The sequence below is a fragment of the Dendropsophus ebraccatus genome, chromosome 1 (assembly GCF_027789765.1).
Source record: "Dendropsophus ebraccatus isolate aDenEbr1 chromosome 1, aDenEbr1.pat, whole genome shotgun sequence".
Lineage (NCBI taxonomy): Eukaryota > Metazoa > Chordata > Amphibia > Anura > Hylidae > Dendropsophus > Dendropsophus ebraccatus.
The window spans coordinates 56,218,905-56,290,993 of NC_091454.1; the positions used below are offsets into that span (position 1 = coordinate 56,218,905).

The window sequence follows — 72,089 nt, forward strand, 5'->3', positions numbered from 1 at the left end:
CAGCTCCTGTATGTGTGATTGCATCAATCTGCAGCAGGTCCTGTATGTGTGATTGGATCAATCTGCAGCAGATCCTCTATGTGTGATTGCATCAATCTGCAGCAGCTCCTGTATGTATGATTGCATCAATCTGTAGCAGATCCTGTATGTGTGATTGCATCAATCTGCAGCAGCTCCTGTATGTGTGATTGCATCAATCTGCAGCAGATCCTCTATGTGTGATTGCATCAATCTGCAGGTCAGGTTATCCTGTATGTGTGATTGCATCAATCTGCAGCAGATCCTCTATATGTGATTGCATCAATCTGCAGCAGATCCTGTATGTGTGATTGCATCAATCTGCAGGTCAGGTTATCCTGTATGTGTGATTGCATCAATCTGCAGCAGATCCTCTATATGTGATTGCATCAATCTGCAGCAGATCCTGTATGTGTGATTGCACTAATCTGCAGCAGATCCTGTATGTGTGATTGCATTAATCTGCAGCAGATCCTGTATGTGTGATTGCATCAATCTGCAGCAGGTCCTGTATGTAAGATTGCACTAATCTGCAGCAGATCCTGTATGTGTGATTGCACTAATCCGCAGCAGGTCCTGTATGTGATTGCATCAATCTGCAGCAGATCCTGTATGTGTGATTGCATCAATCTGCAGCAGATCCTGTATGTGTGATTGCATCAATCTGCAGCAGGTCCTGTATGTAAGATTGCACCAATCTGCAGCAGATCCTGTATGTGTGATTGCACTAATCCGCAGCAGGTCCTGTATGTGATTGCATCAATCTGCAGCAGATCCTGTATGTGTGATTGAATCAATCTGTAGCAGATCCTCTATGTGTGATTGCATCAATCTGTAGCAGATCCTGTATGTGTGATTGCATCAATCTGCAGCAGATCCTCTATGTGTGATTGCATCAATCTGCAGCAGCTCCTGTATGTATGATTGCATCAATCTGCAGCAGATCCTGTATGTGTGATTGCATCAATCTGCAGCAGATCCTATATGTGTGATTGCATCAATCTGCAGCAGATCCTCTATGTGTGATTGCATCAATCTGCAGGTCAGGTTATCCTGTATGTGTGATTGCATCAATCTGCAGCAGATCCTCTATGTGTGATTGCATCAATCTGCAGCAGATCCTGTATGCGTGATTGCATCAATCTGTAGCAGATCCTCTATGTGTGATTGCATCAATCTGCAGCAGATCCTCTATGTGTGATTGCATAAATCTGCAGCAGATCCTCTATGTGTGATTGCATCCTTGAATTAATATAAAAGTATAGAAATGTCTGGACTGTACCACAAGTGTCCCTCTTTGGCCGTCCAAAAAGTTTGAAAGCATGTTCATGCCTCAGTGGTGTTTGAGTGACATGCATGATGATTTCATTGGCAGCACAAAAGATGCAATCAGCCAACAAACATTCTCTTCATCAGCTGGTTGTTGGCGCTTTTCCCATGAAGGCTCATGCAGCTGACAATCAGCCCATGTAAACGGCTCTTAAAGTGACTCTGTAGCCACAATTTGACCCCCCCCCCCCCCCAAACCGCTTGTATCTTGGTATAGCTGCTTTTAGTCCAAAATATGTCCTGGGGTCCGTTCGGCAGGTGATGCAGTTATTGTGCTAAAAAACAACTTTAAAACTTGCAGCCCTGTGTCAAATTGGCGTGGCCTAGAGTACCTATGTCCTAGGATTGTGACACCCCTCCGTCCCTCCTCCCTGCCCTCCTCATTATTAGGAATGCCCCTGGAACATTTTCTCCTATTCATCACCTGTGTGAACACTGCACATGGGCTGGATCGTTAAGGCATCTGTACAGTTTTCTCAAAGGTGATGAATAGGAAAAATGGTGAAGAGGGCGGGGAGGAGGGACAGATGGGTGTCGCAATCCTAGGGCATGGGTAATCTAGACCACGCCAATTTCACACAGGGCTGCAAGTTTAAAAGTTGTTTTCTAGGACAATAACTGCATCACCTGCCGAATAGACCCCAGGACAGATCTTGGATTAAAAGCAGCTATCTGACAGTACAAGCAGTTTGGGGGGTCAGATTGTGGGTACAGAGTCGCTTTAACAGGGGTTTGGCTGGCAGAGGCCCTTTGCTTCACTAAGCATGCACAAAGGAGACAAAAAAAATCTTACATAGATATATATATCATATAACTCTACTCAGTTCTTTAGTATTGGATGGTTGCATGAGAGATGACATTGAGAACAAACAATCCCTCTGTGGAGATCAGAGGTTAAAGGGCAATGGCCTTTCTATCTCCTGTGCAATCCCCTAACCTTTGCCTTTCCTTTTTGAGCTTAGTAACATTTCGTATAGACACCATGAAGCTTCCCTCTGTGCTCTTCTTTCTTATTTTACTGGAAACTGTACCAGCCAGACCCGTAAGTACCTTCTACCAGTGGTGCCACCTGAGCTAAGAAATTGTCAGGTTTTGTGCATGCCATAGAGATACAGGTGATTATGGAGTGAAGTCACGTCGCTCCACTATTCCTGATAGCCGCCCAGCATGTGCTCACTGACATTTAAGGGGGACCGCTCAGAGGTCTGAAACATTTAAGCTATGCTGAAGCACATTTAGAGTAACTGTACGTCTTTCCCTAACTATAGGAACCTGGGCAAGCAGGTTTGTCAAGTTCCTTGGTCTCTAGAAATGTTAGACAGCTTGGATACTGACACCTCGATGGCAATTTTATCTCACGTTTCCGAGTATATTTAACAATGGTGCTTATGATTAGAGGACACTGCTAGCTAAACACACATACAACTTGTTATACTAGTTGGAGGAAACACACATAAACAACAGCTTATTGTTCTATGTCATAGACACTGAAATATGAGGTTAAGCAATCACTTAAATAATCTATTGTTGATGCAAAACTATGGCAGCAAAAAGGAAAGTGCTGTCTAAATATAGGCACGAAACATACACAGAGTTATTCTAGGGCTTGTACAGTGTGATACAATAGACTACTGGTTTTAAATTTACATTAAAGCATACTTGTTGTTTCAGGATAAGCTGTCCTGTGTGTACTAAAGTATTAGCACTATTTCTGGCCAATATAGTTATATGTTTTGTATACTTGTATCAGGCATTTTTCACCGGTTTTCAGTAGCCCTCAAGATAGTGGTTGGAGACATTGCAGAAGATGGGATCCTGCTTCATTATATCTCTACGGCACACCCTAAGATGCAGCAGCAGAATGGAGAATATTATACAGCAGTGCTGAGCAGTCTAAGCTGTGAAAAAAAGCACTAGGCTGGGATCTGTTACTTATTATATACTCCTACAGTATCTCTGCTGTCTCTTTGCATCTGGCCCTTTCTAGCCATCCTGCTCTCCATTGACCTCTATAGACAACATGTAAACTGATCCTTCAGTGAGCAGATAGCCCATCTCCTCTCTCATGAGGGAGTTGAGTTGTTTAGAGTGAAATAATTTACTTGTTGGGGGAAGGAGCTATCCTGATAAGAGGAGAAAGACTTTTTTTTTCTCATATAGAACAAGTTTCTTATATTTTCTTGTACTATTAATTTATATAAAGTTTTCATCACCATACTTTTAGTAGCAGTGGTGCAACCTTCCATTCAGGTGAATAGAGCAACACTGTTACTAATAGTACAGCAATGGAAAGGATGAGTGCAGGTAAACATTGAAAAGGCGGCAGTGCTTGTGGTGGGGGAGTCTGGCCCCTGCTGATCTAAGCACTATGTAGTGGATAGGCTATTTATTTCTTTGTAAACCTTTAACCCTTTTTTAGGCGGTTAAAAATGGTACAATCTATATGTAATTTTTGAAAAACCCTTTAGTAAAATAGGCTGGTCATCATTACTTTGTTGTAAGAAATGTTGCATTCACTTTTGACATTTGTAATGTATTTGCAACACATCAGAACACACCCTATTATAAAAAAAAATCAGCCACAAGGAAAAATTGCTAAAAATTGCTGGCAGATGCCATATGAATATAAAAAGTCTGACCCTAACTTTGTGAATCACTTGGTCTAACCTGTTGGAAAGGTATGTGCAAGATTTCTAAAGTACAAGATTCTCTAAGCAGAACAACCACCAGGTAGGAGTGTGAACAGGTTTGTACAGAGTAGTAGTTAGGCCAAAATCTGACACATACAGTATGTCTTACACACTGGACAATCACTGCCGACATAAAATATCAGGCAAATATTTATATTTCTAAGGCTTTCCATAGCCAGTTTTGCAATACTATCTGACTGTATACCACAGACATGCGGCTCAATCACTGTATAATTATGTATGACTGTCACTGAATCCAATTAAATAAAAATTCAAGTTAGCATTAGGGTTTCACTGTTGATGTATATGGACATTAGATTATAGATTCCCCTGGTATACACCATGTCTTTCCATTACAAACATGATGTGAACTTGTCCTTATACTGCCTTAAATCCAGACACTTTACCAAGCAGAGATATTGGAAATAGTGTGTGACTGAAATGCAGAATACATTGGTAAGCTGCATTAATTATCTGTATACAATGATTAGAGAGGAGCTGTTAGTTCTATGGCCATGTCTAGTTTGGTAAATACTTGTATTCCTTCTTCAGGCTATGTTCACACTATGTAAATTTCGTAATAATCACGGCCGTTGGAACAACAGCCGTGATTACTACGGAACTTATGTAGTGCTGCCTTCTAAGGAATCCCAGCCACATATACACATAGTATACACTTCGCCGGGATCCCTAGCGGTGCCATAGTAAACTGACATGTCAGTTTCCTGCAGCCGCTATTCACTGAACAGCGGCTGCAGAAAACCTGTCAGTGCACGCAAGGGTGCGTTCACATGTACAGGAACTGCAGCAGATTTGATGGTGCAGATTTGGAGCTGTAGATTTGCTTTGAATCTGCAACTTCAAATCTTATGCAGATCCTGTACGTGTGAACACACCCTAAATGACAATTTTTTCCCACACACTCAGACATTGTCCAGTCAGCCCCCTTACTGTGTATGGGCAAGCTTTATTGACAAGGAATATGGTAACACCCAGTTGTCAATTTGTATATACACCAGCGGAATAGCCGAATGTAGAATTAATAAGGGACAAGAACACCTAAACTAGGGCTGTTCCAACACCTCTGCTCAAACAACATTTGTATACACTGAAAGTGTCTTTTTAAGTCATGCCTGTGAGTATTTTTTTGCTAATTGACATAAAGCCCAATTTCCCAGTTTTAAAGGGAACCAATCATGTCAAAAATAGCTGTAAAGCTGTTAGACATTGCAAATACATGATTGCACACAATGCCCAAACTTTTCCCTCTGTCAATGCCCGCTGCGCCCCGAAAACATACATTAATAATCTCCCACATCGTATGTAAATTAGAGCAAACTAGTCATTTGGGTGGTCTGTCTCTCCAAACTAGTCACGGTCGTTGGGCTTGTCCAGCCATGTAGTCATACCTCTCTAGGTGTGATTACAGCGCTGTATACTTGCAGTGTCATAGGGAAGCAGGCCTTGAAGAGATGGACCACCCAAATTACTAGTTCTCCCTTACTTACAGACATTACCAAAGTATGTAATTTCAGGGCACAGCGAGTAGGGAAAGAGGGAAAAGTTATATATTTAGGTAGTGTGTGCAATCATGTATTTGCAATGTTTAACAGCTTTACAATGATTCTGGACCTGATTGTTTCCCCTTTAATGCTGCACGAGTTCGAGCATGCAGCACTTGAATACCGGTGGCCGAAGAAGTAGGATGCAGTCCTAGCGAGTCAGTCTTTATTCATGTTTTCCCAGACTCCCTAGGGCTACATCCAACTTCTTCCGCCACCCGTAATCAAATGCCGGCCGGTCAGACTGGCCTTTGATTACCGGCCTGGTTATAAAGGTAAAAACTAAGGGCACTCAGTTGTTGATACTGTTTAATGGTTAACTAAAACATGATGACAAATAACAAGGGGGTGAAAGTTTTTTAGTCCTGTGTTTGAGGTCTGAGGTGCAGGGTTGTCCCACCATTAAGACTTATTATCCAGAGGATACAGTTAAGTGTATGATCTCGAGAATGAGGTTCTAAGCTTCTTGCTGGACTATAAGGCTGGTTTTACACTGCATTTTCCCATCCATTTCACTATGTTTAATTTTAATGTACAGAAAAACACGGTCACATATTTGTGTAAGTAAAAAAGAAACATTACATTTTTTTGTTAAATAATGTAAATCAATGGAAAACAGATTCTATAGTATGGCATACAACTGCATCCATTTTTACCATCTGTTTTGTATTCTTTCCTTTTAATGTATACAATTAACGAACAGCAAAACCGCAGTATGAACCTAGCCTAAGGCCCCAATCACACTTCAGTATACATAGTTTGAGTTTACATCTTTCTATTTACAACCGCAAAAGTTTATCCGTAGTGCATCAGAAGTATCATCTGTATTTTTTGTGGATCTGTAAAAATTGGGAACTGTTTGTAAAAAAGCAGTAATGGTCAAAAAGATGACACTAGCTAGAATTGAGGATCCATATTTTTTGTGGACATTATGGTGGTAATGTGTGCAATATCCGCAACAAATACAGATCCCATAGACTTCTATTGGTGTGTCCATGCCACAATTTTGGTCCGCACTAGGACATGTACTTTTTTCCCTGCGGCACAGATCACACATCCACAAAATTTGTGCATGTGTGAATAGGCACATAGAAACCAATGGGATATAAATTTGTCTGTAATTGTGGAACCGTAATTGCGGGCCATGTCTGAAAGCTTGAGACCACAAAAGTGTTTTTCCCTCTTATAAGGTTAAAGAGAATGTACCATCAGTACATTCGCTTTAAGCTTTGCATATGGATAGAACGGTGTCAATGCGGGGAAGCCAGTGCCGCGGTCCTCTTCTTTGAACGACAGCCCCCTGTTCTATTCCCGGGCACGTGGGAACCAAGTCTTGGTTCAAAGAAAAGCACCACGGCATCGGCTTCCCTGTGCCGGCACCATTCTATCCATATGTAAAGCCAATGTACTGATGTTACATTTGCTCTAAATGGGTGCTCCACAGTCTAACAATTTTTATTTATTTATTTTTTAATATACATCATTTTACTTTGTAGTATTAACTTATTTAAAATAAATTAATAGTTTTTTGTTTATAGATAAACCTTTACTGAGTGGCAGCAGTAAGAAGCGACAGACAGCGCCTAGACAGCCATGAATAGTGGTACTCCTTATGTGCATGTACAAGACAACTTATCCTTAACGTTTGTTGAAAGGCCAGTGACTTTAAGTTATGGGGACATGAAAATGATAAAAAAAAATTAAGCTATTAAAATGTTTTTTAAGCTATTTTTGAGACTCAGATGAGATATTGTCAATGTAACTATAGTAGTCCAATGACCTAATGGTCAGTTTACACTAAATGATCCCTGCGTCATTCATGTGGCCATTTAAATATATTGCTATCAGCCGCACATTTCCTGTTTACATAGGAAGATGTGTGGCCAAGATCAGGGCCAATTCTAGGTTTTCTGCTGCCTGAGGCAAAACCTGAGATGCACCCCCCCCCCCAATCCATTGAAAATCATAAGTAAACCTGCAGCTTATAGAAATAAGTGCATACACAATCCATATCCACCATAAATTACCCAGTTTAAGCACTACCTTCAATCCTTGAGGACAGGACAGAAAGAGTTTAACAGTTTCCAGGGCAATATATTTTAACACGGCCCAAAAGATGCAATGTCGAGGATCAGGTGTTTTCTCGCCAATCGCCGACACTTTACACAGGCCATTTATTGGTCAAAGGAGCGTTTCTAGCAACACAGCCCATGTAAAAGGCCCCAAAGGGGCAGAAAGATAGGGATTCACTCTTAAGAAAAGATTAGCCCATTGTGGTGCTGTTTTGTTTCCCATTGCTGTTCCAGTCATTGCTGTACTGTGCTGTTACTAAATATACTTATAGGGGAGACTTATCAAGAAGTCTTACAGTAGACATAATCACAGCTTAGCTTTCTAATATGAATGAGCTCTGGGTAAATAAAAGCTGAGCTGTGACAACAAAAACATTCTTACTGTAAAGTCCCTATTACATGGGGCGACTAGAGGGAGCAAGCGAGCGCCAACCTGTCAGGTCAGCGCTCTTGCTCTTTGTTCCCCGCTAGCTGCCAGCGCTATTACACGTGCCGGCAACGAGTGGGTAAGAGCCGGGGGGCCATGGGGAGCTGCCTGGGTGATCGCTGAATCGTCCAGGCAGCCCATAGAAGGTAGTGGCGGTCTGCTGCTATCCTGATCGTTTATTTCTCAACATGTTTTAAGACAACGATCAGCTGACATCGTGCATGTCGGCTGATCATTGTCTTCTATCACACAAGACGATTATTGGCTGTAACGGGCCGCTAATCGTGTAATAGGGCCTTAAGACTGCTTGCTACTGTAAATCTTCCCCTATATTTGAATAAATTTAATATTTGGGGCCCTATGTATTAGCGTACATTTACACATGAGGTTATATGCTACTGTAAAATCTGCCATAAATTACATCACTGATCACTAGCAGCTTTGTGTGTGTACATTAATACAAACACATTTATTGTTTTAGAGGCAGAAAGAAAGGCCGAAACCACCACCACCACCACCACCTGGATTAGGTAACAACATTTTTCTACTATTATTATTATTATTTTTTTTTTGTTTTAAAGGGAAAGTAACATTAGGTTAAAAGACTCTAACCTGCTGTTCTGTTCCCATAGAGCAGAAGAAGCTAAAAATGATTGGTAATTCTCTTACCTTCATCCTCAGCACCATTGGTATTAAAGGGGTATTCCCCCCAAAATTATTTTTGCATTAATACGTTGCCCACCCGTAGCTTTTCATCTTTCCAATATAAAGTAATTATGGATTCTGCACAGTTTTGCTGCTATCTAGATGCATTCACCCCCACGGAATGCATAGAATCATCAACTCTCAGTCCAACCCGACACGCTTCCTGCTCCTGGCCCTCACCCTCTGAGACGGCATCACGTGTCCTCAGTCTCTTTAATGAGCTGGGTTAGCGCTTCTAACCCGGCACACTGAAGATGGGGAGAACACAGACAGTGACAGCTGCTGCTGTTCACTGTCTCCCTCTCTGACAGCAGCCCCCCCTTCCCCCTCTGTGTGCACTCCCTTGCCCCGGAGCTCACCCGCCCTGTATCCCCCTCGTAGCTCCCCCGGCGGCCACTCCTGTGAGTACAGCCCCCCCATGCGATCTCCCGGAGGCCCCCCCTAAGTACAGGCTGCAGCCACTCTCCATTCTCAATCCCCCTGCCGGCAGTAGTGAGTGCAGCAACCCGCCCGGCAACAACCCCTTGCAAAACTAGAGCTCCCAGCATGCTCAGCCTTCTTTCCGTGCATGCTGGGAGTTGTAGTTCTGCACGAGCTCACTCACCTCACCGGTGGCCCCATCTCACCTGGCGGGCGGCCGCGTTCCGCGCTTCTCACCCGCCGCCCACTGTTTCCCCATCTCACCTGCTGCCCGCAACTCAGCTCCCCCCGCGTGAATCGCGGCTCACCTGCGGCCCCCCACATCCCCTCATCTCACCCACTGCCACCCCCCGCAGCGCGTCTTGCGGCTTCCCATTCACTCAGCTGCCCGCCCCCCGCATCTCACCCGATTGAAGCGCCCCCCCCCCACACACTCACCTGCGGTCTGCCCCCCCCCCCAACACTCTGCATCTCGCGACGAGAACGCCCCCCTCCCCGGCCCGCATCTCAACCGATCAGCGGCACACCCCAACACCACCACCTGCGCCCTCCCCCTTCACTAAGCTCGCACACCTCTGCTATGTCACTATTACAACTCTATAGTGACATAGCAGTGCTGTAATAGTGACATAGAGTTGTAATAGTGACATAGCAGTGCTGTAATAGTGACTCACTATTACAGCTCTGCTATGTCACTATTACTGCTATGACACTGCTATGTCACTATTACAGCTCTGCTATGCAACTCACTCAACTGCATTATGTCACTCACTCAGCTCTGCTACATCATGGACTAATCAGGGAGGTGCAATGCATGATGGGAGATGTACCGTAGTTTTCTGGCCAGCGCCATGTTGGATATAGTTCGGCTTTTCAAAAAACTTGTAACTATGGAACAGAAGCCGCTAGAAAGACGGGAGATGGCTCAAAATTCTCAGGGGGACATATGGAGTAAGACTAGCTAGGTTTGGGAGCATTTTATTTATTTAGCTCTTGGGGGGAATACCCCTTTTAATCCTGCATTGTATTAATATGCTATTAGGTAGTTGAGTGCAATGGGGGGCAGTACTATAGCATCACTGCACCGCTCAACGACAGATGAATAGTGCAGTGAAGATCTATCTTAATATTCATGTGGAGACAGCAGATCACAGAACTGAGGGCTGTAGTCCCGCCCTCAGTGCACCCAACCGCCTTATTTTCATATCAATAAAATGCAGAATTTAACAGCAGGTTAAAGTCTTCTAACCTACTTTTGTACATTACTGTGTATTTGTGTACCATTTCTGTAAGAATGATAACAGTATCCTCTTATGTAATCTTCAGTTCTAACAGAGAGCGGACAGTTGTGTTATTTCCCCTTTTACCATGCCCGCATGCAGCACCACGCTTGTATCAGAAAAGGAAAACATGGACCCAGACCATGGTAGGGATCGGTTCTAATTGTGATATTAGGCTTGCCTTTTTTGTTTCTCTGTGCCTAGTTGCCTTAAAATTTCTTTGTGCAACCAATAAGGCTTACACAAAGGGGTGTGTGTGTGTATATATATATATATATATATATATATATATATATATATATATATACTGTATATAATATTCTGGACATTTCTGGCTACGTCAATACCATTTATAATTTTTTTTTACATAATGAATGGGGCTGTCTACTTTTTTTTCAAACTTTAGTGTCTCAGACACTAAAAATGATATACAGTAAAATTCACAGAGTTCGGGTCCCAATATTTCAGAATCTCACTAATTGTCATAAGGAGCTACAGTATTCTACTAATGACTGACAACTATTTGTTTGCCTGGTAAACTTGCTATTTAATCTTGCTATTTCTTCCTGCCATACCTTATGAATCACTGCTGTATTGTTCCCACAGGTGCTCCCTCACAAGGAATTATGATATCGACAAGCTTTGGTCCTACTGTGTGGAAGGTCACAAAGTGACAGGTACTGTGACTATATCTTTGATTTTCTTCTGATTATGAGCTGTAAGGTAATTGTACAACCTACACTCTGCAAAGCCTCTCTCCCAAATATGATTATATTATCTTTGTTATTATGATATGGTTTAAAAGATGTTTTTAATACCTATGTGCAGCTGTGCTTTAATAAATACAGATTCCTTAATATTATTAGCCTGGAAAACTTTTTAGAAATATTTGCACAAAAAAACCCACACACCATTAAAAAGACTTTTATAGGTGGGGAAAAATGACAGAAAAAAGCACCATGGGGGATATTTACTAACAAATCTAAAGACACGATTTTGTCAAAGATGTTTTGGCATAATTTCCAATCTAATGTGTTTAGTCAAATTTATGTAAATTGTCTAATAGCATAGTAAATGTGTTAAAAAAATAATGGTCTTTTAATTAGTCTATAAAATTTACCTGGTTCGGAGCAGACGTAGCGATGCGCCAATATATGCGAAGTTTTAAAAACTTGCGCAGTTAATAAATTTAGCTAAAAAAGAATTCTGGCGCACTTTTGATCTAATTAACAACAAAAAATCTAATTCAAAAAGTTGCATCTAATTTGGATAGTCTTGTCTAAAAAAGCTTCATAAATTCATATTAGATTTATTTTGAGTGCAAACTAGATATATTAGACTAAAAACAGGCGCAATTAATTTGATAAATATCCCCCCATGTGTATATTTTTGCAGCTGTTTTTCTCCTAATTCTTTAATAGAAACCCTTGAATCATGTAACTCATTATGAAAAAAAAATGCAGGGGACAAAAAAAAACAAATAAAAATAATGCCTATACTATTACATACTAAGGCCATGTTCAGATGCTGTATGAGACCGGCCGTTCCGTGGCCCGGCTGGGTCACGGAACAGCCGGTCTCAGAAAAGATCATCCCTGTACTGTCCGGATGATCTTTAGCGCCGCAGAATTCTGATGCGGGCGCATCTGTGCACGCCCACATGAGAACTCCCCAGAGCACACAATAGAGCGAGCAGCCGGAGCCGCTCGCTCCATAGTGTGCACTGAAGGGGTTTTCTGCGGCCGATATTCAATGAATAGCGGGCGCAGAAAACTGACATGTCAGTTGTTTGCGGTGCCGCTAGTGATCCCGGCTGGAGCGTATACTATGTGTATACGCTCTGGCTGAGATCCCATAGACAGCAAGGTAACGTATATTTTCATAAAACCACGGCCATTGTACAACGTGATTATTACGAAAATATACGTTACCTTGCCGTCTATGAGGCTATGTGTGACCATATGTAACGCCTGGAGTAGTGGATCCACTGGACCGTCACCAGCGATGGCACTAACCTCACCAGGGAGCGGAGTCTAAGGGGCCGCTGGTTTTCACCAGAGCCCGCCGCAAGGCGGGATGGACTTGCTGCGGCAGGCGACCCCCAGGTTGCTACCCCTGGCTTGGTTGCTAGTGACGGCAGGCGAGGCGTGGCAGGAGCAGTAGGCAGGAGATGGTGCTGGCAGAGGTCTGTAGGCGTAACCGCAGGTGACAGGCTGAACACAGGCGCAATGAAGTGACAGGGGAGCAGGAACCAGGAACAAGGACTAGGGACCAGGTAGCGGACAGGAATCAGGAACAAGGACTAGGGACTAGGTAGCGGACAGGAATCAGGAACAACAGGGAGCTGGGCCAAACGCTATGGGAAGCATGTAGAGGCTCCAACACAAGGGACAGGGCATGCTGGAATTTATAGGGAGTGATAGGTGCAATTAACCAATTAAGGGCGGACTGGCCCTTTAAATCTGAGACAGCCGGCGCGCGCGCGCCCTAGGTGGCGGGGCCGCGCGCCGGCCGGCACAGACGGAGACAGGAGTGGAGGAGAGGTGAGGCGCCCCCAGGGGACGAACTAGCAGCAGCGCCGGGTCCCTGCCCGGAACACGGGCCGCGGCGGCGGCCGTGACACCATAGCCTCAGGTTAGAAAATGCCAGAAATACTGTCAAAAAGCAATAAAAAATGATGGCAGTTTTTGGGCCTGTTTTGTTTTTACAGCCCATATAACTTGTGTCTGATAGAAGCTTTAATGTCTAATGAGTTCTGCTACTGATCTAGAGCACTGCTTTCTGCATACAGAACTGACATGGTACAAACATAAAAACATTGATATGGCCTTAAAATGTGCCTGCTACGTTAAGAATCAGTCTTTTTATCATCCTGGGTATTCAGGCCCCCAGCCATCTTTAGGGCTGGGAGAAGCACATAGCTTAGCACTTATCTTTCTGTCTCGCTGTGATCTCTGTCTTGCTACAGGAGAGAGGTTCCATTGTAAGTTTATGGAGCCCATTTCCTGCAGCGAAGCAGACAAGTCCGAATGCTTCTCCCAGCCCGTTTTGGTAACTGACTGGGGTCTGAACATATCAAAGGCTTTGAGGAAAGGGATACATTATACAATGACCATATAATCATCTTATATACTGTAGCAGCAAAACCATACAACCATATACCAAACTATATCTCAGTGCATTTAAAAAGGGAGACAGGTCAATGGGGGCAATTGAGTGATTGATATATATATTTAAATGTTGGACTAATCTGGTAGCTATCCCCTGAGTTTCTGGTTGCTGATGCTGGCTACCACAGAAAAAGTATACTACGGTTATATTATAGTGTACTCAGTATAACACAGTAAGCTCCCTCTAGTGGTGGCTGCAAGCAGCATGTTACATTTTAAATCCATGTCTTTGCTAGAGATTAGAAACTGTATATCACAAAAATGGAGCTCGATCTGCTATGCAGCTATAATAAAAAATTAATAAGCACAGAATTTATAATGACATAACATGACATGATAATAAAAGGCTGAGTGTTACTTTCGAAAAAACCTATGAAGCATTTAATGCTTTAATGTATTATACATATATCATTCAAACATATATCATTATTCATTTTTACAGATCATTGTGAGGACAACCCATGTGAGCCAAGAGGCGTGTGTGAAAGCACTTTAAGGGGATATCACTGTAAATGCAATGAAGCATACACAGGCAAGGATTGCAAGAAAGGTAAGGTTAAATATGCCTTTCAATATCTTAGATGGTAAAATTAAGCTTTATCCTTAAAGCAAGCCTGTCAGCAGGTTTTGGTGTATAGTCTAAGGCCATGGCTGTGTAGGGTTTCTGACCCTAAAGATGCTTCTAAAGATGCGCTATGTCTTATTTTCAGGGGACGTCTTATTTTTCCATGAAGAAGAAATTGCACTTATTGTTGAAAAAAAAACCCAGGGTATTAGCCTGGAAAACCCCTTTTGGGTGGATACTCACTAAGGGGGATATTTATTAAAAACAAGGTGTATGTAAAGTGAAATTGGCTCAGTTGCCCCTAGCAACCAATCAGATTCCACCTTTCATTTTCCAAAGAGTCTGTGAGGAAAGAAAGGTGGAATCTGATTGGTTGCTAGGGGCAACTGAGCCAGTTTCACTTTACACCATGTTTGATAAATCTCCCCCTTAGTATTTTTGCTAAAAATCATGCAAAAAACCCCCACCAATATTTTTTTGGCTCAAAAATGCTGCCGCCAGATGTAAGGGAATAGGGAAATATGACAGCCCACATGGCGTTTATGTGTTTGGCATTTCTTTAGGCCGTTTTGGCATTTTTGTGTTCCTTGGCAGTTTAGCAAAATCCCTGCATGCTGCATTTGTTGTTCTTAAAAAAAAAAATAAATAAATAATAATAATTGAAAAAAAAAATATATATATTAGTCATTTTACCTTCCATAGACTTCTATAAGTGCGGAAAAGTGACAGAAAATCACTTTTTTTAACCCTTTTAATTGATATGCAAATTAGCCCTAAAAGCCCATGGGGTGTTCTTATTACAGGCGTTATTTCCTGTAAATGATGACTGTCCAATAAAAACTGCTGCCATTTTGAGCCTGATAATGCTTTCTGTATCCTCTAGACAAGTGCTTTGATAAAAAACTGCAAGCATACTTTGAACCCAGGGACAGGTGGCTGAGGTACATACCCCCAGTTTTGGAAGAATGCACCTGCCATGAGAGCGGAAAAATGTGCAGGAAAATTACTGGGAAACGTGAGTTGGAAACATACACAAATTAACAAATATACCCATATGGCCATAATGAGGCGGGTGGAAATTTGCATGGTAAGAGAAAAAGAATGTAAAGAAAAAAATATGTAAAATAAAAGAAGGAAATGTTGCCATGAAAACTAATCTGCATTATTAGATATTGGGGATTCACATTATCAAGAAACTCACATTTTTTCATCTAAAAAAAGACATTGTGGGTACATAGCCTCTGTCTGTACTGTTTTTCTTTTCAAAAGTGAGATCTAGTTCTCTGTAGCATATGTATTACATTTCCAAATAATAAAACACTATAGCACTCACTAATACAGGTCTTAGTCTTTATTAAAATGCAGGCAGGAATCTAGGTGAGTGCTGCAGCATTTTCTTCTTTGGTATTTACAGAGGATGGTTATTTCAGCTGATTTAGTGCACCATCTATGGCAATTTGGCTTACCCTGAGTGAGCAGGCTATGTTCTATGGTGAGATATTTATGCCTTGTAATCCACTGGTAAGGCACCAGCATTGTCCAGAGCTGCTTATTGTTCTCATCAATCCTGCCTGTAGCCACCATTACATTCAAGACGAGCTTGCCTGGGGAGTGACAGCCCACTCAGCCAATCACTGACTGTGGCGCTGGATCATCTCAGCCAGTCATTGGCTGAGCGGGCTGTCATTTCCCAGAGGAGCTCACCTTAGAACTAACATTGGCTACAGAAAGAAGGGGAGACCGATAACCACATCGGAACACCAGGGGGAGTGTGGAGAGGTAGCATAACGTGTTTGTTATGTTTTCTTATATGGCAGCAACATATTAAAAATGTGTGAGAGCCGGATAACCCCTTGAAGGTCTAGGCTATCTTCACACATACAGTAGTATTTTGGTATGTTAGCCAAAAGCTGGAATGGAACCAACAGAGAAAAAACATAGGCTTAGATTTACCAATCTGTCTAAAACAAAAATCGGACATGTAATGGGCCGTAATGTAAAGATTTGCACCCTTTCTGTGTTTTCAACCCACTCCTGGTTTTGGATAAAAATACTGACAGAAAAAACTGTGTGAACCTAGCCTTACAGTTTAATTTGCACTGCATCTAACTTAGTTCAAGTATGGGATGGACCAGGGCAGCCAGTGGACACTCACATTAACACAGGGAGAACATATAAAGTCCATGCTGATGTTGGATTTGAACCCCACACCCCAGTGCTGCAAGGCAACAGTGCTTTACACGTCATAGATTATTTCTTCGCTACTTGTTATCTCATAATGTAATTGGCACATTATGACCCCAAAAAAGGCCACCGTTTTACTCTAAAATGTATACAACAATTTGGTACTAAAATTTTGAGGTTTTAAGGTGTTCTGCTGCTTTTGATTTTCAGAATGTTCTCACAACCCATGCCTCAATGGGGGCCACTGCATGAAACACAAAGAAGACAAGGTCTGTGGCTGTGCCGATGGATTTTTAGGAAAGTACTGTGAAATAAGTAAGTTTTAATAAACAAACGTAGTTACATTTTTGCCTGTAACTTTCCTTGAAAATGATAATGTTTATTTAAGATCAGAAAGAGACTTGCTACCAAGGCAATGGCACCAGCTACAGGGGTACAGCGAATGTCACTGTAACAGGAACGTCCTGTTTAAACTGGGATTCTGACATCATAGAACATGAGGTTTCACGGTACAGTGGAAAGCATGCGGAGAGACATGGCCTAGGACCTCACTCGTACTGCAGGTAATACTAGAAGCATATTTTACACTATGGCATTGTTGTTATTGTACATTTACACTTACAAATAATCCATAGGGAAGACGCCTTACCATTCTTTTCTAATTCAATGTGTTATTCCAATATTAATGGCTATGGCTTTCTAGTCCCATAAAAAGTGAAGGCTATGAAAAGTGCATGTTTATTCAAACATAGCGAGAGATTTGTCAAACTGATATAAAGTAGTATTGTCCTAGTTGCCCCTAGCAACCAATCAGATTCCACCTTTCATTTTTCAAAGAATCTGTGAGGAATGAAAGATGGGATTTGATTGGTTGCTAGGGGCAACTAAGACAAATCTATTTTACACCAGTTTGATAAATCTCCCCCATAGTCACTATCCAAGTAAACCCACAGGAATCCCACAATTATCACTGTCAGGTCAGACTTCTGGTGCTCCACTTGTTCCATATATAGTCTTCAGTCTTCACAGTGATGACATCATCGTGTACTCCTGCCCTTAAATTAACATCATTACGTCACACTAGATTTACGTAATTAAAAACACAAACATAATTGCTATGCCCTGGCCCCTAGGGGCCACTCAGCAGTATAGATGGTGCTAACAGGCAGGAACCGGGGCAGCTGTAGGATAATGTGGTCACGGTGTAGGCACGAGGGTGATACAGCTGGAAACCGGGCTCCTGACCATGCGGGAATACTGGGAATGCGATTCTTCGTTGTCCTTAGTAAGGGCACCAATTATCACACCAATGCCAAGGTTTAGAAACAACGGTAGTTGTATATTTATTGTAACGGTGGTAACTAGTAGCAACAGTCTCTCCGGATGCAACCGGGAATAAGGCAATCTTGAATAAAGCAGAGAAATGGGTGATGCTGCAATAGGCTGTGAGAGTAGCGTGCTGAATGATGTGAGTAGTAGTGAAACTTAAAGGGGTTGTCCAGGGAAAAATGATTTTTTGTATTAGGAAAGGGTTAACCAAGGTTAACCCTTCTCTAATATACTTACCTGTCATTAGATGTCTGCTCTGGGAGATCGCTGGGCCGGTCACGTGACTTGCTTGCTTCAGATCTTCTGTCTTCCTGTCATTCTCCGGACCGGAAGCTTCTCCTGTCTCTGCTTCTGGTTCGGTGACGTCAGCTGCACTGAGCTCTTCTGCGCCTGTGCCAGCCTCTCCCTCTTCTTATTGGCTGCAGAGTACTTGAGCCTGATTGGCTACACAGTAGCCTGTGCAGATCAAGCGTGAGGGGGACCTGTGAAGACGGAGGGGCTTGATTTCTGTCAGGCAGGTCCCAGCAGATCACACTCTCAGCAGCAGCACAGGCAGTGTCTCCTCATCCCCAGAGTGAGTCTGAGTCATCCTGAGAGGGGAGAATGCTGTGTGTGCTGCTGCAGTTCGTTCTGTGACAACACTGTTCCCTGACACACAAATCATCTCCTCTGCCGTCCTAACCCCCCCTCCCCCCCTCCCCCCCTCCCCACACACAGAGAAGCCGTCAGGGGAAACCTTCATGTACATAGAGCTGAAGCAGCTGGGGGGAGGGGAGGAGGTCAGGACAGGGGAGATGATTTCTGTGTGACACAACACTGTTCCCTGACACATAAATCATCTCCTCTGCCGTCCTAACTCCCCCTCCCCCCCTCCCCACACACAGGGGAAACCTTCATGTACATAGAGCTGAAGCAGCTGGGGGGAGCACTCTTGGCAGCAGCAGAAACAGCCACAGATGACTTCTGCACATCTTATTTCTGTGTTTTTTTCTTTCAAATAGAAATCATCACCACCTGGTTCACCATCCCTTTTTTATTTATTTATTCAGAATTAGATCTATTTTATAGACTATTTCCCTCTTGCTTCATCAGCTTCCCACTATGGTGCAGTGGTAAGTGACAGGTTTACCATGCACACTGACCAGGGTTCACATCCCATCAGTGAACTTTTTTTTTTTTTTCCAATTATGACTTGTGCTAGATATTATGGTGATTGTAGTTCCTCTGCAAACAAGAAACACTGAGGGTAATATACAAACAAGATGAATTCTCAAGTCTTCCCATCCTTATAAGCTACTATATATCTTGCAGGAAGTGGTGTTTGTTTACATTCAGAAACAGTGCTCTCTACTGACATCTCTGGCGGAGTCAGGAACTGTCTAGAGCAGCAGCAAGTGCCCATAGAAAACCTCTCCTGCTCAGGACAGTTCCTGACTCCGCCAGAGATGTCAGCAGAGAGCACTGTTTCTGAATGTAAACAAACAACATTTCCTGCAGGACATACAACAGTGTATAAGTATGGGAAGACTTGAGATTTTTAAATAGAAGTAAATTACAAATCTATTTAACTTTCTGATACCAGTTGATTTAAAAGAAAAAAAAAATTTGCTGGACAACCCCTTTAAGTTGAGATGCTGGGTGGAATGAGACTTGAATGAAATACTTGCTGTTGATTATTAGAGAAGATGATGATGAGAGGAACTGAAGAATCAACACCCAGATGAGAATCTTGAGACTTGAGACAGGAACACAGCCAGTGGACTGGAGCAGCAGAGCACACGCAGGCCTCTCTCTTAGCTGGGAGAGAGGACAAACACCCAACCTATTCCCTATGGGGCAGGGAATAGACTGAGGTAGAACAGGAAGTCACATGGTAAACCCCAGCCAAAGCTCGATGACCATTGGAGTTACCATGGAAGCAGGGCACAGTCACGTGACATCCAGCCATTGCATCACACACCATTAGGCATATACAGAGAAATATACATGAGAAGTACCATACTTGAACACTGGGAGGCGACATAATACCATTAGGCACTGATACCTGAATATACACGCAATAAATTAATGAAATAGCAGACCTGAATACTGCAGGGGTGACACAATACACGCAGTTTGCAGTGGACCATAGCTTTCCAGAACAGAACTGGTTATAATAAAAGTGTGAGCATAAGAAGGGCTGTTCTGGGACACTGCATAATTATTTAAAAAAACTGGAAAACAGTACAAAAATCACAATTGCATAATACAACATTATATCAATACTCCATTAGTGCTGGACATTACCAGCAAGTCCCATGTATCCCCAATCAGTTATTCAAACCTTCTCCCCCTGCCCGGGCAGCATCTGTAATTAGATGCTGGGAGCAGGGTAACTGTGCAGATATGCGCCGTGCTGTAATCAGCCGCACGGCGCTGTCATCACAGCGAGGCGCATATCTGTACAGATGCTGCCCAGGCGGGGGGAGAAGTCTGTTACAGGCATCCCAACCTGTGAATGCAGCCTTAGTGTAATATACCTATATTCATACGTATAAAAAACATATATCCTACAACTGAAACAATGTTTTAATTTACAATTTATTTTTTTAATTTAATTTATAATTAATTTACAGTCCAGCATTGTTTTAGTTGTAGGATATAACACCATCCGTTATTAAATGAAAAAATACATTGCATTAATTGTAATGGAATCCCAGCTTGCATTTACCCTTTGGAGTCAGAGATACAGGAACAGTTGTGGTCTTTGACTTTCATTGTCTTCACACGCTGCAGAGTGTTGTGCCTCATCTTTGCACAACTATGCTAGGTGAGATCTTCCCTATTTTTGATCTGTGATAGGCATAATTATAAGTCCATCTACACTATGGAGAGCTGTCTGCTGTGTTTTTCGATTATATGGATAGGCTATGACAATTATAATCCCCAAATACATTAAAAAACTCAATAAAGGGTATTTGATGACTTAAGGCATACCTGACACTGGCTCATATTCTAGTAACCAGCATAGTACAAGTGTGTTGGCTGGCACATGAAGACGTGAAACACTATTCTAATAGTATTATGTTTTTTCAATACTCAGGAACCCAGATGGAGATACACAACCTTGGTGTTTCACAATGAACGAAGAAAGAGTCTCCTGGGAACATTGTCTTATTCCACCCTGCCACCAGTTACCAGGTACATGAGGCGAAAGGGCAAACTTGTCTAGTATTTGTGGTATATACCGTAGAGTAGACAATAGTGTATGTCTTTTCTATCCATGTGACCTAGTGCTACATATAATGACATGACTTTTCTGAACTGAAGTTTAGGTGTGCTAATTTGTTGGCCATTTTTGCCATGTTTGCATTCATCTCATTCAGCTTTCCCGTACATCTTAATTCCTCATTTGCCTAGTTATACAGTGATAAATAACACCATATACTGCATGGTCCTGTTCCAAATATGAAACAAATGAGGTATTTCTTTGGCAGGCACATGTCATAAGCAAAATAAATGAAACCAAAGGACACAAAATAAAGACACAACACATTGTAATCTGGTATCAAATGGTCACAATTTTATTCAAAATCACATGACACTGGTATAAAAGGCAGACCCCTGACTCAGAAAGAGTCACCCTCCAGCACTTAGGTGAGGAAAAACCCCCTGTGGAGGAAACCTTAAGGGAGCCATAGCTGGAGAGTTACCCCTCCTCTGGGCTTAAAGGGTAATACTAATATAACATAGGTAAATAATTTGTACATTTTACCAGATTTACAGTCAAAAACATTACAAAAATAGACTATAAATATACTGTGCTGTTAGCGCTGCCCTTACTTGAGATGCATGGCAGCAAGATAGATAGGAGATGGAGAACTGGATAGATAGATAGATAGATAGACGGATAGATTGATAAGATAAACCCTGTATTCTGCATGACATTTGATTGTACCTTGTTTTATATATGTGCCTTGTTTTTGTATTTTATTAATCTTACTTTAGTAATGCTTTTGCATTGCTTTACATTGCCTTGTACTGCTGAATTGTGTGATTACAATTATACAATAACTGGTAAAGTAAGGAGTTAACCAATGCCCCTCACATATTCCTATACACTTGCATAGGAAACATTCTATAGTGGGGGGGAGCATGCTGTAAGGGCCTGTTCACACTGTGAAAAACAGGTGAAAATTCCTAGTGGAATCGGCGCCACAGAGTCCACAACGGGGATTCCGCATGAAATTTCCACCTGTTTTTTTCGCTGTGTGAACGGGCCCTAAGCCCAGAGAAACTAGTTTAGTCTAAGCCTGCCTCCAAGGCTGGGAGGACATGTGGAATCTAGTGTAGTCTGCTTCTGAGGTCTAAACCCAGGATCGCTTGGGGATGAACAGTTCCTGCCAAGAACCTATTTCATCCTATTTATTCATCCTAGTCCCGTCCTTCAGATGGAGAATAGGAGAAGAGTCGAAAGTGGTGTATATAGAGAGAGTCTGTGGGAGGAAGTTGGACACATCAGGGAGAGCCCACATACCAAAGGCTGAACAGGGTATGGTGTGATACCATCTGTATCACCTATTTAGCCCCCCTCTCACTGTGCCAGTGAGTACCATGGAGTGTGCAATAATGCTGTGGAAGACCTAGTCCTAGTGTGACCATAACCATGACTGGTGTACGATCACAGGTCTCAGCCTGCCTATTGTCATTGTTCCTAATATCTGCTCCCCCTCTTGCTGACGCATCATGAAAAGCAAAATATTGTTGCCAAAATTGCACAACATTTTTATGAACCAACATTTATGACATAAGATACACGAAAGGACACTGAACTATTGCATCATAAAAGAAAGGAATGATGACATTAGCCATTATATTCTTGGTAGAAGTCCACCCAAATAATTCATTGACAAAAGCAGTTAAAAATGGTTATCTTAACAGCTGTACATAGTGTTTCCTGCAGAGTGGTGTGTCTCTTCACCAAATGATGACGTTTGTGTCTTTGCAGCTAGTACATTATCTCCCCGAACTTCTGCACCAAAGCCTACCACACAGCATGTGGCATCTGTCAATAATTCTGATGCTCCTGGCACTTCAGGAGTTAACAAGGATCCCGCACGAACCATTCCAGCAGACTGTGGAGTGACATTTCGGAAAAGTCCATCTATAACACCACGTATTGTGGGTGGATTGGTGGCACTTCCTGCATCTCATCCTTACATGGCTGCTATCTATATTGGGAACAGCTTTTGTGGAGGGACCGTCCTCTCTTCCTGCTGGGTTTTAACTGCATCTCACTGTTTGGATCGTAGGTGAGATCTACAACTTGTGTACATTTAGGTATTTTGCTGACAAACACATACTTATGCTATGATTTATTGTTAAATGAGAAGTCTGGCGAAAATTTTTATTAAAGTATTTTATTGCCCCCCAAAAGTTATACAAATCACCAATATACACTTATTACGGGAAATGCTTATAAAGTGCTTTTTTCCCTGCACTTACTACTGCATCAAGGCTTCACTTCCTGGATAAAATGGTGATGTCACGACCCGACTCCCAGACCTGTGCAAGCTGTGGCTGCTGGAGAGGATGATGGCAGAGGGATGCTCAGTGCCCCTCCAGTGCCCTGTGCCCCTCAGTGTCCCCCTGCCATCATCCACTCCAGCACGCCCAGCCTGCACAGCTCTGGCAGTCGGGTCGTGACATCACCATTTTATCCAGGAAGTGAAGCCTTGATGCAGTAGTAAGTGCAGGGAAAAAAGAACTGCATAAGCATTTCCCATAATAAGTAGATATTGGTAATTTGTATAACTTTTGGGGGGCAATAGAATACTTAAATAAAAAATTTTGCCGGACTTCTCCTTTAAATTGGCCAAGCATGATGCATTTTTGCATTTCTGCATTTAAAATGCATGGAGTCCTTTCTAGCACTGAGATATGAGATTATTATTATGCAACTGAGGGGTGTTCCGCAGCATGGCAAGATCCCAGGGTTAGCCAGCTCATTTCCGTTTATGCATTGCTTCTGTGGGTGCTGTAAATCAAACATGTCAAAAGATTGCACTGGGTCTCACTCCTGAGACCAGTTGTGATCACGAGTAATGTTGAGCGAATTTGCTGAACTTTTTGGTTTCGTCAACGTTCTCTGAACCCAAACGTGTCGTGGTATCTGCTTTATGTTGTGGCTGGCTGTAATCCCTAAATGGTTGGTGACCTGCTAGGTTTTGTGGGTTCCTTTGGGCTCTTGTCACGGTAGTCCTGAGTGGCTATTGACCCACCCGGACTGTTGGTACCGCCACCCACAGAAAGGGGAAAAATAACCCAAGATGCGCGGTTAGTGTGTATAGGTGCTGGTGCAGAGAAAAGGAGTCCCAGTGATGTATATACTGACATATTGTTTGCTGCCATTTTTTACAGACCAAATGTGAAAGATATCACTGTGGTGCTAGGACAGAGTTTGTTTAACATTTCAGACCAGCGGACTGTCATCTTCCCAGTACAGAAATACATTCTTCATGAAGCCTATTCTGATGACACATTTCAGCACGACATAGGTATGATAGGCGAAGGGTGGTTGCAGAAAGGGGTGTAAGAGTAATGTTACAAACTGACCTGTAGCAAAGGTGGATTCCTATGATAGTGCTAAGTTTGAAGCAATGGTAACTTAGCTGCTCATAGCCAGCGCATTAATCCTTTTTTTGAAATGCTGCCCAGTTCCCACACTCGGCCGAGTACCAGCCTGGCTCAGAGCACTCACAGAGTGGGTGTGGTCCCTGCAGGCCTGCCCCGAGTATTCTGAGCCAGGCTGATGCTCGGGAAAAGACCGTCGCCGAGCACAGGAATTGGGTTTCAAAAAAAGGACCACCACACTGGGATCCCCGTGCCGATGCCAAGCGGCTACAGTAAAAAAAAAAAAAAAAAGCAATTTACCTGATGGTACATTCTCGTTAAAGTTCCAGAAGTCATGCCACTACCAACATATGATTGCATAGGTGTGTACTTTATCTTACACAACTAATTTGGCTGAATCCCCTAACCTAAATGATTAGGAGAATGATCACACATGACCTGGGTAAGGCCGATTTCGGGGTAAGGAGTTGACCCATCACATCTAGTAAAAACCCTTACCTTAATACTCCCCTTTTCCCAATAAGGACACAACGCTGAGTGACATTTGGAAATACTGGCCACAGCAGCCTTTTATTAAACAGTAAACATAAAAGAAACACTCTGTAAACATTGTCACCATAATAACTTTAACCCCTTAGTGACCGCCGATACGGCTTTCTACGGCGGTCACTAATGGGCCTTATTCTGCTGCCATCAGCTTTTTACGGCGATGGCAGAGAATAAGGCTGCGGGGCCGGGACGGCCCCCACCCCATCCCCCCGGCTACCGGAGGTAGCTGAGGGGTTGGGGCAGTGTGTGAGGTCCGTCCCGGCCCCCCCCCTTACCGACGATCGCCGCTATTAACGTTATAGCGGCGACCGTCGGTAAATGAGAGTACCGGTGCCGCCGCCACCTTTCATCTCCCCCCGCCGTGAATCTACGGCGGGGGGAGATGAAATAAGTATCCCCCAGACCTCAGATCAGCCCCCCCTAGTGCCCCGATAACTAACCCCCCTCCCCCGGCGGCCATCATTTCCAAGATGGCCGCCGCTATCGCTGTGAACCGACTAACGTCGGTTCACAGCGATTAAAAGGTTAAAATGAATGAAAGCCCCATGCTCTCCACCACCGGAGGTAGCGGAGAGCATGGGGCAGTCATCGGGGACCCCCCTGTGGGGTCCCGGTACAAGCGATCAGCGGTATATACTATATACCGCTGATCGCTTGTGCCATGTGCTCCCGGCACTTTTTATCCCCTGTCACCATGAATGATTGGTGGCAGGGGATAAAAAGTGATGTCCCCCCACCCCCCAAGTCGCCCCCCACCCCCCCTGTCACCCCCGTCCCCCAGTCACCCCCCCCTTCCCCATATACTCACCGGATCGACGGAGCTCCTTCCTCCTCGACGTCCTGGCTGGTTATGAAGTGCGCATGCGCTTCACAACCAGCCAACTCTGAAAATTTAAAGTGACAGAGACCAATTTGGTCTCTGTCACTGAACTATGATTACTGAGATAGAAAATATCACAGTAATCATAGTAATACAGTGAAAATGAATATGTAAAGTACAAAAAGTGACAAACATACAAAAAAATAAAACACACACTTTTTATTATAGTAATAATTGCAGTTTACTCCCAAATTACCCCTAACCCCTCCCCAGATTACCCGTAACCACCGCACGTTGCCCGTAACCACCGCACGTTGTCCGTAACCACCGCACGTTGCCCGTAACCACCGCACGTTGTCCGTAACCACCGCACGTTGCCCGTAACCACCGCACGTTGTCCGTAACCACCGCACGTTGCCCGTAACCACCGCACGTTGCCCGTAACCACCGCACGTTGCCCGTAACCACCGCAAATTGCCAGTGACCCCCTCCAGATTGCCCGTAACCACCCCAAATTACATGTACCCACCCCAGATTACCTATAAGCACTTCAGTTTATCAGTAACAATCCCAGATTGTCTGTAACCCTTCCAGGTTGCACATAACCCCCCCAGGTTCCCCGTAATCATGCCAGATTACATGTAACCCCCCCAGATTGCACGTAACCACTGCGCGTTGCCTCTGACCACGCCACAATGCCTCTGACCACGCCACGATGCCTCTGACCACGCCACAATGCCTCTGACCACGCCACAATGCCTCTGACCACCGCACGTCGCCTCTGACCACCGCACGTCGCCTCTGACCACCGCACCTTGCCTCTGACCACCCCAAATTGCCAATGACCCCCTCCAGATTGCGGTGCCCATGTCAGATTACAGGTACCCACCCCAGATTGCCTATAAGAACTTCAGTTTATCCGTAACCACCCCACATTGCCCGTAACCACCCCACGTTGCCCGTAACCACCCCAGATTGTCAGTAAGCACTGCAGGTTGCGCGTAACCACCCCACGTTGCCCGTATCCACCTCAGATTGTCTGTAAGCACTGCAGGTTGCCCGTAACCAGCCAACGTTGCCTGTAACCACCCCAGATTGTCTGTAAGCATTGCAGGTTGCCCGTAACCACCCCACGTTGCCCGTATCCACCCCAGATTGTCTGTAAGCACTGCAGGTTGCCCGTAACCACCCCACGTTTCCCGTAACCATCCCAGATTGTCTGTAAGCACAGCAGGTTGCCCGTAACCAGCCCACGTTGCCCGTTACCAGCCCACGTTGCCTGTAACCAGCCCACGTTGCCTGTAACCAGCCCACGTTGCCTGTAACCAGCCCACGTTGCCTGTAACCACCCCACGTTGCCGTAACCACAGCAGGTTGCCCGTGACCACCACACGTTGCCCATAACCACCACACATTGCCCGTAACCACCCCGCGTTGCCTGTAACCACCCCACGTTGCCTGTAACCACCCCAGGTTGCCGTAATCACAGCAGGTTGCCCGTGACCACCCCATGTTGTCCGTAACCACCCCAGATTACCTGTAACCACCTCAGGTTGCCCATAACCACCCCTGGTTGCCCGTAACCACCCCACATTACCTGTAATCTAATTTTTTTTATCTTATTTTAGTAACTGCGCTATTCTAATAACCATTACTAGCTGCGGTTTTGCTCCTGTAAATCGGCGCTCCTTCCCTTCTGAGCCCTGCTGTGTGCCCATACAGTGGTTTATGCCCACATATGGGGTACCGTTGTACTCAGGAGAACCTGCGTTACAGATTTTGGGGTACGTTTTCTCTCCTGTTCCTCGTCAAATTGAGAAATTTCAAACTAAACCAACATATTATTGGAAAAATTCGAGTTTTTCATTTTTACTGGCCAATTTTGAATACTTTCCTCTAATACCTGTGGGGTAAAAATGGTCACCACACCCCAAGATGAATTCTTTGAGGGGTGCTCTTTCCAAGATGTGGTGACTTTTGGGGGGAATCTATTCTGCTGACACTACAGGGGCTCAGCAAACGCACCTGGCGCTCAGAAACTTCTTCAGAAAAATCTGCACTGAAAATGCTAATTGGCGCTCCTTCCCTTCTGAGCCCGGCTGTGTGCCCATGCAGTGGTTTATGCCCACATATGGGGTACCGTTCTACTCAGGAGAACCTGTGTTACATATATTGGGGTGACATTTCTCTCCTGTTCCTCGTGAAATTGAGAAATTTCAAACTAAAGGAACATATTATTGGAAAAATTCGAGTTTTTCATTTTTACTGTCTACTTTTGAATACTTTCCTCAAATACCTGTGGGGTCAAAATGCTCACCACACCCCAAAATAAATTCTATGAGGGGTGCACTTTCCAAAATGGAGTGACTTATGGCGAGATTTTACTCCGCTAGCACTACAGGGGCGCTGCAAACGCACCTGGCGCTCAGAAACTTCTTCAGCAAAATCTGCATTGAAAAAGCTAATTGGCGCTCCTTCCATTTTGAGCCCTCCTGTGTGCCCATGCAGTGGTTTACGCCCACATATGGGGTACCATTGTACTCAGGAGAACCTGCGTTACAAATTTTGTGGTACTTTTTTCCTCTTGTTCCTCGTGAAATTGAGAAATTTCAAACTAAAAGAACATAATATTGGAAAAATTTGAGTTTTTCATTTTTACTGTCTACTTTTGAATACTTTCCTCTAATACCTGTGGGGTCAAAATGGTCACCACACACCAAGATGAATACTTTGAGGGGTGCACTTTCCAAAATGGAGTGACTTTTGGGGGGGTTCTATTCTGCAGACATTACAGGGGCTCTGCAAACGCACCTGGCGCTCGGAAACTTCTGCAGCAAAATCTGCATTGAAAAAGCTAATTGGCGCTCCTTCCCTTCTGAGCCCTCCTGTGTGCCCATGCAGTGGTTTATGCCCACATATGGGGTACCATTGTACTCAGGAGAACCTGCGTTACAAATTTTGGGGTACTTCTTTCCTCTTGTTCCTCGTGAAATTGAGAAATTTCAAACTAAACGAACATATTATTGGAAGAATTCAAGTTTTTCATTTTTACTGTCTTCTTTTGAATACTTTCCTGTAATACCTGTGGGGTCAAAATGGTCACCACACACCAAGATGAATTCTTTGAGGGGTGTACTTTCCAAAATGGGGTGACTTATGGGGGGTTTTCTCTCTGCTGACACTACAGGGGCTCTGCAAACGCACCTGGCGCTCAGAAACTTCTTCAGCAAAATCTGCATTGGAAAAGCTAATTGGCGCTCCCTTCCTTCTGAGCCCTGCTGTGTGCCCATACAGTGGTTTACGCCCACATATGGGGTACCGTTGTACTCAAGAGAACCTGCATTACAAATTTTGGGGTGCTTTTTGTCTCATATTCCTTTTGAAAATGAGAAACTTTAATCTAAACGTATATATTATTGGAAAATTTAAATTTTCAATTTTTTTACTGCCTAATTGTGAATACTTTCCTCCAGCCCCTGTAGGGTTAAAATGCTCATTATACCCCTAGATTAATTCTTTAAGGTGTGTAGTTTCCAAAATGGGGTCACTTATGGGGGTTTTCAGGATACCAGACTTCTAAATCCATTTAAAAAAAGAACTGGTCCCTAAAAAAATCAGTTTCACGAAAATGTGATAATTTGCTGATAAATTTCTAAGCCCCATAACACCCTAAAAAAGTAAAATATGTTTACCAAATTATGCCAGAATAAAGAAGACATATTGGTAATGTGACTTAGTAACTAATTTATGTGCTACGACTTTCTTTTTTTAGAAGCAGAGAATTTCAAAGTTCATAAAATGCAAATTTTTTAAATTTTTCATGATATTTTGATGTTTTTCACAAAAAACACACAAAGTAGTGACCAAATTTTGCCACTAACATAAAGTGCCATATGTCACGAAAAAAACAATCTCAGAATCGCTAGCATACGTTAAAGCATCACTGAGCTATGAGAGCATAAAGTGAGACAGGTCAGATTTTGAAAAATTAGCCTGGTCATTAAGGCCCAAACTAGCTGCAGCACAAAGGGGTTAAATTACACTCGTAACCTTTTGTAAACATTTAACTATACCAATAGCCATAATTCCCAGGGGAGGTGACAGATGGCCCAAAAGAGCAGTACCAATTTAGACTCTAATCCCCAGTCGCACCGCGCCGGCTCGGGGCTGACAAATATGCCATGTACTGCTTTTTTCTTTTCCCCCTGGTTCCTATGGAACCTCAGAATAACCAGTCAAACAGGGGTTCCCCATTACTTTAAATGGGCCCCCGAACCACCTCACTCAGGGCCATCGGTGACCACCCCTCCGCGGGCTGCCGCGACAATCAAGCAATGCAAGCCTCTAACTCCACCGGCCACGCGATAGCTATAGGGCGGGCGGGCTGCTTCTCGTCAGACACTGGAGAATGAGGTAAGCCCTCCCCCCAGCCTTTTCTACTAATTGCTGGCCACCCCCCCCCCACGCTCCAACTGTCCCGTCTATTGGCCCATTCACACTGTGCCACACTCTGTTATTGGTCAGTGCTCCCCGCCTGAAATCCCTAACATACCGCCCCTAGCCTAGCAAATTAACCCCTTACTACCCCCCCTGTCATGTACGGGCTGCACTAGCTGCGCCCGTTTCGCCCTCCCTCATTGAGGCTGGTTAACACATTCATTCTAAGGATGTGCCAAAAATCTAGTGCACCATTAGGCATGATTTCTTTTTTGCAAACAAAACAATGTATAGAACAATGGTGTGAAATAAATGCTTTTTTTGCGAACAACGGCCGTTATTTTTAGTTGTCCACGCATAGTTCTCTTTTTTAACTGTCATTTCACCGTTTTTTTAAAATAAATTCTATTTAACTTCATAATAGCCACACTCAAAACCGTTTTAAAAGGTGCCATCTTTCAACCTGAACCTGAATAATGAACCAACAGTCATTATTGCAATGATGGCCACCAAAGTTTACTAAACAGTGGGCGTTTTTAGAGTGTAAATAAACAGCCATTGACAATTGTTGTGTGAACATGTCTATTAGTTGTCTTAATTTTTTACCAAACGAGAAAGGGGGGAAATTTTTTTTATTAAATTTAAGCTACAGTTTTTCTGTTCTTGCATTTTTTCATTTTAGTGTAAACTACTATAAGCATTTTCTTCTCTGATATTCTTCTCTTCTCTGATAAGGCTGGGTTCATACTACGTTTTTTGCAAAAAACGGATGAAAAAAACCTGATGCAACTGTGTGCATCCATTTTGATCCGTTCTTCCATTGAATTCCATTATAAAAAAAACGGATCCATTTTTTGAAGGGACACAAAAACGTGGTCGACCTCATTTTTGTGTCTGTCAAGAAAAACGGATCCGTTTTGATCCGTTTTTTTTTTTTTTTTTTTATAATGAAAGTCAATGGAAAAACGGATCAAAACAGTTGCATCCGTTTTTTTCATCCGTTTTTTGCAAAAATGGATTGCAAAAACGTAGTGTGAACCCACATTATTCTTTATCATGTAATTTCAGGATTTCTATTAAAGAAAAAAAAATTGCCAGAAAAACCCCAATATGTATACAGACATGATGTTTTATTGTCATTTTTACCCCTCTATAGAAGTCTATGGGGGAAATATTGCCAACCTCTCTCTGGAAAAAAGCCCAATGCAGGCCCTGCTGTGATTGAAAAAATGCCAAAGCAGAAAACTTCATGTGGTTATTGCGTATCACCCCCCTTAAGCACAAAAAGAAAATGGACCATGTGAACCCAGCCTCTGGCCATTTTTACACTATTTTAACAATGTTTTGAGACACTATAGTCTGTGCTGAATTATTAATAACCTATATGCAAACAATCAAAAGTAAATTCAATAAAAAAAATTAGCAAAATTGCATTTTATATATATATATATATATATATATATATTTATTTTTATATATATATATATATATATATATATATATATATATATATAATATATATATTCCATTTTACTGTACATTTTATGGTAAAACAAAAGGTGTCACTCGAAAGTTTAATTTGGTCCCGGAAAAATCAAGCCCTATATGGCTCCTCAGATGGTGAAATAAATGTTATGGCTTTTTGAAGGTGGTGTTGAAAGAGTTCCAACGCTGTTCATGATTTCAATCACTACTAAGGTGGAGATTTCCTCTGCATTAGATACAGTTGATAGTAGTTGTGAACCAGTGAAAAACAGATTTTGAGTCTGATAAGTTGCATGATGATATTTTTTTCTTTTACAGCCTTAGTAAAATTACAAGACGTTAATGGTGCTTGTGCTAAGTTCTCACAATTTGTGCAACCTGCCTGTTTACCACCAAGCAACACAAGTACTCCAAATGCACAACACTGTGAAGTGGTCGGTTGGGGCTATCAGTACCAGGGTATGTAGATAACTCACGTTAAGGTCATAAAGCGATTGAAGCATTTACAGCATCTTGATGAGTTCCTGCTGGTAACTTCTTGTATTTGCAGGGGCAGGCCACTATGCTCTTTTCCTGCAGGAAGCACATGTGCCTATCATCTCTAACTCAGAGTGTCAGTCTCCTACTGTCCATGGTAATAAGATTTTACCTGGAATGATGTGCGCTGGCTTCCTAGAAGGAGGTATTGACGCATGTCAGGTGAGTAAAGATACAACATGAAAATAATCTTTAGGCTGTGTTCTCTCTCTGTGGCTGTCTCATGTGGACAAAAAAAATGTCTATTTGCAGCGGCCAAGGATTTTGCTATAAATGCCTCAATTTTACCTGCAGCTATTGGCCACTGCATGCGCGTGTGGTTTCCTCCTCACGAGGCATCAAACACTACAGTTGCGTACAATCTGTGCATGGTTTGTAAGGTTTTCAATAGAAGTCAATAGGAATATACACTGCTCAAAAAATAAAGGGAGCACTAAAAGACCACATCCTAGATCTCGATGAATGAAATATTCCAGATTTCCCGTTTTTCTGCCTTGATGTTTTACTTGCAGTAGGGAAATATATAACACGCTACTATGTTTTTGGGGTGCTATCTTCACCTGAAGTGCATTTATGCAAGTGATGCCAGTATGCTAGGTTTGCATATATTACCGCATTGTGTTTTGCTTTTTTGCTTCTTTGTGGCTTTTTTTCTTATTACAAATTGGGATACCTAGCGACTCACAGCGTAAATTACTCTGCGAGTCAAGTAGGTCCTGGCAGATCACTTTCACTACATACTCGCAGCTGTCTGAACGACCGATGCGTGTATGTAATTCTGCCGGCCCCTTAACCCCTTCAGCTGCCGCCCGACTCCTGCTCCGCTCTGTATACATTACCTCTCCTCACTGCACGTGTCCCGCCGTACTGCTCTCCCACCCGGCCAATCAGTGTGTTGCCCTGCCGCAGCCACTGATTGGCCGGGCGGGAGAGCAGTACATCGGGACCCGTGCAGCGAGGAGAGGTAATGTATACAGCGGAGTGGGAGCGGGAGCTGAAGGGGTTAAGGGGCCGGCAGAATTACATACACACAGTGGTCGTTCAGACCGCTGCGTGTATGTAATGAAAGTGATCTGCAAGGACCTGACAGACTCGCAGCGTAATTTACGCTGCGAGTCGCTAGGTGTGAAGGCACCCTAAATGATTCTTGTCTCCAGTTTGGGTGGGGTTCAATGGAACTAAAACCCCACCCAAACTGGAGACAAGAGTGAAGCTGTTTTTGGAAGAAAGCTGCCATGTTTTTCTAATCCTGGATAACCCTTTAACAGCAAAGGCTGGGTTTTGGCTGCAACAACATGCACCAAAGTTGTTCCAAAATGTTGGTGCAAAATATTGCTGTAGAAATACAACCACTAGGTGGAGCAAAGTTATGGTGTGTTTACACAGAGAGATTTATCTGACAGATTTTTGAAACCAAAGCCAGGAATGGAATTGATAAAAGGAGAAATCTCAGTTTTTCTTTTATGACCTGTTCTCTGTTTATAGTCTGTTCTTGGCTTTGGCTTAAAAAATCTGTCAGATAATCTGTCTATGTAAAGGCACCATTAGACCTGCTCATGCTGGTATATGATGGGATATCTCCTAACTAGAAAAGTATTTGCATTTTGTCTCATAGGGAGATTCAGGAGGACCTCTGGTTTGTGAAGTAAACAACAAAGTAAATGTATTTGGCATTGTAAGCTGGGGAACTGGTTGTGCGGAGGAGAATAAGCCTGGTGTATATACGGATGTATCCAGGTACATCGATTGGATCTTAACCAACATCAGCTGAGGGGCTTCATATGTACAGTACAAGAATAAGACAAGTTACAGGATTCTACACAATCTACAATAGCGCGTTATATTTTTTATTCTGTTAATTCAGTATATCCAAAACCAGAGATCTTATGAAATGTGCGTTGCATAGTAAGACGTGTTATCTAATAAACAAGACATGACATAGATTTCTGTGTAGTGGAAACAAATTGTGTTATAGTATACAATTATTTCCTCATTACCCAAGTACAGGATCATTATGTGCATAAAGTGCTTTGCTAGGCTCAGCAGTCAGCTTGTTAGCCAGCTGCCTTTGGATTCAGTGTCACTCTTTGCTGCTCCGCCCCAGATGCCTGGAAAAGCTGGATCCAGTCCTGGGACACCGAGAGGAGTTTCCCAATACTAGATCCAGCTTCACCAGGAATCTGGAGAGAAACGGTAGAGTTCAAAGGCGACTGCAATATCCAGAATCAGTGATAACTCTGATCTGGGGTATTTAACCCCCCATATGCTGTTCACATTACTAATTGTGACATCGAACTAGTCAGGAACTTCCTCTGTCACTCCATCAGTAACCTCTGCAATGTGATTTCTGGATGTTGAGGCAGTTGATGCCCTAATAAAAGTACCGCATGTCTTCCACGCGTGAGCATAGTAGTTTTAAGAGTATATATTTCCCAGACATTTTTGGGGACTGGATGCTAAGCAGTCTAAATTGCTAATGGTAAATCAGATCTTTTGTTTTATAGCTTTCTTACATCTTTTTATTATTATTGAGAAATGTGGTGCAGCCCTTTGTTTTAATTAGCTGTCAGCCAGGCATCACATATAACATGGAAATATGTGTGGCCAGCGACAGATGAATGACAGTGAGCAGCCAAAGAGCAAGTGTTTACTGATCACTGGCTCTGTTGACCAGGGACATATTCCTGATTTGGCATATAATCTGTGTAAGGGTGTGTGCACACTACGGAATTCCAGCAGTTCACCCCCTGCAGATTCTGCAGCTTGCCCCCTCTGGCGGACGTATGCATCTCGGCTGGTCCCATAGGCTTTATTCTATGGTTGGCCAGATTCTGATGTACGCCCAAAGAATAAACCCGCTCATCCGCCGGGATTCCGTAGTATGCACATACTCTAATAGGGGCTTTAGAGGAGCTACAGAAGAAGCCATATGTTTGGTGGAAGCCATTTTAAAGATTTTACAATAAAGTCCTGGAACTATAAATGTGCAAATTATGCTTATGGTGGATTTCTTTTTTCTTCTTTATTAGCATTCATTGCCCACTAGGTGGTGCCAAAACATAATCCTGAATTGTGGTAGCACTTTGGTGACTATCATCAAGAAATGTTAACTGAATTTATAATAGAAAACAGGGCTGCTGCTTAAGACCCCAAGATATGGTAAAAAGAAAATAATCGTAGCATGTTACAATAACATAAACCTTACATTTTCAAGCCCTTTATTTATTTTCCATATGATTAATTTATGTGCATAAGACAATTAGAATCAAATTGTGACCCAAAAAATTATGTGAATTTTGTAGAATTCAAGGTAATATGTGAACAATTCATACAACGGAAATTGGAGCCAGCGTGCAATACTTATGCAACAGTTATACGATGGTGGAAAATGATAAGGAAGCAGGAGATACTCACTTTTTGCCGTCTTCATATTTTATTCATTTTCTTTTACGTATTTTCAGCTGAGGAGGCTTTGGAGGTCTGCATCCACAGAGTTAGCGTGGGTCCCGTCTGCCACGCGACGTTTCGAGGGCGTGTCCCTCTTACTCATGCGTGCCGACGGGATACACACCTCTCCCTTTTACTCCATACAGCCCGGCCTCTAATTATGACATCATGAGTAATATTTCAGGTAAATAAATCATTACATATGCATTTTGCTGTATTACATACATCAATAGTATACATTTCAGCATATAATGTACCGGACCTTTGTAAAAGGTAATGAAAGGTTCTCATATTAACCCTTATAGGAATGATCTAAAACTACATATTTTGTTTAACCCTTTAGGCTCCACGCTATCCAATGTTCTTATCCAATAACATTCCCTTTGTAATAATCTTTTCCTGACGCTGTTCTGTGTGCCTCTATTATCAATCTCTTCCAGAACTTGCCACCTCAATTCGTGTACCTGGTGTCTCCTTTCCCTAAAATGTCGTGCTACTGCGGTTTCCCCAAATGTTTTTCCTTCTATATCTATCTGTTCTTTTCTTATAAACTTCCTGATCAGGGCTTTGTGTTCATTAATTCTGATCTTAACTTGTCTGCTGGTTTGCCCTACGTAAGCTTTCCCGCAGGGGCAAATTTAAGAGGTATACCACATTGCTGGAACAGCACGTATGGTACCCCCTTAATGGATTTTCATGTCCTTTTGTTGGGTGACGCATCGTGTCTCCCTTAATTATCGATGTGCAATTTTGGCAGTTTAAACAAGGGTCGGTGCCATTTTTCCTTGCCCGTAAAAATCTCTGTCTACTGACTGATCCTTTCTTGATGTCTCCCCTGACTATTCTGTTCGCTATGCTTTTACCTTTCTGTAGAGCAAAGATTGATTTGTCTTGGAATAGTTTACCAAACTTCGGGTCCCTTTGTAAGAGTCCCCAATATTTGGTTACCGTATGTTTTATTAAGTTTGTGTGATGATCATATTTTGTAACAAAAACAGTTTTATGTTGTGTTTTGACACGTGTTTGATGTTTGGGATATGTGTGTTCTTTTCTTATTGTTTTCATTTGTTTATGATCATATCCTCGGTTGATGAATTTTTGTATCATGCGAGTTTTACATGTTTCTTTATCTGTATTATCACTCACAATTCTGTCTACTCTCTCTAGTTGACTCTTTACTATACTTCTAAATACATGTGGTGGATGAAAACTAGTTCTATGTAAATAATTATTTTTATCCGTGTCTTTAGTGTATAGTGTCGTGGTTAGTTGTCCTGGAAAAGATTATTACAAAGGGAATGTTATTGGATAAGAACATTGGATAGCGTGGAGCCCAAAGGGTTAAACGAAATATGTAGTTTTAGATCATTCCTATAAGGGTTAATATGAGAACCTTTCATTACCTTTTACAAAGGTCCGGTACATTATACGCTGAAATGTATACTATTAATGTATGTAATACAGCAAAATGCATATGTAATGATTTATTTACCTGAAATATTACTCATGATGTCATAATTAGAGGCCGGGCTGTATGGAGTAAAAGGGAGAGGTGTGTATCCCGTCGGCACGCATGAGTAAGAGGGACACGCCCTTGAAACGTCGCGTGGCAGACGGGACCCACGCCAACTCCGTGGATGCAGACCTCCAAAGCCTCCTCAGCTGAAAATACGTAAAAGAAAATTAATAAAATATGAAGACGGCAAAAAGTGAGTCTATCTCCTGCTTCCTTATCATTTTCCACCATCGTATAACTGTTGCATAAGTATTGCAAGCTGGCTCCAATTTCCGTTGTATGAGTTTACCGGTGCCTAGTGGTGGTCCACATTGTTTGAACCAGACCCCTCATAAGGTTCACAGTCACAGACTTTACCTGAATGATATGTGAACAATTAATGGATGTAAAATAAGTGTGTTATGAGGTGTAATGTGGCCATTTTATGCATAAAATACACCTAAAAAAAACGAACATAGCCATAACAAGATTGTTGTGTAGTTGGGGCTGGGGCTACATGGTGACTACAGCTGTGTAAGATGAAGATTGTAATGTTACACTGTGAAATTGCATCTAATGATTATCAATGTGGTTGTGATGTGTCTGCAACACGACAGTTGCACAAATTCCAACAATTAATGGATATTTGGTCTCAGGTCACATGTAACTTTGCTAACACTAACCCCAATGCAATCTAGGTGCAGCTGCAAGCAACTTTTACAGCTATTTGATTTGCTGCACTTTTGAGTTTGAGTACAAACAAGTGTAAGTGTGGAAAATGACTCCAATGTAGTCACTAAATAATTAACTAAATTATTAAAGTGAATGGGGCCTGGGTCTTTCCATGCAGATTTATATCGGCAGTATCCGACAGCCAAATTGTACTGTGAAGGGCAATGTAAAAATAAGTTCTAATTGGTGTAATTTTTATGTGGCAATAAAAACACTGATTCCTTCATGATGTGATTCTCATATATGATCATTAATCCTGTTCTTTTGATGGTTAACAATGTATCCTAAAAAAAGATTGTGGTTATTACTGCTGTTGTTAAAAAAAACACATCCCTTAAAGTTTATGTTGCACCACTAGATCTATAGCCCGCAATTGTAAACATAAAGACATCTACTGTACATCAGTTTCATAGAGTGATCAACAAATTACTTGACTGTCTATTGCACTTGGCAATAATTCAACAGCCAATTACTTTTTACAGTTCAGGCAACTCTACTCCATATAGATAATGGGTGCCAGACCCTTGTGATACACCTCCCAGCCACAAAAAGATACTAAGAACAGAGATAAGTTAGTGATTATAACTCCTAGTGCTGGAACTGACCAGAAAACAAACGGGGAACTACTGGTAGTACCCTGTTATTCAGCTATAAATTCACATTTTGGGCCAGTATGTGGTAAGTGGCTGCAGCAACGTCTTTAGGCGTAGAAGGGGTTTACAGCTCGGCAGCTTCTCCTGCACCAAGAACCTGTAAGTGACAGCCAGGGGCGTAACTAGAAACGGCTGGGCCCCATAGCAAACTTTTGATTGGGCCCCCCCCCCCGCCCGCCCCCTCTCGATCGACCACTACGCCATCAACACACTCAGCTCTACACAGGTCCTGTACACCATATAAATTACAGTGCAGTTATATCAGGTGACTTACAGGGGACGTCTTCTCTGATCGGAGTTCTTCCCTTTTCATTTTCTTCTCCATCTCCTTCTCCGAGCCACAAATCCACAGAATCTGCCAGAAAAACATATTAGTCTCCTCACACTGGCACCATCCTCATCTCTCTATACTGCACATCTGCATTGGCCCCTTTACACCCTCATTTAGTGGGAAGGCTGACTCTATGTGATACCATTTTATTATATGGCCCTCCTCTCTGTCGCCCCTCCTTATAAATAGCCCCCTTATGTTGCCCCCCTTATAGAAGCCCCCCATGCTGTCCCCCTTATAGATGCCCCCCATGTTGTCCCCTAATAGATGGTCCCCTATGTTGCCCCCCCTATAGATGGCTCCTCCTATGTTGTCCTCTTATAGATGGCCCCCTCTCCCCCTATATTGTCCCTTTATAGATATTCCCCTCTCCCCCAATGTTGTCCCTTTATAATATCCCTCTCCCCTATGTTGTGCTCCTCTCCCCTATGTTGTCCCCTTATAGATGGCCCCCTCTCCCCCTATGTTGCTTCCCCCTTATAGATGTCTCCCCCCCTTCCTTATAGATGTCCCCCTCTCCCCCCCTTCCTTATAGATGGCCCTCTTTCCCCCCTCCCTTATAGATGCCCTCCTCTCCCCCCTCCCTTATAGATGCCCCCTTCTCCCTCCCTTATAGATGTCCCCCTCTCCCCCCCTTCCTTATAGATGTCCCTCTCTCCCCCTCCCTTATAGATGCCCCCTTCTCCCTCCCTTATAGATGTCCCCCTCTCCCCCCTTCCTTATAGATGCCCCCTTCTCCCTCCCTTATAGATGTCCCCCTCTCCCCTTTTCCTTATAGATGTCCCCCTCTCCCCCCTTCCTTATAGATGCCCCTTCTCCCTCCCTTATAGATGTCCCCCTCTCCCCCCTTCCTTATAGATGCCCCTTCTCCCTCCCTTATAGATGGTCCCCCTCTCCCCCCTTCCTTATAGATGCCCCTTCTCCCTCCCTTATAGATGTCCCCCTCTCCCCCCTTCCTTATAGATGGCCCTCTCTCCCCCTTCCTTATAGATGCCCCCTTCTCCCTCCCTTATAGATGGCCTCCTCTCCCCCCTCCCTTATAGATGCCCTCCTCTCCCCCCTCCCTTATAGATGCCCCCTTCTCCCTCCCTTATAAATGTCCCCCTCTCCCCCCCTTCCTTATAGATGTCCTCCTCTCCCCCCTTCCTTATAGATGCCCCCTTCTCCCTCCCTTATAGATGTCGCCCCCTTCTCCCTCCCGTATAGATGCCCTCCTCTCCCCCCTTCCTTATAGATGCCCCCTTCTCCCTCCCTTATAGATGTCCCCTCTCCCCCCTTCCTTATAGATGCCCCCTTCTCCCTCCCTTATAGATGCCCTCCTCTCCCCCCTTCCTTATAGATGCCCCCTTCTCCCTCCCTTATAGATGTCCCCTCTCCCCCCTTCCTTATAGATGCCCCCTTCTCCCTCCCTTATAGATGCCCTCCTCTCCCCCCTTCCTTATAGATGCCCCCTTCTCCCTCCCTTATAGATGTCCCCCTCTCCCCCCTTCCTTATAGATGACCCCTTCTCCCTCCCTTATAGATGCCCTCCTCTCCCCCCTTCCTTATAGATGCCCCCTTCTCCCTCCCTTATAGATGTCCCCCTCTCCCCCCTTCCTTATAGATGCCCCCTTCTCCCTCCCTTATAGATGTCCCCCTCTCCCCCCTTCCTTATAGATGTCCCCCTCTCCCCCCTTCCTTATAGATGTCTCCCTCTCCCCCCCTTCCTTATAGATGCCCTCCTATCCCCCCCTTCCTTATAGATGTCCCCCTCTCCCCCCCCCTTCCTTATAGATGCCCTCTTCTCCCCATCCCCCTTATAGATGCCCTCTTCTCCCCATCCCCCTTATAGATGCCCCCTTCTCTCCCCCCCCCGGAAAGCAGGTTTAAAAAAAAAAAACAAACTCACCTTACAACGCGCTCCCCCGTCGAGCCTTTTTCCTGTCAGTCCCCCGTCTGATGCGCGGCTGCCGGGGGTGTCGCGTCCTATCCCCGACAGCGTGCGTATCATAGAGCTCTCTGTGGGCTTGTGCTGCGGCCGCGACTTCCGGCACACAGAGAGATCTATGATACGCGCGCTGCCGGGGATAGGACGCGACACCCCCGGAAGCCGCGCATCAGACGGGGGACTGACAGGAGCGCTGTCGGTCGGTCCCGTGCTCCTCCTGGCCCAGTGACTCCTTTTCCCTATGGTTGGGGAAAGGAGTCGCCGGGTCAGGAGGAGCACGGGCCCCCTGATGCGGCGGGGCCCCGTAGCAGACGCTATGGCTGCTACGGCGGTAGTTCCGCCAGTGGTGACAGCTCAGGTTCATAAACATCATCCAAAGCATGGGCAGAATTGTTTAACCCTTTGATTGCTGTAGTCAGTGATTGGGGCATGATTAAAGAGGATTTCCCGATCTGATTGGGGCACCAAGTTTCCCCGGTCCTACCACTACACAGTGAATGGAGCCTGCTGCTCCTGGCCCCATTTACTGTGTAGCGAGGGTGTTGAACAGCTGATCGGTAGGCGTGCCAGAGGTTGGCACACTGTGGTTGATGACCCTGTTGATAGCTTATCAGTCTATTTTGCCCAGAAAACACCTTTAATGCTAGCCCTCAGGGTGCTAATCATGCATGACTGGCTGGGAGGAGGACAGAGGCCGAGGGACTGACTACATGCTGCTATGGCTTTGCCCCATGTCTACATATTAGGCATGGGGAGCAGGGTTTAAAATGCGTTATTTTGAAAATGCCACCTCACCCCAAAGAAGAGCTGTGTCCAGGCGCTATAGGGTACTGGGGGATTTACACATGATGAGGGATGGGACCAGTTCCCTTTAAGGGGTTAAATTTACCATTTAGTTTTCAGACAAGTGTAAATAGTAAGGCATCTTACTCAATAGCTGCATTATGCTTAGTACATTGCCTTCACCACTGCGCATTGCTTATAACGAGGGTTATACAGGATGCCAAGGCAGTCACGTCAACACTGAAGTTTTCTTTGTTATGATAGACAGCTCACTATGGCAGTCTCTCTATTTACCAGCCTAAGAAGTTGCCAGTTTATGAAGGAATGTTCACTTGCTGATGTACCTAACAAGCATTAAACTCAGTTTTTATAAAATCTCGGGTGTCATTACATATTAAGTTTATTGGGTCACCATCCACAATTGTACAGTCACCTTATAAGGACACTCTGTAATACAGACTCACAAGAAATACAGCAAAAGACTGAACTCATGAACTGTTAAAGACGTTTACTAAGAAAGTATTATAAAACATATGAGCAGATTTAGGCTTATGTGCACAGTGTTGGGGTATGTTCACCTTCATAATGCAGCTCAAAAGTCTGCAACAATGTAGAATAGGAAATGAATTGCACTCACTGGTAAATCTTCATACAATTTATTTCTTCATATTAAAAGAGCATCAACTTGGACAAGGTTGAGACAAATGAGCGGACACCAAAGCAGAGTGGTGACTGTTTCGTGCCAACAGGCGCTTCCACTGACCTACCTCTATGCCTCTAAACAAGGCTGGTAAGAAGCAGGAGCTGCAGTATCACTCCATACACAACCATTGTCTCTATGGAACAAAAACGTATTGCTCGTAGTTCTGCATGGGAGCAGAGCAGTCTTTCCCATTGGGCAGGGTAGGCAGCTGTCTGGGGACTCATGACTCATAGGTGGCATCTCTGCGCTTTGAACATGGGTGACACAGAGGTGCTCACTGAGGACACAGAGGAGCTCATGGGGGACACAGAGGGGTTCACGGGGGACACAGAGAAGCTCACAAGGACACAAAAGGGCTCACAGAGGACACAGAGAATCGGCCCTCCCGTGTGGCCCCCTGAATTGGATGATTGAAAGGTCCACATACACCTTATACTTTTGTTGGCCGTACCCGGCACTTGGAGTGGGTTTGTTCGTCAGTTTACTGTGTACAATGCTCTCCCAACTGACCACCGACAGGTGATCTTAGTGGAGTTAGGGGACAGGCGTGATGGAAAATCCTCTCCTGATCCCAATTTTCCGGGAGAGATAAGCAGCACCTAGAGCTCTCTGGCTGCAGCTTACCCCTCCCCTCCCCATAAAAAACACATGAGTGGTACTCTTGGTATCTGACTGGCAGGGAAAGGGTATGTTGGGGAATGCTAGTTATAAAGTTCACTCCTCTAGCCTTATGTGTATAACCCTCACCATAGGAATCTTGGTGAGATTGGCTGCCACTTGGTCACTTTAGGAAAGTTAGCATACTTTTCCATAGATGGTAAGTTGCAATGTCATGTAGCTAGAAGCAGGTCAAGCAGGGGTGATACATGTTAGCCACAAGTCTCTGGTTTTAAGCAGAAGCATACATGAAGTACCAGGTGTACAAAGGGGAACACAATACCCTGACTAGTACTCTGTCCTGCAGGATTAGCGGTAGGGCTGGATGAGCTGATCACTGCAGAAATGAACATTGAGATCAAAGAGTTTTTACACTGACAGCAAAGTAGTCTTGGGCTATATTTACATTGAAACCAAGCGTTTCTATGTCTTTGTCAACAACAAGGTGTTGGAAATCAGGAGGTCAAGCTGCCCCAAACAATTGTATTTTGTATGTACCGACCATAATCCTGCAGACCAGACCTAGCAACTAGATCAGTTGCTGCTAATCGCCTTAAGGATACAATATGGGTCACAGGTTTTTGTACAATTCGGAACAAAGCACTACAGATCCAGGCACGTTTGAACTATTGGATAGGGGCATAGATGCAGAAATCTGTCCTCAGGTGTCAATGGTGATGTCACTGCATCAAATCTCACCGGTTCAGTAGGTTCTCAACCTGGAAGTCACTTGTTCATGTCAATGACTGCAAATGCTGGCACAGCTGCAAAAGTGTCTGCACAGTAGCTAAATTAGATCAGTCTAAGGGCCTGTTCACACCAAGTTATTCTCTCGGAACTGTGCCATGGACTCCACTTGAAGTTCTGCCTGTCCTATTTATTGAATAGGATGCCTCATGCACCTTTCGTTGTCCGCCAAAAGAATTGATGTGTGAAACACAGATATAGCCATAGTCCTCGGGCTGCATCCACCAACTCCAGGCGGAGAGACTCAAATGCCAATTGTTCTGGTTTGTGTGTTCGGTTGCATTAACTTGATGCTAGGCAGGTAGTGTGCTGCCCATAGGCATAGGTGCCATTTAGTTGCAGTTGTTGGTACTTTCCCATTGTTTCTTTGTTTCTCCGCCAAGTTATCTCTCCACCTAGAGGAGGAATAGGAGACTCCGAAGAATATGGATAGTCTTATTCCAGTTTGTTCAGAAAGAGAGGCCAGTCCATCCTTTTGTTGGGGTATAGCCGGTAAGCTGTTAGGGTTTTGTATTTCTGGCCAGGAACACTGTTAGGACAGGTCTAACCTTCTTATGGTGTGTATATATAAGACTTTGTTTAATTGTGCCGCTTGGCCTGACCACATTATCAGCCATTTTGGTTCTATGCTGTACCTGTATTGTCATGTACCATTAATATAGCCTTTGCAGCCCCGTTTAGTACATGTTAGCCTACTGTATGTTATTCATATATGTATCTATGGCTTTTACTAATGCCGCTAGGCTATGTTTTAAAATTCAACACCAGGGTGTCTGTATATAATTTGACCAAACCATAATAGCCCCGTGTGCCATGTGCAGGTCCCCTGGTTCACACGGGTCCCCACGCTATCTCCACACCGTGTCGGTCAGTGACCGCCAACCCTGCAAAGCGTGCACATGCAGGGAAGGGAGGCCATGGAATAGCCCTGCAACCCCAATGTCACAGGACCAAACCCAAAATGCCCCACCAGAACCCGGCCAGCACCACCGGCAGGGAAGGCTGCCTCCAAACAACACAAGTATGAATAAGGTATTACACTCACCAAGACTGCTGCAGACAGAATGGGAAATATAGGAGCTACTGACTTATGAGCACAGGCATATCCTGCTAATTTTGGTCATATGGGTCTTATAAAGGAGTGCGAGCTGTTCAGAAAAGGGAGAACTGTAAAACACGACATGGAGAGAAAGGAACGGCTGCACATCCAATCTATGGCTGATACTAATGCCACTAGGCCTATTTTAAAAAACAACACCAAGGTGTCTGTATATAATTTGATCAAACCATAATAGCCCTGTGTACCACGTGCAGGTCCTCTGGTTCACACGAGGACATATATATATTGTACCTCTGTTCTTATGTAATGCAACATTACTACATTGTTCTATGTAATGCTGTACTTAAATGGCTTTATGATTTGTTCCTTAGTTTCACCCTAATCCTTAATAAAGCAACAGAATTCTACCAAGTCTCTTTTATTAGTAGGAAGATGTTTAACTGCCTGTCGAACTCCCCACAGACCCCAAGGGGTACGTGAAGTGGGGCAGGACACTATGTTTTACTGTTATTTGAAGTCCTCGGTTGATGGCGTGACATATATATTTAATGGAGGGGTGAGGTGCACCATCATCCCTTCTGGCAGTGATCAATTAATTAGAGGGGAGCGATGGCTTTGTGTACCATACTGTCAGGAATGTGACTTTGCGCTCCTCGGTCCGTACTGGGCGACCGAGGAAGCGCTGAGCCTCTGGTTGTTTTTTGTTCGCAGTCCTGTCTGAATGCTGTCTTAGTTTCCCAGCCACACCCGCATTGCCTGTTACACTCTGGCAGTGCAGGGGTTACTCCTTATAGACCTGTCCAGCTGAGCTGGGTGCTGGGTTCAGGGCTGATCCAATCATGTGCTGGACCCAGTCCCTTATTCCAGATAAAAAAGCAGCAGGCTCTTCATTTCCCTGCTGGCTATTGAGTGTTACTCAGCTAAGCGCTTCAGCTCTCCTGGTTCTGTTACTTCTGTTGCCTGACCTATTGCTTGATCTTCCAACCTGCTTTGTCTGCTGCCTGCCCTGACCTCCTTGTCTGTCTCTGACTCTTCTTCTGCCTTACGTTTTTGTACCTCGCTGACCGCCGTTGCTGACCCGGACCGTAGACTTTGCATTATTGTGTTTGTTTCGTCTGTCTTGTTTTGTGTATCACCTGGTGTAGGACAGGGACTGACACCGTGGTTGTCCACGGCCGTTTAGGGCCATTGAGGCAAGTAGGTAGGATCAGAAGGTGGGTTCTAGTGGTTAGGGCTCACTGTCTTGTTCTGTTCCCCACCTACGTCCGGCGAGTTTGTGACAGAATAGCCAGCCCGAAAGAAGATTTTTGGGTCACCTGCATCATGGACCCTATGTACACCCTGGTGACCCAGATGCAGGGTCTGAATACGTTGGTTCAGACCCTTGCTGAGCGTGTGCAGGAACAAGAGTCCTTGCCCAGGCAGATGTGTCTGACCCCCCCGCAGGCTCCTGAACCCCCAGTGCAGCTCCCTGAGAAATTTAAGGGGGACAGGAAAAATTTCCGGACCTTTCGGGAGGGGTGCAGATTATTTTTTCGGCTACGTCCCCGCTCCTCCGGAGATGAGACCCAGAGGGTGGGCATTATTATGTCCCTCCTGCAGGGCCCACCCCAAGAATGGGCATTCTCACTACCTTCTGACTCCCCTGATTTAATGACCGTTGACAGATTTTTTTCAGCCTTGGGCCTTCTGTATGATGACCCAGACCGAGCAGCAGAGGCAGAGCACCAATTGACGACACTCAGACAGGGTAAGAGACCAGTGGAAGAATACTGTGCTGACTTTAGGCAGTGGTGTGTACCCTCTACTTGGAATGACCCAGCTCTGCGTTTCCAGTTTCGTGCGGGCTTGTCTGACCAACTGAAGGACTTGTTAGTAGCCTATCCTAATCCTGAGACTCTGGAGGAAACTATGACCTTAGCCATACGGGTAGATAGGCGTATGCGGGACAGACGCAAAGAGAGAGAAACGTCTAAATTCCCTTCTGGTTCATGTCCTTTGACCTTACCTCCTAAACCTTCTTCTTCCTCTCCTGTGTCCCCTCCGCAAGACGAACCTATGCAGATCGGGTCAACTGACGCCAAGGCCAGACGTGCATATCGCCTCCAGAACCATCTGTGTCTCTACTGTGGCAAAGCGGGGCATCAAGTACGACAATGTACCGCTAGACCTGGTTCACCGCCGGAAAACTTCAGCGCCTGAATGATTATCGAGGGGGTCATTCAGGTGCACAGGTAACCTTCGACAAGAAAAAGAAGTTGTTGTTGCCTATTTCTTTGACTTTGGGAGATAAATTTATCTCGGGATATGCCCAGGTTGACTCTGGGGCTTCTGCTAACTTTATTAATACTGTTTTCTGGTCTGGTCTGGGGGCATGTCCACTTCAGCTTAAATGTCCGTTGAATGTGACTGGAGCGGACTCTGCCCCTTTTGCTCAGGGTAATATACGCTACATTACCCCCCATCTTGAGGTAAAGGTGGGATCAGTTCATTTTGAAAAGCTTGACTTTTTGCTTATGGAAAATTTGTCTGCTGATATTATTCTGGGGTTACCCTGGTTGGACCAGCATAACCCCGTGTTTGACTGGCCCAACAGGGAACTGGTTCGATGGGGACCAGAGTGTGCTCCTCATTGTATTTCTTTGTCGCTTGCTGAATGTTCTTCTGATGATGGGGAGATTCCGGAGTTTCTGCTTGATTATGCTGATGTGTTTGATGAGAGATCGGTGGAAGGATTACCTCCCCATCGTCCCTATGATTGCACTATTGACTTGATACCAGGGTCTAAGTACCCTAAGGGTAGAATATTTAATTTGTCCTGTCCAGAAAGAGAGGCTATGCGAGATTATATCAAGGATAGCTTGCGTAAAGGTCACATCCGTCCCTCCTCTTCTCCCATGGGAGCGGGATTCTTTTTTGTGGGTAAAAAAGATGGTGGTCTACGCCCCTGTATTGATTATCGAGAATTGAATAAGATCACTGTGAAAAATCAACACCCTCTGCCTCTCATTCCAGACTTGTTTAACCAAATTGTGGGAGCCAAATGGTTCTCTAAGATTGATTTGCGGGGAGCATACAACCTAATAAGAGTAAAGGAGGGAGACTAGTGGAAGACTGCCTTTAATACTCCTGAGGGACATTTCGAATACCTCGTTATGCCCTTTGGATTATGTAATGCTCCGGCAGTCTTCCAACATTTTGTTAATGACGTGTTCCGTGAACATCTGGGTCGTTTTTTGGTGGTATATCTAGATGATATTTTGATATTTTCTCCTGATTGGTGCTCTCATGTTCAGCATGTTCGTACTGTGTTAGAATTGCTAAGGCAAAATCACCTCTGCGCCAAGCTGTCAAAATGCCAGTTTGGGATACAGGAGGTCTCATTCTTAGGGTATAAGATCACCTCCAACTCATTTTGTATGGACCCCCTTAAAGTGACAGCCATTGAAAATTGGGAGCGACCCAGTAGCCTTAATGCCCTATACAGGTTCCTGGGATTCGCCAATTACTATAGAAAGTTCATCAAGGGTTTTTCTGTTATTGCTAAACCATTAACTGATCTAACCAAAAAGGGGGCAGACCTGGTTAATTGGAGTCCTGAGGCTATCCTGGCATTTGACAAGCTTAAGAGGTGTTTTGCTGAAGCTCCTGTGTTAACTCAGCCTGACTTTGAACAACCCTTTGTCATTGAAGTTGACGCATCTGAGGTTGGGGTAGGAGCAGTTCTCTCACAAGGTTCAGAGACCCTCACCAACCTCAGACCCATAGCCTACTTTTCTAGGAAGTTCTCCAAAGCCGAAAGCAACTATGACATAGGTAACAGAGAACTTCTGGCCATTAAATTAGCCTTTGATGAATGGAGACATTTTCTGGAAGGGGCTAAACATAGAATTAAGGTGTTAACAGATCATAAGAATCTGATATATTTGGATAAAGCCAAACGTCTCACTCCTCGTCAGGCCAGATGGGCTTTGTTCTTTACACGATTTAATTTTGAAATTTCTTTTCGATCTGGGTCTAAAAATGTTAAAGCTGACGCCTTATCGCGCAGCTTTGACATCGACACGGTTCCCAGGGAGCAACCAGAGACCATCCTGTCACCCGGGGTGGTGGTGGCCACTTTGCAACCCGATCTGGCAGCTCGGATTGCGGAATCTCAGTCTCTGGCTCCCCGGAACACTCCTGAGTCTAAACTGTTTGTTCCTCCAAACCTTCGCCTTAAGGTTTTGGAGGAGATTCATAATTCTGTGTTGGCTGGTCACCCGGGAATTGCAGGTACTAAGTACTTACTCTCACGGCATTATTGGTGGCCTTCATGGGCAAGAGATGTCAAATCATTTGTCGACGCCTGTGAAACTTGCGCCAGATCCAAGGTTCTGCGTAGACTACCTGAAGGTCTCCTCCATCCCCTTCCGGTGCCTACCAGACCTTGGACTCATATTTCTATGGATTTTATTACCGATTTGCCACCCTCTAAGGGAAAAACAGTCATTTGGGTGGTTGTTGACAGATTTTCTAAGATGTGTCACCTTATTCCCCTGCGTAAGCTCCCTAATGCTCGTACCTTGGCTACATTGTTCATAAACCATATCTTACGTTTGCATGGTGTTCCAGAAAATGTAGTTTCTGACAGGGGGGTACAATTTGTCTCCAGATTTTGGAGAGAATTTTGTGGTCGGCTGGGCATCTCATTATCCTTTTCGTCGGCTTTTCACCCACAATCTAATGGCCAGACAGAAAGGGTGAACCAATCTCTGGAACAATTTTTGAGGTGTTTTGTTGCAGGGAGCCAAGATAAATGGAGAGAGTTTCTATCCTTAGCGGAATTTGCTCTAAATAATCGTGAAAATCAGTCACTCAAGATGTCGCCATTTTATTGTAATTATGGCTTTAATCCCAGATATTCTTCTGTACATGCGTCAGAGTCCGTAAACCCTTCGGCCGAAGGTATTTATTCTAAACTGTGCACAGTTTGGGCCCAAGCTCTTCAGAACTTGGTCAAAGCCCAAGAGACAGCTAAGAAACAGGCGAACAAAAGACGCATATCTGGCCCAGATTACGGTATAGGAGAAAAGGTATGGCTCTCAACTAAAAACTTGAAATTGAAGGTTCCCTCTGGTAAACTAGCACCCAAGTACATTGGTCCGTACGTTATCACAGAGATCATTAATCCTGTTTCATTCAGATTACGATTACCTGGGTCTATGAGAATTCACAATGTATTTCATAAGTCTCTTCTCAAAAAATATGTTAATCCTGTGCTTCCTTCAGTCCTCCCTGCTCCTCTGGTCATCCAGGGGGAGCTGGAGTTTGAAGTGGACAGGATATTGGACTCTCGTCAAATTCAAAATTCCATCCAATATCTTGTCGAGTGGAAGGGATATGGTCCTGAAGAAAATACGTGGGTCGCCAGTAAGGATATACATGCCCCACGTCTCATCCGGAAGTTTCATGACCATAACCCCTCTAAACCGGGTCCTTTAAATAAGGGTCCTGAGGCCCCTCATAAGAGGAGGGGTACTGTCAGGAATGTGACTTTGCGCTCCTCGGTCCGTACTGGGCGACCGAGGAAGCGCTGAGCCTCTGGTTGTTTTTTGTTTGCAGTCCTGTCTGAATGCTGTCTTAGTTTCCCAGCCACAACCGCATTGCCTGTTACACTCTGGCAGTGCAGGGGTTACTCCTTATAGACCTGTCCAGCTGAGCTGGGTGCTGGGTTCAGGGCTGATCCAATCATGTGCTGGACCCAGTCCCTGATTCCAGATAAAAAAGCAGCAGGCTCTTCATTTCCCTGCTGGCTATTGAGTGTTACTCAGCTAAGCGCTTCAGCTCTCCTGGTTCTGTTACTTCTGTTGCCTGACCTATTGCTTGATCTTCCAACCTGCTTTGTCTGCTGCCTGCCCTGACCTCCTTGTCTGTCTCTGACTCTTCTTCTGCCTTACGTTTTTGTACCTCGCTGACCGCCGTTGCTGACCCGGACCGTAGACTTTGCATTATTGTGTTTGTTTCGTCTGTCTTGTTTTGTGTATCACCTGGTGTAGGACAGGGACTGACACCGTGGTTGTCCACGGCCGTTTAGGGCCGTTGAGGCAAGTAGGTAGGATCAGAAGGTGGGTTCTAGTGGTTAGGGCTCACTGTCTTGTTCTGTTCCCCACCTACGTCCGGCGAGTTTGTGACACATACATTGTATGGTAGCTGCTCCATTGTGCTGTATTATGTTCCCGCCTTTGTCATTTTATGAGGTGCTGTTGGCAAGAAATAAATAATAGGATGCCAGATGTTTAATATAAAATTAGAATTCTCACTCTGTGAGGCAATATTTCTATCATCACATCTATTCAGGGCATTGACATACACAGTATAGCAAGATGAATAGCAGATTCACATTCACTTTTGTGTACAACTCTAATACACAAAGTGCCATTTTCAAATATAAATATCTTCAAGGGACAAAGGTTCCCTGTAGTCAGCCATGTCATTGGATGGGTGGGATAGCATTATTGACAATTACTATTAATAAAACTACAGACAGAGTGACCCCAAACATGTTACTATATATCATATAGTGCCAGCATACATTGCATCTAAAATGGTTTTCTCCTGTATGCTTAATAAATTCACATGGAAATAAGTGATTCACAGTAGAAATAAGTCATGTTCTGAGGTTTTTAAATGTGCTTGGGACATTTTTGCTGTCATTTTCCTTCACGTGAAATTGCTGTGTTATCTTAGCCAGCTGAGCTTCAGGGGTCACTCTGGTCACTATGGCAGACCTATGGAAAATGTACAAGCTCTGAGTGTGCACTTCTGCAACAGGAGTTGGTTATTTTATCAGTTTGGTGCTGACATGCAGAATCATCTGTCTAAAATTAACCCCTTCTCAAATATGCCAAGTGATTATCAACTCTGTTTCTCCTTCCTCGTCTATGTAAGTAATGTAACACATACCTGTCACTTGTCTGCTAAAGATATTTTACAGCAGGCAGCAAGCTGTATAGGTGCAATCTAGCCATGCTTTCCTTACTTTTATAATGCATTGCTATATTACATAGTAGTACGGTTGAAAAAAGACACATGCCTATCAAGGTTAACTGAGGAGAGAAGAAGATGAAGGAAAGAGGCATTGGTGAATAAAGGAGTGAATGGGTTTCTATATTTCTACATAGGGTAAAGAAGGCTTGTCGCCTCCGGAGGCAGGGGAGGCAGCGCCCCCTTGTCTTTTGAGGGGTTTTTACCTGGACATCTTTTCCACATATTTCTTGTAGGGACCACTAATATATTTAATGTTAATTATATTTCCCCTTAAACGTCTCTTCTCAAGACAAACAAATGTAATGTATTTTAATCTTTCCTCATAACTAAAGCCCCTATTACACGGGGCGATGTGGAGAGCAAGCAAGCGCCGACATCTCAGGTCAGCGCTCGCTTGCTCCTCGTTTCTCCTTCATCGTGCATGTCGGCTGATCATTGTCTTCTATTACATGAAATGATTATTGGCCGTAACGGTCGGAATCAGCCGAATACGGACGATAATTGCTTTGTGTAATAGGGCCTTAAGATGTTCCATTCCCCTTATCAATTTGGTTGCCGCCTTTGTACCTTCTCCAGCTCTAGGACATCCTTTCTATGAGGGATAGAACAAACAGAACAAAATAGAACAAAACTGAAGCAAGACTGAATAGCATACTCTAGATGAGGCTGCACCAAAGCGGTAATATTGTATCCCTGTCTCCTGACTCCATGGCAGTTTTAATGCATGACAATATCCTGCTGGCTTTAGAAGCAGCCGACTGACATTGCATGCTCTATTCTATTATCTATGAGTACTCCCAGATTCTTCTCTATCAGCGACTCTCCCAGAGTAACTCCCCCTAGGACCAATGGCGGATTATAATGTGGGCGGTTTGGGCGGCCGCCCGGGGCCCAAGGCTCCGGGGGGGCCCGCGCCGCCCACATTAAGATCTTGCATAGCAGCGCCAGCAGCACATCACTTTCGGGGCCCAATGGGCCCCCGAGTGATGTTCTGCTGTGGCGCGCTGTCGTCGGAGTCCGCCCCGGCACCGCCCCCTTTCTCCTTGCCGTCTTTGCGGTGCCCGTACTTCTCTCCTGGCGGCGTGATGACGTCACATCCTGCGCGCCGCCAAGCAGAGAAGTTCGGGCACCGCGGGGCTGCACTGTAAGCTTCCGGCCTGCTCTCTCTGCCGGAAGCTCACCCTGGCTCCCTGCCGCCCGAATATACCCCCTGCCACCCGGCTGTACCCCTTGCCCCTTAGCTGCTCTCCATGCCGCCCCATCTTCTCCCCCTGCTGATACCCCCATCATCTCCCCCTGCTGCCACCCCCATCATCTTCTCCCCCTGCTGATACTCCCATCATCTTCTCTCCCTGCTGATGCCCCCATCATCTTCTCCCCCTGCTGCTACCCCATCATCTTCTCTCCCAGCTGATACCCCCATCATCTTCTCCCCCTGCTGCCACCCCCATCATCTTCTCCCCCTGCTGCTACCCCCATCATCTTCTCCCCCTGCTGCCACCCCCATCATCTTCTCCCCCTGCTGATACCCCCATCATCTTCTCCCCCTGCTGCTACCCCCATCATCTTCTCCCCCTGCTGCTACCCCCATCATCTTCTCCCCCTGCTGATACCCCCATTATCTCCCCCTGCTGCCACCCCCATCATCTTCTCCCCCTGCTGCTACCCCCATCATCTCCCCCTGCTGCCACCCCCATCATCTTCTCCCCCTGCTGCTACCCCCATCATCTTCTCCCCCTGCTGATACCCCCATCATCTCCCCCTGCTGCCACCCCCATCATATTCTCCCCCTGCTGCCACCCCCATCATCTTCTCCCCCTGCTGATACCCCATCATCTTCTCCCCCTGCTGATACCCCATCATCTTCTCCCCCTGCTGATACCCCCATCATCTTCTCCCCCTGCTGCTACCCCATCATCTTCTCCCCCTGCTGCCACCCCCATCATCTTCTCCCCCTGCTGCTACCCCCATCATCTTCTCCCCCTGCTGCTACCCCCATCATCTTCTCCCCCTGCTGCTACCCCCATCATCTTCTCCCCCTGCTGCTACCCCCATCATCTTTTCCCCCTGCTGCTAACCCCATCATCTTCTCCCCCTGCTGCCACCCCCATCATCTACTCCCCCTGCTGCCACCCCCATCATCTTCTCCCCCTGCTGCCACCCCCATCATCTTCTACTCCTGCTGCTACCCCCATCATCTTCTCCCCCTGCTGCTACCCCCATCATCTTCTCCCCCTGCTGCTACCCCCATCATCTTTTCCCCCTGCTGCTAACCCCATCATCTTCTCCCCCTGCTGCCACCCCCATCATCTACTCCCCCTGCTGCCACCCCCATCATCTTCTCCCCCTGCTGCCACCCCCATCATCTTCTCCCCCTGCTGCTACCCCCATCATCTTTTCCCCCTGCTGCTAACCCTATCATCTTCTCCCCCTGCTGCCACCCCCATCATCTACTCCCCCTGCTGCCACCCCCATCATCTTCTCCCCCTGCTGCCACCCCCATCATCTTCTACTCCTGCTGCTACCCCCATCATCTTCTCCCCCTGCTGCTACCCCCATCATCTTCTCCCCCTGCTGCTACCCCCATCATCTTTTCCCCCTGCTGCTAACCCCATCATCTTCTCCCCCTGCTGCCACTCCCATCATCTACTCCCCCTGCTGCCACCCCCATCATCTTCTCCCCCTGCTGCCACCCCCATCATCTTCTACTCCTGCTGCTACCCCCATCATCTTCTCCCCCTGCTGCCACCCCCATCATCTACTCCCCCTGCTGCCACCCCCATCATCTTCTCCCCCTGCTGCCACCCCCATCATCTTCTACTCCTGCTGCTACCCCCATCATCTTCTACTCCTGCTGCTACCCCCATCATCTTCTCCCCCTGCTGCTACCCCCATCATCTTCTCCCCCTGCTGCTACCCCATCATCTTTTCCCCCTGCTGCTAACCCCATCATCTTCTCCCCCTGCTGCCACCCCCATCATCTACTCCCCCTGCTGCCACCCCCATCATCTTCTCCCCCTGCTGCCACCCCCATCATCTTCTACTCCTGCTGCTACCCCCATCATCTTCTCCCCCTGCTGCCACCCCATCATCTTCTCCCCCTGCTGCCACCCACATCATCTTCTCCCCCTGCTGATACCCCCATTATCTCCCCCTGCTGCCACCCCCATCATCTTCTCCCCCTGCTGCTACCCCCATCATCTCCCCCTGCTGCCACCCCCATCATCTTCTCCCCCTGCTGCTACCCCCATCATCTTCTCCCCCTGCTGATACCCCCATCATCTTCTCCCCCTGCTGCTACCCCCATCATCTTCTCCCCCTGCTGCCACCCACATCATCTTCTCCCCCTGCTGATACCCCCATTATCTCCCCCTGCTGCCACCCCCATCATCTTCTCCCCCTGCTGCTACCCCCATCATCTCCCCCTGCTGCCACCCCCATCATCTTCTCCCCCTGCTGCCACCCCCATCATCTTCTACTCCTGCTGCTACCCCCATCATCTTCTCCCCCTGCTGCCACCCCCATCATCTTCTCCCCCTGCTGCTACCCCCATCATCTTCTCCCCCTGCTGATACCCCCATCATCTTCTCCCCCTGCTGCCACCCCCATCATCTTCTCCCCCTGCTGCTACCCCCATCATCTTCTCCCCCTGCTGCTACCCCCATCATCTTCTCCCCCTGCTGCTACCCCCATCATCTTCTCCCCCTGCTGCTAACCCCATCATCTTCTCCCCCTGCTGCCAGCCCCATCATCTTCTCCCCCTGCTGCCACCCCCATCATCTTCTACTCCTGCTGCTACCCCCATCATCTTCTCCCCCTGCTGCCACCCCATCATCTTCTCCCCCTGCTGCCACCCCCATCATCTTCTCCCCCTGCTGCCACCCCCATCATCTTCTCCCCCTGCTGCTACCCTTCATCATCTGCTGCCACCCCCATCATCTTCTCCCCCTGCTGCTACCCTTCATCATCTTCTCCCCCTGCTGCTACCCTTCATCATCTTCTCCTCCTGCTGCCACCCCCATCATCTTCTCCCCCTGCTGCTACCCCCATCATCTTTTCCCCCTGCTGCTACCCTTCATCATCTTCTCCTCCTGCTGCTACCCTTCATCATCTTCTCCCCCTGCTGCTACCCCCATCATGTTCACCCCCTGCTGCTTCCCTGCCTTCCCAGCTCCCCCCCCCCTCCCCGGCCTCATTTGCCCCAGCTTCTCCCCCTGTCGCCCCAGCTGCCTCCCTTCCCCAGTCACCCCCAGCTCCCCGCCTGCAGTTGAGTTGGGGCCGGAGAAGTCTTCATGATGCTGCGCCAAATAGAGAGGAAAGGAAAAAGTGAGCGACGGCAATCGGAGAAGACGTCACCTGTGAGTCATTAGTAACTGCACTGTAATCACTTATAGGCTGGGCTCACACACAGTATATTTCAGTCAGTATTGTGGTCCTCATAGCAACCAAAACCAGAAGTGGATAGAAAACACAGAAAGGATCTGTTCACACAATGTTGTAATTGAGTGGATGGCCATCATTTAATGGCAAATATTTGCTGTTATTTTAAAACAACGGCTGTTATATTGAAATAATGGACGTTATTTACTGTTATATGACGGCCATCCACTCAATTACAACATTGTGTCAACAGATCCTTTCTGTGTTTTCCATCCACTCCTGGTTTTGGTTGCTATGAGGACCTGACATGAGGACCAAATACTGCCTGAAATATACATAGTGTGAACCCAGCCCTATAGTGTGCAGAGCCTGTGTACCATTGGGGTCTAAATGGGTCAGTGTTTTGTTTGCGGTAGTGTACTGACACAGCCCCGAGGTCACTACAGTACACTAGCGAAAACTTTTAAACTAGAACCCAACTACAACTGCAGGCACTACAACTCCCAGCATATTATGAGGGCTGCAGACTGTCAGTACATGCTGGGAGTTGTAGTGCATGTAGCTGTTGTAGTTTGGTCCTAGGTGCATTATACACTGGATTCTTTGTGGCATATAAGAATACATAGATCTGTGGGGGCTCAGTGCAGGGAAGTGACCCCAGAACATCACTAATAGGGGATAGAACAAAAACATCCCCCCTATCCCCTATTAGTGATGTTCTGGGGTCACTTCTATATACTGATCCCCCTCAGACCTCTGTATTCTTATATACCCCACACAGCCTGCTGGGGTGGCTGGGGGGGGGGGGGGGGGGGCCAGGTTGGGTGGACAGCCCGGGGCCCAGGGTACATTTAATCCGCCACTGCCTAGGACATATGATGCATGTGGGTTATTAGTACCCAGGTGCATAACTTTACATTTATCTACATTAAACCTCATTTGCCAAGATGCCCTTTTATTAGCCTGCATATGCAAAGAGAGAAAAAAATAGTAATACGTGTAGATCAATTCTCTCTAACCCAGTTTCTTTGAATTTCTGTGTAGTACTGTTTTTTTCCCCCATATATACAGGTTTATGAAAGTGCTTATATATACACAGCTATCAATGTGCCCTGTAAGAAGGCCAGGAATAAAACTTGCGGTTTACCAGATGGACCCAGAAATCAGTAAAACAAGGATCAGCAGTTTTAAAGAATCCTATGAAAGAATTTTTGTTAATCAATTCCTATGGATGAAATATATATTTCAGTATGTGAAAATTGTAGGTAGATATAGCATCTCTCTATAAATATTAGTAAAACACAGTATATATTTGAAGTCACATTGCATCTCCACGTTAATACATGCCATTGACTTCACTTGAAAAACAGGCCGCACAAATCCCAGTGATAGGGCATTCTGAGGTTCTGAAAGCCAAACATATCTTGGTGCCCTGGAAAACACACAGACCTCAGCTTTACTGTGTGACTGTTATAAAATACTGTAGCTCTCGCTAAAGACCCAGCATGTGAGCTTAGTCCTACATGAACATAAAAACACATTTACATTATGAACGCCACATTATAAAGACTAAAAGAATATATTTTATTTTACAACATGCAGACAGTGATACTGCTCTATGGTTCAATTCTTAAAAAGGTCACCACTGAGGACAACATATAAGGTATATGCAGAGCCGGACTGGGGCTGAAAAGCAGCCCGGGCACAAAACCCCCACCAGCCCCGATATATATCGTTGCCCCCCCCCCCCCCCACACACACCCATTTTGCCAACTATTTCCAACAGAAGAATTTTTAGCTCTACTTAGTCAAATTACTTTCTTACATGTGTGAAGCTCAGAATTATCACAGAAGAAAAATAAGTGTACACTACCAATATAATTAATAATACCGCCATACACTGACCATATAGTCACCAGATACAAGGTGTACACAGATGCAGCAGACTATTACACCCTCAAGACTACAGAATAGAATACAGCAGTGATATTACATACCAGGTGTACACAGATGCAGCAGAGTATTACACCCTCAAGACTACAGAATAGAATATAGCAGTGATATCAGCTACCAGGTGTACACAGATGTTGCAGAGTATTACACCCTGCAGACTATAGAAGAGTATACAGCAGTTATCAAACGCAGTCACAGGTAGAATACAGAACAGTTACAGAGGCTCTGTCCGCTCTCCTGTCATTGTGCTGTTCCCCTATCAGACTCCCAAATATATTATCCCTCGCACAGTAAACAGTTGCTGTTATTATTACTATGTCACACACTATTAATACTACTATATAGTTTGTGAGCAGCAGGACTGTCCTCAGAAGATGCAATATTAGCTGTCAGCAGGGGTGGACACAGACAGCAGAGGATCCCTGTGCAAGGATGTGCCTGAGCCCCCCATAACCTAAGTATCCCCCCACTCTTGCCCCTACATAAGTGATAACACTGGACTCACAGGTGACGTTTTCTGTGATCAGAGTCGCTCACTTTCTTTTTTCTTTCCCATCAGGCCCGGCCATCATGACTATTCTCCCGAGCACAATTCATCTCCACAGAATCTGCCAGACAAAGAATTTAGGCTCCTGGCATTAGCACCATCCTCACTTCTATACACAGTCCCCATGAATTGCCACACACTGTAATAGTGCCCACTCTGTGCCCATATAATAGCCCTCTCTGCACCCCCATATAGTATACATAGCCCCCTTTGTGACCTCATATAGGGTATATATATCCCCACTGTGCCCCCATATAGTATATATATATATATATATCTCCCCACTGTGCCCCCATATAGTGTATATATATATATCCCCACTGTGCCCCCATATAGTGTGTATATATATATATATATATATATATATATATCCCCACTGTGCCCCCATATAGTGTATATATATATCCCCACTGTGCCCCCATATAGTGTATATATATATATATCCCCACTGTGCCCCCATATAGTGTATATATCCCCACTGTGCCCCCATATAGTGTATATATCCCCACTGTGCCCCCATATAGTGTGTATATATATATATATATATCCCCACTGTGCCCCCATATAGTGTATATATATATATCCCCACTGTGCCCCAATATAGTGTGTATATATATATACCCACTGTGCCCCCATATAGTGTGTATATACATATATATATTATATATATCCCCACTGTGCCCATATATAGTGTGTGTAAATATATATATATATATATATATATATATATATATATATATATCCCCACTGTGCCCCCATATAGTATATATATATCCCCACTGTGCCCCCATATAGTATATATATATATATCCCCACTGTGCCCCCATATAGTATATATATATCCCCACTGTGCCCCTATATAGTGTATATATATCCCCACTGTGCCCCCATATAGTGTATATATATCCCCACTGTGCCCCCATATAGTATATATATCCCCACTGTGCCCCCATATAGTGTATATATATCCCCACTGTGCCCCCATATAGTGTATATATATCCCCACTGTGCCCCCATATAGTATATATATATATCCCCACTGTGCCCCCATATAGTGTATATATATCCCCACTGTGCCCCCATATAGTGTATATATATCCCCACTGTGCCCCCATATAGTATATATATATATCCCCACTGTGCCCCCATATAGTGTATATATATCCCCACTGTGCCCCCATATAGTATATATATATCCCCACTGTGCCCCCATATAGTATATATATCCCCACTGTGCCCCCATATAGTGTATATATATCCCCACTGTGCCCCCATATAGTGTATATATATCCCCACTGTGCCCCCATATAGTATATATATATATCCCCACTGTGCTCCCATATAGTGTATATATATCCCCACTGTGCCCCCATGTTCGTATGCCCCCTCTATGCCCCATATAGTTTTCAAATGCCCCCTTTGTGCCCCATAGTGTTCTATGCCCCCTCTTGCCCCCTACAATGTATAAAGTACTTCTGTGTGCCCCCTTAGTTTTATATGCCCCATATGGTTTTTAAATATTCCCTCTGTGCCCATATATAGCTTTTTCCATGCCCCCTCTTTGCCCCAAATACTTTTCTATGTCCTCTGTGTCCCCTTGTTATGCTATGCCTCCTCTGTGCCCCGTATTTTGCCACCACCCACAGTGCCCCACCAGCAGTGACCCATCCATAGTGCCCTACCCCCGAAAAAAAAAAAAACATCATCTTACCTGTCACCCGTTCCTGCCGCTCCTCCCCCGGCAGCGCGCGTCTTCTCGCTCATCTTCCGGCGCAGCCAGCATAGTACAGGAGACTCTGCCTGGGCCGGACGTCGCAGCCCCTATCAGACGTCAGCGTGTGCGTGTGTCTTTAAGACGCACACGCTGACGTCACACGCTGACGTCTGATAGAGGCTGCGACGTCCGGCCCAGGCAGAGTCTCCTGTACTATGCTGCCTGCGCCGGAAGATGAGCGAGAAGACGCGCGCTGCCGGGGGAGGAGCGGCAGGAACGGGTGACAGGTGAGATGTTGTTGTTTGTTTTTTTCCCCCCTCCCGGCCCACCACGCAGTCTTCAGCCCGGCAGCGGCCCTCTGCTACTGATTAAGCAGCACAGCGGCAGAGGGCCGCGGCGGGGCTGTTTGTTTATAATGTCTTTTTTTTTTTTTCTTTGCAGTCTGGGCGGCCCCCGGACTGGTAATCCGGCCAGCCCAGCGGGCATTTGCCCGGTTTGCCAGATTACCAGTCCGGGCCTGGGTATATGGATAAACAGTTGACTCATAGGACAGTCAGTGGAAATTAGAGAAGGTGTGTGTATTTGTCATGCTAGTGCTTTATCCCTTTATCTCTTCGCATTTCAATCTCTCCCATGATATACAAAGTCAGTTACATGTTTAAAAATTCCACAAATAGTGTCTGTTATCTATATAGGACCCGTTGGTTGAACCCCCCCCCCAAATCATACACTTATCCTCTATCCTGGAGATATACAGCTCCTGCTGCAGCCACGGCCGGTACGTGCTGCAGGAGCTGTATACAGCGGTTCAGGGAACCATATCAGCCCGATTGGTCTGATTGGTTCCCTTTACGGGTTCTCTTACACACAGAGGTATCGTCGTATGGCTGCTGCGTGAGTCCATTGATTGCAGGCGGCAGCTGGCCTTGACACTACAGTATAAGCAGTGACAATTTGAGATGTTACCTACAATAAGTGGCAATTCTCTACTCTCATGACACTGCACTCTATACTAGTTGCATGGTGAAAATAATCAACAAAGGGGAGGGGCTTAAGTGAAAAGGAGACATGTAACAAAAGAGCTATATGCATCCACTTTGCTATTTCTTTCATTTCCCTCATCATGGTTTCTGCCCACAGTATTAGGCTATGCTCCCACAACAGGACTTTTAGGGCAAAATAATGGCTGTCTATTGATAATGACAAATAATGATCATGAACATTTTTTGTGTCTGTCACTATCAAAAGATGGCTGTGCTAAAATCCTGTAGTAAAGCCTAAGGCTATGTTCACACAATATAAAAATAGGTGCAAGTAAAAATAAGTGCAAAACAACAGCCATTATTAAAGCAGTATTAAACTCAAACATAACTTTTAATATTTTGTTTCCCATGGTGAGACCAACAATTCCTTCCATACTTGTTATTACCTATTCAGTCTCCTTCCCCTGGTTCTAAGCTGCTGCTTTCTTCTGAACACACATAAATCTGGGTGTGAGCCTTTCTTGCTGTCTCCCCCTCCTCCCCCCTCCCTTCCGAGCCGGCCGATGTAAACAAGTCCCTAACTTTATTTGCAAAATAGTAGCTACTTTGCAATGCTGGGAGGGTTAATTACAGTAAGTTCATTAGCAAATTGACCTCAGAATACCCATCCCAGCAATAGAAATAAGTTACAATGTTGCAGATAAAGCCAGTGAGTGACTTATTTACATCCGCCATCTAAGAAGGGAGGGGGAGGAGGGGGAGACAGAGAGAAAGGCTCACACACTGATTTTTGTGTTTTCAGCAGAAAGCAGCAGCTGAGAACTGGGAGAAGGAGACTGAATAGATAATAACAAGTATGGAATGAATTGTTAGGTTCACCATGGGCTACAACATATCAAAAGTTACGTTTGAGTGGAATTTCCCTTTAATGTTCAAGTTCATTAATAACAGTCGTTGTTTTGCAACAATGGCCGCTATTTGCACTTATTTTTACATTGTGTGAACATAGCTTAAGGCTACGTTCAAATCAGTGTTTGACCATCTGGCACCATTCCGTCTACCTTTTCCGTTTTGAAGTAAGCAAAACTGAAACTGGCGGATCCCTTAAAATCCCCCTAGATTTCAATGACATATTAGGGTGCTCCGTTTGACCTAATTGTGCTCTGTTTGCATGCAATCCATTCAAGTTCCGTTTTTTTGAACGGAGAAAAAAAAATAGTGTTTGCAGTATTGTTCCTTCCATTTCAAAAAACGGATCACGAACGGTAAGTACACTTCTGTTTTTTTTTTACATTGTAGTCAATGAGGACGGATCTAAACCGAAGGTATTTCCATTCACATCCGTTTGCAAGTTAACAGTTTTCATCAGTTTTTTCACTGAGCATGCACAGAAGAAGCAAGAAACCAAAGAAAAAAATAAACTGATACAAAAACGGATGCTGACTGATGCAAACGGAACCCCCCCCCCCCAAAAAAAAACACTGATGTGAACGTAGCCTTAATGTGTTAATGTGGGATATAGGGGCTAAATGTACGCAAGGTGAAATAAAGAAGTAAAAGAAGAGTAGCCTACATCAGTTGTGACAAAACATAGTTACCTAAAGACAGTAAACAATGAGAGTACACATCAGAGATAAGAAAGCTACCCAAATACAATGTCTTCTCTCAGTAGCCGCTGGCTAATTAGAAAAAAAAAGAAGTCAAGAAAGAAAGAAAGGAAAAGGGGAGGGAGTGGGGGGTGAAGAGGGCAGAGGCTATTTGATGCTATCAGTATGCTTTACATTTGTGAAGACATGTCAAAAGTTTTGAACAGTTGGGATGTGGGTACTCAGACCCCACTGTCTGTGCACACAATATAAGGTGATCCCATATACTTGTCCCATATACTTACAAGATGAATCTGTTTCAATCAAATGCACAAAGCTGGAGAGCAAATAAACTTAGATCACTTTAAAAGATTGGTTGGGCTCTACCTCCTAGTTTCAGACCTATGAAAACTAATAACGTCTCTCAGAAGTTTTTTTTTTAAGTGACAATTCACATTTAAGTGTGTTGTATATAACCAAGGCAGGAAAGTTGGAGAGCCTGTAAACTGGGCCAAACTGAGCCAGGTAGAGACAAATGCAGCAAAGGGGTTGTCGCGACAGAACTTGTGGATAATAAAGCATGTTGTATTATGTTTTCTAAGAGAAACAGCATAGTTAACTATGCCCACTAGCGAACCAGAGGATCTTCTTGTGATGCCAGGCACCAATCAAGTCACGAGTTACCCTAAACTTTGAGGGCCTCCATTACCTTCAGACATTTCTCTTTTGATTCAACTGTATTTGTCTTTTGTCTTTAGGACACTGACACAATAGAATAAAAGATCACTGGACAGCATGAGAGAACACTCTCTGGGGGGGCACAAAGAGGGGGGCCAACTTCAGATAGGGGCACAAAAACAGGACATGACTACTACACTACTACTGAGAAAACAAGTTGTGGCTAGAAGAAGTTGTCATGATGGTCTGTGCTAAATGTGCTAAAAGAGTAGAAACAGAATTACCATCAAAATCTGATCAGAGTAGATGTTACCTGTAAGTATCTGGATGTAACTGAAATGTAATCACTAACATGGCGTGAAGGGCCCATATACAGTTTCTCTCTTTCTCTATATGGACGCTTTATGGGGGTATATTGTTTTTTGAAATGTGTTTTTTATTTAGTTAGGGTACAAACACACTGGGCGCATCCGCAGATGAGACCCGCTGCGGGTCCCTGCCCTGTACACTCTATGGGCAGACAAACTTGCAGCAGGATGGACCCGCAGTGCACTGATTGGCCTAGCGGTACGTATCGGGAACTCAGGTGATGTACTGTATAGGCTCCAGCGGCAGGGAGTTAATGGGGCGGGCTGCTGACAAACTCGCAGTGGGATTTCCATCCTGCTGCCAGTTTGTCTGCCCATAGAGCAAATTCGCAGTGAGAAATCCGCTGCGGATACGCTCAGTGTGTTTGTACCATTAAAGAAGAATTCTGGGCTGGGGTGATTTTTGGCAGAGTGCCGGGGAGAGGGAGGATGAAAGAAGTAACATGCTTTTTACTCCCCTGCTCTAGCATTGATGCCAGTATCCCGCAGCTCCGGTCCCTCAGTCCCCGGCCGCTTTCTGGTAAGAGAGGGGACCTGGGACATGAGAGGCCTGCTATGCTGCCTGTGTGCAATATTTACATATATGTTTTCTTTTTGTGTGTGTGTGTGTGGGGGCTCTAAAACATATATTTATATACTCTAGTAATACTGACACAGGAGGGTGAAGTTAAATCGTAGGCCCAAGAATGAATTCTTCTGTGTGACACTAATCCCATTTATTTTTGTAGTGGGGGCAGCTGTGTTGTGAGGGTTAATATTTGTTGGTCTAAGTAGCTGTAATAATTAGTGTAATAATTAGGCAAAGTGACAGGGACAAAGAAATTCCAGTTTCAGCTAATTACATGTACACAAACTGCTCAACTGATAAGAGAATTAGGTGTGCAAGGCTTCAGAACTGCTCTAGGGTATGAAAAAGTGTTCCATCTCAGAAAGGATAAGCTGATGCTAAGCAGACTTCTTGAGATCAGATTTATCAACCTAGGCTTTGTTAAATAGTGAATTTGGTCTGTATCCCATGCTTTTGCTGACGATTGAGATTTTGACTTGCTGTTTGGTGGCCTCTCAGTGCTTTTATATATCTTGTATACATGTGTATTTAGTGTTTAAATCTGAGGAAGCATCTGGTATGGATGTCAAGCATGTCATTCCTAATATAGCAGTGTGTCTGGAATTGTTTACAGCCTAAGGGCCCTATTACACGACCCAATGACTTTCTCCTAGATCGGCGCTTGCTTACTGAACCCATACGTAGGCCACTAATCAGACAGCAAGGGCTGCACAGACATCGTTAGTGATGTCTGTGCAGCCCTTGTTAAAGAAAAATACTTCTACATACCTCTCCACACTACCTGATGTCCTGCTAGCTTCGGCATGCTCCTGGCCCTGTGTGAAGTCACAGACCGCCCAGCCAACCACCAAAGGGTCCTTTGGTATTTATGTAACTGAACAGTCTGCCCTGAGCTGAGTGCCCATCTTTCCCAGGATCAGACAATCCTATTCTGCCTAGGGCCAGCCTTAGGGTAGATGGCGCCCTGTGCAAATTCTTTTTCGGCCCCCCCCCACACTAAAACCTACCCCCCATCCCCACTCTTAGGGTATGATGGGGATTGTGGTAATGAAACACTGCAGCTATCAGGGGATGGTGGGGGTTATAGTCATGTAACACATCAGCTGCCAGGGTATGATGGGGTTGTAGTCATATAACCCTTCAGCTATCAGGGGATGATGGGGTTTGTGGTCATATAACACTTCAGTTACCATGGTATTATGGGAGTTGTGTCACTATAACACTTAAGCTATCAGGGTATGATGGGGGTTATGGTGATGTAACACTGCAGCTATCAGGGTATGATAGGGGTTGTGGTCATGTAACACTGCAGCTATCAGGGGATGATGGGGGTTGTGGTCATGCTACACTGCAGCTATCAGGGGATAATGGGGGTTGTGTTCTTGTAACACCAGCTATCAGGGGAAGATGGAGGTTGTGGTTATGTAACACTGCAGCTATCAGGGGATGATGAGGGTTGCGGTCATGTAACACTGCAGCTATCAGGGGATGATGGGGGTTGTGGTCATGTAACACTGCAGCTATCAGGTCATAATAGGGGTTGTAGTCATGTGTGGTGTCCCACTAGGGGTGTTGCAGTTATATTCACTCTTCGCAAAAGTCTGAACTTATTGTGTTATTTTAGCGATGAAAGCAGTACTGAAATTTTCCACCAGATTTTGCTATATTATGTATTACGTGTATGGAAGTTGCACAGCTTAAGGATTTTAAAAAGTTATTATTTTTGTCTGTCACCTGAATCTGTAGACCAGTAGGAGATCTGCTTCCTTCTTTCCTATCATCTCCTCTCTTTCTTCTTCTATTGCAGTTTTTCACCCACACACAGCTCACTATACACGCTGGGTAGGAAGTGAGTCACATGGGTGAAGGAGGAGCATAGGAGTTTTTCCATTCTGAACATTGTGGAGGAAGGACACAAGCCAGATAGCTCTCCACAGTGATCCTATTTGGGCCCTGGCCCTCTGCCAGGTCCCCATACCTATGGGTCAGTCTTACCTAGCACCCCGCAGGGGAAGGACCCAAGACAGCACTCTGTTACCAACTTCTTCGCTAGTACCTACACAAAGCACTATGCAGTGTTAACTCCTCTTAGGGGAGGACAAGCCAGAGACAACCTCAATTCACGCCGTGGACAAGGAGAAGACACAGTGCAGGACAGTATCCATAAAAGAGCCACAGATCCAGGAACTGATCCGGACAGAGCAAAGTTGCAGTAAGCCTAGGAACGCTATCTTGCAGCGCAGGTGTCACTCAGGTGTCACTTAGCACTCAGCTCATCCCAGGTAACAAGGTCTAGGGCCTGTGTCACCCATTAGGAAGGTTCAGCCAGGTCTAGTGGGCATAAGGTGTGTGAAGACTGAAGTCAAAGGTCAATACACGGACACAGGTGTTCTTCTTCTTATTATTATTATTCCTCTTACAAGTATTCTACCTCATCCTCCAACATCCCGGCAGAGCACAGTACTACATGGGTTGAGACTCTCACTGCATTCTCCTCTCTACTACTCTGCTTCTTGTATCACTCAACACTACTCAACCAGCAAGACTATATCCTACACTGCCCTTCAACTACATATCTGGTAGTTTTATTGTCAAGTATTAATTGGGAACTTTGTCAAGTATTAAACCAGATCAACTTTATTCAAAGACTCTGTATTTATTCGTTACCACCGACATAGCACACATAACAATCTTGGGACACTTCCCCTTTCTGTGGGTGGCGGGTCCTACTATCCGGGAGGGTCACTACACCACTTTGGCCATCCTTGGCCACACTATCCCAAGGGACACTAACCACAGGGGAAAAGGGTACAACTGGCCTTATAACATAAAAGCAGGCGTGCCATCACACCTGTGTGCCCTCCAGGCACTGGCGTCACAAGACAACAACCTAAGGTCTGGCTGTATCTCGGCCATCCACCACTGCAGTGCCGTCACACCTCACCATCTAGCAAGTGACCGGCCGCTCCTCCGACACAACATCACACCAGGGCTACACCACACATGTAACACTTCAGCTACCAGGGTATGATGGGGGTTGTGGTCATGTAACATGTCAGCTATCAGGGTATGATGGGGGTTGTAGTCATATAACACTTCAGTTATCAGAGTATTAGGGGGGTTGTGGTCATGTTACACTGCAGCTATCAGGGGATGATGGGGTTTGTGGTCATGTAACACTGCAGCTATCAGGGGATGATGGGGGTTGTGGTCATGTAACACTGCAGCTATCGGGATCATAAGGGTTGTGGTCATGTAACATTGCAGCTATCAGGTGATAATAGGGGTTGTAGTCATGTAACACTTCAGCTACCAGGGTATGATGGGTGTTGTGGTTATGTAACACTTCAACTACCAGGGTATTATGGGAGTTGTGGTAATGTAACGCTTCAGCTACGAATTGTGGTCATGTAACATTTCATCTACCAATAATACTACCAGTAGAGATGAGCGAACCGGCCGAGGTTCGGGTTCATATGAACCTGAACTCTCGGCTTCTGATTCCCGCTGTCTGCCCGCTCCGTTTAGAGGGTGAATACACTCTCTATAGCATAAATCACACACATGCATGGTTGCTATGCTTTTTTGGCATTTTCCATCTGACAACTTCTCCCTATGTATGATAAAGCTGATGATACACAGTGTCATATATATACAGACACACATATACACACACATATACATTCAGGCTCATAAAGTATATATGTGTAGATGTGTGTGTGTGTGTGTGTGTGTGTATATATATATATATATATGTATTAGAGATGAGCGAACCTCGAGCATGCTCGAGTCGATCCGAACCCGAACTTTCGGCATTTGATTAGCGATGGCTGCTGAAGTTGGATAAAGCCCTAAGGCTATGTGGAAAACATGGATATAGTCATTGGCTGTATCCATGCTTTCCAGACAACCTTGGAGCTTTATCCAAGTTCAGCAGCCCCCGCTAATCAAATACCGAACGTTCGGATCAACATATGAACCCGAACTTTGGCAGGTTCGCTCATCTCTAAATACCAGCACTCAGCCTCCTGACAGACAACACATTGATGATAACACTCAGTGTCAGAGCTGCTGCTGCTCCTCTTCATAGCCCAGTCCCTGGTAGGAGGCCTCCATCACTCCCTCTCCTCCCTCCTCACACAATGTTCGGCAGAGGAGGGGGAGGGGCCGTCAGCAGCTGCGGGCAACATGTGAGTGTGAGGAGGGGGGAGGGGAGAACCAGCCTGGGCCAGAGAACACATCCAGGGGCTGAGAGGGCCACACTTGTCAGCTACTGATGGCATCTGGGGGCCAGCTGGGGCGCACCTGCAGACAGAGCATCTAACTTACAAATTTCTATTTCTAAGTTAAGTGTGCTGTTTGTCTGCAGGAGCGCCCCCACCCCCCCAGCTGTCCGGGAGTGATGTGCCCTGTGCAACCGGTTGCACAGGCTGCACACCCCAAAGGCTGGCCCTGATTCTGCCATTGAGAAATTGCCAACTCTGGCATTTACACCATGTCTCCAAGATATTCTACAAATGTCTTGAGGTAAGACCTACATTCAGTGGCGTCGCTAAGCAGTTTTATTCGGGGCTCATGCCCCGAATGAAATGCCTGCTGCCCCTGATCTCTTCAGCCCCGGTCTTGTGAGCCAGATGCGGCTCTTTTGATGGCCGCATCTGGCCCGCAGATCGCGGCTGCTGCCCGCCCCGGCAGCTGCTCGTCTCACCTACTGCTGTGAAGAAGCTTAGCTTAGTTATTAGGAGTGAAAGCAATAGGGAAGGACTAATAAAGCAGTCATTGGGGTTACTAGCTTCTGCACTGAGTTCCTTCGCTAACCGCTTATGACGGCACTCAGAGGGCCCGGGCCCCGGATGTTTTAGGACCCTAGCAACGCCTCTGCCTACATTTATCAGACAATTACAGCATATTCTGTGGATAAAATAAACCAGAAATGTTCACAATAACCCTTAAATACTAACAACAATGAAGTGCGCACTATTGTCTGGTCCCTACTAACATATATTTACTATGGGAATAAAAATCCTTTTAAACGGGCTGCGTAACCCTGACTGCAAATAATTGACCCAAGTAAAATGGCCAGTGATCAGTCAATGAATGAGAAATTATTGTCTCCTGCACATCTTCGTGTAATAGAGAAAGTGCATTGAGTTAACAGGGGCACACAATCGGTTGAGCTTTATAAACGCGGTGCAAATGGGCACTGATCTCACTGATTCGCACTTGTTGCTGCATCTGTGTCCGGCTGTGTAGAAGGGTCTGTAGTAAATTCCGTAATAATAATAGTGAAGGCCCTATTACACGAAACGATTATCGGCCATAATCAGCCGATATCGGCAGTTACTGACGATTATCGTCTTGTGTAATAAAAGGCAACGATCAGCCGACATGATCGTTGCAGTCGTTTGCCTTTTAACATGTTAAAAGACAAACAACTATGATAGCAGCGACCTTCTGCCGTCACTCCGTGGAATAGAAACTATCTGCAATGGGTTGCCGGACGATCTAGTGATCACCCGGGCAGCCCCCCCGCAGCTCCCTGCGGCCTCCCCTGTACTCACCCACTTGCTGCCGACGTGTGTAATAGCGCCAGCAGCAAGCGGGGAAAGAGAAGCAAGCGAGCGCTCTCTGTCGCCCCGTGTAATAGGGGCTTGAGTAAAATACATTGAACCAATGATTTCGGAGTCATCTTAAATTAACATTGTATGTAGTGAGGAGTGTCCAGACCTTCTGACCCTTAGTACCAGATAACCATTATTAACTCAACTAAAGAATGTATTAGGAATGTATGGCCAACATAGACCACCAACACAGGCGAGTCATAACTCAGCCTCCTGAAATGACCACTGTAGACAACTGTAGGCAACTGTAACAAAATGGGACCTTAAGAATAGAGGCCCCGATATACAGTTTGGCCGTAGTTATCTTTCCCACCCGTCCTCCCCATACATAGGAACATTTAGCATTGCCAAGCGTTCCTGTGTTCTCTATGGGAAGGGGTACGCCGCAGCAAGAGAGCTCTCTAGCTGAACTAAGGGGTCAGGCAGTGATTTCTCATCACACCTGACTCTTTCACAACCAACATCATCTGTCAGTGGTTGTTCAGATGAGCCCAATATACCTTAGGGCCCTTTTACACTGAAAGATTATCTGACAGATTATCTGCCAAAGATTTGAAGCCAAAACCAGGAATGGATTTGAAAAGAGGAGAAATCTCAGGCTTTCCTTTATTAGCTGCTCTCTGTTTATAGTCCATTCCTGGCTTTGGCTTCAAATCTTTGGCAGATAATCTGTCAGATAATCTTTCCGTGTAAAAGGGCCCTAAGATTGAAGCCTAAGTCAAAAGGCCCTATTAAGGCCCTATTACACAGAACGAATTTGGCCGATATCAGCCGTTATTGCTGATAATCTTTCAGTGTAATAGAAGACAACGATCATCTGACATGAACGATGCTCACCAGAGCGGTGGCACCAGACTGCTGTTATATGCTATGGGCTTCCCAGACGAACTAGCAATCACCCGGGCAGCCCCCCCCCCCCCGCACCTCTTCGCGGCCCCCCCTGGCTCTTGCCTGCTCGCTGCTGCCACGTGTAATAGCAGCGGCAGCGAGCTGGGAACGAGGATCAAACGAGCGCTGACAGCTTCTCATAGTCGCCCTGTGTAATAGGGGCTTTACACAGGGCAGCCCCTCCCACAGCTCCCCACAGCCCCCCCACTCATACCCGCTCGCTGTCGGCACGTGTAATAGCACCAGCAGCAAGCGGGGAATGAGGAGCAAGCAAGCGCTGATCTAAAAGGTTGGTGCTTGCTCGCTCCCCCTGATCGACCCGTGAAATAGTAAGTGTCTAAAGTGCCTGGTAACTTCAGATCTTCTTTGATCTTTCTGGAGGCGATCAATGGCTTAGCCTTTGCCATTTTGGCTATTCTTTTATCCAATTGAACAGTAATTCTCCTCTTTGTGTTTCAGGTTTTGGCTGAGTAGCCTATAATTTGCTGCACTTCTCTATATGCTTTTCCCTCTCCAATCAACTTTTTAATGAAATTATGTTGTACATTTGCCACCCTACCTTAACCCCTTAAGGACAGAGCCTGAAATGGCCTTAAAGTGACACTGTCACCCCCTTTGTTCATTTTGACATCTCTACACAGGTGTAAAGGGTAAATTTAGTGTTTTTCATACCTTATTTCATATCATATGTCATGGTGCTTGTTCAAGTAAAAAGTGTCCTTTTATCAACTGCAGATTGTATTAAGTGGGCGTGGCCTCGCGGCATTAGCGCCACATAGCCCCGCCCACAACGGCACAGTTGGCCCGCCCCCTCGCCGGCCATTGGAACAGGCTGGCTGAAAGGTCTAGACCCCACCCCCTTTACGTTGGACAACCAATGGGCGTCAAGGGGGCGGCGGGGTTAAGTGGCGCTAATGCCGCGAGGCCACGCCCACTTAATACAATCTGCAGTTGATAAAAGGACACTTTTTACTTGAACAAGCACCACGACGTATGATATGAAATAAGGTATGAAAAACACTAAATTTACCCTTTACACCTGTGTAGA

The 72,089-nt window shown here is 45.0% G+C and overlaps 1 protein-coding gene across 1 annotated transcript; it reads left to right on the forward strand.

Moving 5' to 3' along the window:
• Positions 1–2,284: 2,284 nt before the first annotated feature.
• F12 (coagulation factor XII) lies at positions 2,285–35,185 on the forward strand. The gene is made up of 14 exons (XM_069971301.1): positions 2,285–2,389; positions 8,580–8,628; positions 10,550–10,649; positions 11,110–11,180; positions 14,116–14,223; positions 15,122–15,253; positions 16,633–16,737; positions 16,811–16,985; positions 20,834–20,931; positions 22,739–23,042; positions 24,151–24,287; positions 31,973–32,113; positions 32,205–32,353; positions 33,807–35,185. Exons 1-14 carry the CDS (start codon positions 2,330–2,332, stop codon positions 33,960–33,962), a joined length of 1,785 nt encoding a protein of 594 aa, XP_069827402.1. The 5' UTR covers positions 2,285–2,329; the 3' UTR covers positions 33,963–35,185.
• The last annotated feature ends 36,904 nt before the right edge of the window (positions 35,186–72,089 follow it).

Coding starts and splice junctions, on each gene's coding strand:
- F12 (XM_069971301.1), top strand. CDS start 2,330: ATGAAGCTTCCCTCTGTGCTCTTCTTTCTTATTTTACTGGAAACTGTA. Junction 2,390..8,579: donor AAACTGTACCAGCCAGACCC/GTAAGTACCTTC, acceptor TTATTGTTTTAG/AGGCAGAAAGAAAGGCCGAA. Junction 15,254..16,632: donor CAGGAAAATTACTGGGAAAC/GTGAGTTGGAAA, acceptor TTTGATTTTCAG/AATGTTCTCACAACCCATGC.